Here is a 72,089-nt window from a genome sequence, read left to right on the forward strand (position 1 = left end):
AGGCGGAGCTTTACCTAGCATGGACTTGTAGATGACCTGGAGCCAGTGGGTTTGGCGACGAATATGTAGCGAGGGCCAGCCGACTAGAGCATACAAGTCGCAGTGGTGGGTGGTATAAGGTGCTTTAGTGACAAAACGGATGGCACTGTGATAGACTGCATCCAGTTTGCTGAGTAGAGTGTTGGAAGCCATTTTGTAGATGACATCGCCGAAGTCGAGGATCGGTAGGATAGTCAGTTTTACTAGGGTAAGCTTGGCGGCGTGAGTGAAGGGTATGTAATGAGTATAATGGGAGACAGAGTGCTGGTTTCAAGCGCAGGTTGCAACAGGTGTTTATTTAGTAAAGGACCACAGGAGAAGGCAGGTAGCAGGGTCCAGGGACAGGCAGAAGGTCATACACAGGGAATCCAAAAAGGTAACAGTACAGGCAGGGAAAAAGCTAATAACGTAGTCTGGGAGATCAGGCAAGGGGTTGATGACAGGAAATCAAAAGTACAGTGAGGGAATAGTCAGGGAATAGGTAAAAAAAAACATTGTTAGTGAGAACAGCCAAAAACTATGATACACAGGAGGTCTAATATGGAAATGAATAGCGGTCCGAATAGACTGTGTATCAAAACAAACAATACCTCACAACTAAATACTGTCTGTAAATGACATACAGGTGTGTGAGCGGGTGATCAGTATTCAGGTGATTGGGATCTAGAGAGTGAGCTGCGTTCAGGGGATCTATGTGTTTGAGAGTGTGAGCTGGAAAGTGGGCTGGAAAGTGAGCTGCGTTCAGGAGATCTATTTGATAAAAAATACTCTGATCTCTGGTTAGGGTTAGGATGGTATTCATGAATCATAAAAAAAAAATTTGAACAGCCTTTATGCACGAAATAAAGAAAACAGTGGTTTGGTTCATTCTGAAAATTGCCACTTTCAGTTCTTTAACCCATGGTAATGTTGGAAGATTAGTGTATATACATTTATAATAGGGAGAATAGTGTACAATAGTAGGCTATACCCATGTCTATTTCCCGTACTAACTATAGAACTGGGTTCAAATTGTTACAGATGACTAATTTACCTACTTCTTATCAATAACTCTTACCAAGTTGTAAATTACAGTGCATGGAGAATGGTGTGATGTGTATAGAAAAATAATAAGTACATGCTTTTTCCACTTGGAACCGGAAGGTTCGCTACACCTTATTCATGGTTTCCTAGCATGTAAAGGTGGTGGAATTATTAGGGAAATAAGTAATGGTCAGAATATGGCGTATCAGTAGACACACCTCCGCCACACCTTCATTTATTCCATCTCCACCTAAAACGAATAGTGGGTGAATAGCATGCTATTCTCATGCTTAAATTCAAGGTCAGAATACGCATAAAGAGAAAAGTTTACATTCCTTTTACACATGCTGAAGTCTAGTAGGAATGAGCCTAATAATCCAAATGAACCTATCCAGCATTAAGCAATCATCTCCAAGATCACCACTTCTTACAAATGTATAAACTCTCACAGCTGCCATGACCAGCTTTCAATAGGAAGCGGCCAAGCTTCCGTTGATCTTATTTGGTCCTCAGCAGCAGCTTGCTACACCTCCCTCCCTCCCTGTTGCTCATTGTGTCAGCATCTCCTGAAGAAGGCATTGTTTAATCCAGATGGTTGGAATCCAAAGACCTCACTCTTCCCTTTTCCATAAAGTCAGTTGCCTAATAATAACTCATATATCTCACTACCTCTTTCATCAACAAGAGTGACACATACCAAAAAGGAGAGACAATGGGGAAGTCCTCTGGATGAAAACAACAGGATGAGACAGTCTCTTACTGTATGTGTTTGAAGTGAGCCTGTTGACTGCTCTGTATCATGATAACTCCTGAGTGGAGGGAGTTGGGTTGCTTAGCTTGCTTTCTTGCTGGTATATCAAAGCAAGTTATAAATCCATGGTCTGTATTTTAACTATTGTAAAACGCATTTAATTGAATCAAACACCATTTACACATAACTGCCACATGATGGCATGATATAGCCACTTTTCTCTTTGGCTCTGTCTTTGTGTGTTTTTGTGTGTGTGTGTGTGTGTGTGTGTGTGTGTGTGTGTGTGTGTGTGCACGCATGTGTGCATGCATGCATGGGCATCTGTGACATTTTAGAGAAGAGGAAGCTCTTCTTTCGATTTAAACAGCTCTTTGAAAAAACAAATATATATAGGCTATAACCTAACCTTAGCCTACCTCTCACAACTTCCCACTACCTTTTTTACAATTGTATGATCACCTGCTACTGTAGAGCAGGTCTTCAAGTCATATCTTCTACTGAAGATGCATAAGAGATATCACTATGCTGATTTGGGTTGGGGTAAGTGTGAATTTGCTACATTATTATCATATCGATGGTTTTGACAATGGCCTCATTAAACGCAGGCCTAGAAGGTTGGAAGGTTATTTGCGTCAGAATGTAAAATGAAATATAATTTTCACGTGGGACATAATTGTGAAATAAAAATGTTACAGTTCAAAACAAACTCACTTGCTTCTCACTCTGATTTAAAAGTTGTCTTCTATGTGTTTTTGATTTGTTTGTTACAGCAGTGTATGTGATGGCCAGTTTAGCCCTATCCAATAGTCTACTAATAATCCAAGCAGAATGCAATGAAGATGTCTCTATGAAGTGTGAAGCTGTCCAGGATAAGAGCTATCGATCTGTTACATGGTATAAGGTAGGCTACAGTATTCCATGATAGGTACTGTATTATTAGCTTATCATCAGTGAATATCTCTATTTCAAAGACATTCATTTGGGTATTCGTTGATGATGTGAGCAGGTTATTAGTTAATCTTTTAAATAAAAACATGTATACAATTTTGTACTGTAATGGCAAATATTATTTTTGTATTCGTTTTGACATATTACATATTAAATACAGTATTGTTATTAGGTTAGAGCATTTATTTTCACTGAGAGAAGGCTTAAACAACTCCCTCCTATGAGACATTAAATCTACCCATTGGGCACAGACGTCAGTTCAACTTTTAGTTTTGATTTACACTTGGTTGAGCTGTCAACTAACGTGAATTCAACTTGAAATCAACAAAAAATGTGTTGAAATGACGTGGAAACAACGTTGATTGAACCAGTTTTTGCCCAGTGGGTAATTTGGATCCATTCCTCTGATACAATAACAGAATAGATCAATATAAATACATAATTTTTTTCTCTATATTTAGCTGAACAACCAGACTGGTATTATCAGAAGAAGTAACGGTGAGAAGCCATATCCCTTTAGATTTCCCCGACCTGCTAGGTTTGGACCAATGGACAGTCTAGTTCTTCCCAGAGTCAGGCCTGAGGATGCAGGGACATACCAGTGTCTCCTCAGGGCCAACATAGGACAGACTAACAGAGATTCAAAGGTCACCCTCAATGTATCTACAGGTAAACTGTTACTCGCTATTTTGGTTTGACATAGAGTAGGATATGGAAATTGATAGTACTATAACCTAGGTTACAATGAGGGTTGATTCATTGATTGTTTGGATACATTGCTTTAATCACCATAAAAGCCACTGGGCCAGGCAAAAATCCAGGTTGCATGGGACAGTACAGGCCAGAGAATAACTCATGAAAGTGAGCATACTGTATCTTTCCTGGTCTTCTTAACTCTTTTCATATATCCACAGATTGTGTGATCCATACTACAGTGGCAGTGACAGCATGGCAGAACGTGACTCACACTACCTCAATGTGTCCCATACAATTGGTTGAGGTCTCTGTCATATGGACTTCATGTGGATTCTTGATTCTGGGCCTTGTCAAAATCGCTCTGTGTCTCATTTCTATGGGGGTAAATCAATATTCTTCACATCCAAATATATTTTCTGTATAGCCTATTTGGTTTCATGGTAGTAGAATTTAAATATACCGTGGGGCAAAAAAGTATTTAGTCAGCCACCAATTGTGCAAGTTCTCCCACTTAAAAAGATGAGAGAGGCCTGTAATTTTCATCATAGGTACACTTCAACAATGACAGACAAAATTAGAAAAAAAAACCCAGAAAATCACATTGTAGGATTTTGAATGAATTTATTTGCAAATTATGGTGGAAAATAAGTATTTGGTCAATAACAAAAGTTTTTCTCAATACTTTGTTATATACCCTTTGTTGGCAATGACAGAGGTCAAATGTTTTCTGTAAAGAAGAAGTTACAGGTCTGTGAGAGCCAGAAATCTTGCTTGTGTGTAGGTGACCAAATACTTATTTTCCACCATAATTTGCAAATAAATTCATTAAATATCCTACAATGTGATTTTCTGGATTTTTTTTCTCATTTTTTCTGTCATAGTTGAAGTGTACCTATGATGAAAATTACAGGCCTCTCTCATCTTTTTAAGTGGGAGAACTTGCACAATTGGTGGCTGACTAAATACTTTTTTGCCCCACTGTAGCTGTTAGGCTACATTACTGGATATTCTCAAATATTACCTCCTCAAATGTACCATAGGTACATTAACATAAACTAGTGAGTGTGGAAGCATCTTACTTGTGGTTGTCATGACAGAGAACTATCAAAACTCCATAAAGGCAGGGGTTTTAAAGGCCCAGTGCAGTCAAAATTATGTTTTTTCTGTATTTTATATCATATTGTACAACAGCTGATGAAGCTAACACTGTAAAACTATGAAAACATTTAATCAGTGTTATTTCCTGATAGTTGTTGGTTTAAAATATAATTTACACAGGACCTTCTAATCAGCAGGTTTGCATGGATGGGAGTTTTGGCTTTCCATGGTGATATCACCATTCTGTAAATTGGTTAATAGACCAATAACAAAGAGAGTTCCAAACATCTTTGCCAATAACAGCTCGTTTTAAATGTTCCCCTCCCCACTCAGACCACTTCCAGACAGCCCTAGCAAAATTGTTGCTTGAGAAATATTTTTTAGCAAAAAAACAAACGTATTTTTTCCTATTTTAATGGAAAGTAGGTGCCTAATTGCTACCCATAAAAAATGTGATATTGATATAAAAACTTCTGCATTGGGTCTTTAATATTGTAGGTGAGATGATTCAATGGACAGGAGATCCACTCTGTGAGGTGACATTTACTCTCAAAGTGGGACCTCTCAGCAGCTGCCACCACATCCTCTTGTTTTTTCTCCAAAGTGCGAACATTGTATTCACATATTTTTTTTCTCAACAGGTTGTTCGAAACATCAAGAGGAGTCATAGCAGGAGAAAAAAACAACAACAGTGGTAAAGAAAATCTTGGTCACAAAGCCACGTCTGAGCACAGCGGTCTCAAGAACTGCTGGATGTTAGGTCTCTGGAAACATTTGTTAAGCTGCGTTAACACATGCAGACCAATTCTGATTTTTTTCCCCGATCACATCAGATCTTTTCACATCAGATATTTTTCAGCACTGATTGAATTGGTCAAAAATATCAGAATTGGGCTACCTGTGTAAACACAGCCCTAGAGAGTTCACTATGTCACCTGGATAAAAGTTTACATTTGTGACAGATGTAATCACTTAAAGTAAAACCAAACAATGTAATGAAAGGTGTAAATATCTGCTTCAAATATATTTCTGCTTTGTTTTGCTAAAATCTTGCAGTAATAACCTGAGCAGCTTTCCAGCAAATGCAGTTCTGTATACTTATTGTAGACCCTACTTATCACAGACTACCGTATCGATTTTATTCTGCCAATACCGGAGTTGATGAGTGAAGATGCATTGTTTTGATTTTCCTTCCAACCACTTTGTGAAAACTTTGATGCTGATGAGGTATGATTCATGTCCAGAATAGCCAGTAGCCCCTGCTGATTGTGCCTTATTGAGTAAACTCAACGCTGTTCAAACAGCAGGATGCTGTGAGGACAACTTAGGGCAGGGGTTCTCAATCTTTTTTGGCCCACAACCTAATTTTGATATCTGAAAATTCTTGCAACCCCAATCATGTGAACAATTATGTAAAATTATGTAATTAACAGCCAATGTTAACTTTTTTTACTTGGGGCTCTGGCAGTCAATTGAATAACATTCTAACAGTATTTCTGATTGTCTTCTCAACTCACCATCACATACTTTTAATGTGGGGCTAATGACAGTCAATTGCAAGTTAGTCTGACATAATGTATCCTATCTCACCACCACTAATGAGATGCATGTGTTTGATGCATGTCGAGTCGGAGCTTCTCAAAGTCAGGGGACGTGGTCAACAGCGCACACCGCATCTCTGCTGTCACATCCAACCTGGATCAATATTTGGTTTTAATGCAGACGAGAGCACTGAAACCAGCTTCACACACATATTGGCGAAGAGTAGCCTACCATGAGTTTTATGGTGCTTTCAAGACAACTGGGAACTCAGAAAAGTACGAGGTCAAATCATGACGTCAGTGATTGTTAGGTCGGAAAGTTGGAGCTCTAGAAAATTGGAATTCCCAGTTGGAGCACTTTTCTTTCCAAGTTCCTAGTTGTCTTCAACGCACTGAAGTCGGACATTTCCGAGATCCCAGTTCCTAGTTCCCAGTTGTTTTGAACTCGATCATTAATGCTCAGAGGGAGACGGCAGGGTATTCCCTTTGAGTCAGGAACCAAAACTCCTCTGTAGTGAACTTGAATGCATTGTCTTCAGCATTCGGTCACATGACAGTTCATCAGCGCTTCAATTTCACTTACCAGCATGTCAACTGAGCCAGGGTCACAGCCAAACGAATTGGGAAGTACAGTAGGTCCCAAAGTGCTCTTCGAAGCGTTGGAGGTAAGCAGTCATCACTCGTGTGGGACACTTACTGATGCTGTTTTCCGGTTATTTTCTTTTAATTACACAGAAAGTCAACCAAGTCTGTATTCTTTAGATCCGTTGTGAATGACAGTACCTCTCTTAATATGAAAAATCTTTCCAAAATTCCCCCTCAATAACCACCAAGCCTCGGTGTGAAATCGAACATTGTCATGCTCTGATCCAATATCTTCATGTAGTTTTGCGAACAGGTGTACAAGTACAAGGATCTGGTTTGATGTAGTTTCCAATCAAAGTTACCTGCTGCAGTAAATTCTGTGGGGCGGCAGGGTAGCCTAGTGGTTAGAGCATTGGACTAGTAACCGGAAAGTTGCAAGTTCAAACCCCCAAGCTGATAAGGTACAAATCTGGCGTTCTGCCCCTGAACAGGCAGTTAACCCACAGTTCCTAGGCCATCATTGAAAATAAGAATTTGTTCTTAACTGACTTGCCTAGTTAAATGAAGGTAAAATAATAAAAATAGCATAACTTCTTAATTTAACAGTGTTATCTTTGACAACGGTATTGATGTGTGTTTCTGTGCCTCTGCCTCCCCACACATTGTTTTCACCATATCAATTGCAGCCGGTAATATCAAAGTCTCTGCAATAGTGTGTGGTTTCACAGCATAGTGGGCCTAGCCATGCACCGTTGGAATGATTCAAGTGCGGCCTTTCCCATGGTCTAAGGGCACTCCCTGGCTCAATTTCATCGTTAGAATTGAATCATTTTCATTTAGGTTTTTAAGGTTAAGCACATTTCAATGATTTTGAGATACAAAGAAGATATTATAATATACACTATATACACAAAAGTATGTGGACACCCCTTCAAATGAGTGTATTTGGTTATTTCAGCCATCCCTTTGCTGACAGGTGTATAAAATCGAGCACACAGCCATGCAATTTCATAGACAAAAATTTGCCTTACTGAAGAGCTCAGTGACATTCAACGTGCCACCGTTATAGGATTTCACCTCTCCAACAAGTCAGTTCGTCTAATTTCTGCCCTGCTAGAGCTGCCCCAGCCAACTGTAAGTGCTGTTACTGTGAAATGGAAAGGTCTTGGAGCTACAAAAGCTCACCCATGAAGTGGTAGGCCACACAAGCTCACAGAACGGGACCGCCGAGTGCTGAAGCACATACTGCGTAAAAATCGTCTGTCCTCGGTTGTAATACTAACTACCGTGTTCCAAACTGCCTCTGGAAGCAATGTCAGCAAAATAACTGTTCTTAGGGAGCTTTAAGAACTGGGTTTCCATGGCCGAGCAACCACACACAAGCCTAAGATCACCATGCGCAATGCAAAGCGTTGGCTGGAGTGGTGTAAAGCTCTCATTGGACTCTGGAGCAGTGGAAATGCATTATCTGGAGTTATGAATCACGCTTCACCATCTGCCAGTCTTACAGACGAATCTGGGTTTGGCGGATGCCAGGAGAACGCTACCTGCCCGAATGCATAGTGCCAACTGTAAAGTTTTGTGGAGGAGGAATAATAGTCTGGGGCTGTTTTCATTGTTCTGGCTAGGCCCCTTAGTTCCAGTGAAGGGAAATTTTAATGCTACAGCATACAATGACATTCTAGATGATTCTGTGCTTCCAAATATATGGCAACAGTTTGGGGAATGCCCATTCCTGTTTCAGCATGACAATGCCCCTGTGCACAAAGAAGTAATTTCTATTTCTTGACGCAGATCGCAAGTCCTGCCTCTCCCATCTCCTCATTGGTTTATAGAAGCAGGTACCCACGTGCAATCTCTTCATTGGTTATACCCACGTGGGTGATTGAAAGATGAACTTTGTTGCCGGTCGTCGTGGTAATACTATGAAAGTTTAGGTGCCAATCACCATATAAGTTCAAAGAGGAAAAAGCCTGGAAGGAGGAGAGATAACTAGAAACAATTCGGTTGACCGTTTTGTGTGGATTAATTGTCGGTGTAGAGGACCTTGTGCATTTCAGGTAAAATAACACCTCAATGTTTATATTCCAGGACAAATTAGCTAGCAACAGCAAGCTAGCTAAATAGGACAAATTAGCTAGCAAGTGCAAGCTAGCTAGCTAAATTGCCATATGTGTTTAATGCTTTTCGACCTGTCCCCAAATTAATGTAATTGGCTCAGAGTTTGTTTTGATATTTTAACCTGCGTGTCGTGATCGCGTTTAGTGTGGGGGGACAAAATACATTTAAGCACGATGGCGCACGATGGCGCACGCGCGCAGCCGGTTTGGGTTCCGTGTTAGGGTCAGGCTGTGGGGATTTCTATTGTTATTGTACTTTCATGTTATTAACTATGTAGGCCAGTATATTAAAATGCTAGAAGGCTAAGGTGTGTTTTTTTCTGTATTCAATTGTATTGTGCCTTGGTTTGTTGTTTTTTTTTGTTCTTTTTTATTCAGGTAGTGAAGGGATTTTACCAGTTTGCACTTTTGTTCGCACAAGAAACACCTACAAATTTGTTCAATGTATTACCCTCCCCATTAACATCAAATCTACTCAATTGGTTACATGCACACGATACAGTGAAATGCTTGCTTGCTAACTCAACTCAACAATGCAGTACAATAACAATGTTAATCAAGAATCAAATGCCAAATACAAAAGTCCCAAAATAACAAGTAGTAATAAAAAGTGGAATAAAAAAATCTAGATCGTAACTGATTGAACAGTCTGTGGCTCGGGTGACCGGAGTCTGTGATGATCATCCAGGCCTTCCTCAGACACCGGCAGAGGTTGTTATGCTGGCACCACTCTGCCAGGGCTCCAACCTCCTCCCTGAAGGCTGTCTTGTCGCTGTCAGGGATCAGGCCTACCAGTGTCGTGTCGTCAGCAAACGTAATTATGGTGTTGGAGTTGTGCGTGACCACGCAGTCATGGTTGAACAGAGAATACAGGAGGGTACTGAGCACACACCCCAGGGGGACCCCCGCGTTGAGAGTCAGTGTGGCAGAGGTGTGGTCGCCTACCCTGTCAGGAAGTCCAGGATTCAGTTGCAGAGGGAGGTGTTCACACCCAGTGATTGAGATGACTCAGAAAAGCTACATTTTTGCATAAGAATCTCTCACATCCTCTGCTTGTAGGAGGGCACTATGTCATAACAAACTCACAGGTGTGAGATCTTAATTTGACCAGTATTGTCGCAGCAAAATAATCCTGCAGTAACAGAATTTGAACGTTTAGTCTAGGGTATTAGCTGGTCAAAATCAGGCTCTATGAAAAATGTAGCACTGTTAATATAACCTATGTTAGTGAATTTATGTAACACCTGCATGTAGCACTGTTAATATAACCTATGTTAGTGAATTTATGTAACACCTGCGTTGGAGGAAAATTCTTAGCAACAACAGAGTGATCAGCTTGCATTTAAACCTCTGTCGTATCTCTGTCTGTCTGTTTGTCTGTGCTATGTTTCCCTGTTTAAAAACACCCCATCAAGAATGTATGTGTAACCAACAACTAAGAAAATTATTATTTGTTTCGTCATTGATAATCCTCCTACTGCCCATAAAAGGCTGTTGCTGTTTCAGTTCCTGTCCCTGCTTTCTTACCTAAAGGCAAAATTAAAGAGCTATAAATCACCCTCTCCTTATTGTTCTCCAGCCTGTATTGGCCTTAACCTGTGTGTGTTGTGGGGGGCGGGGGAGGGGGGGGGGGGGGGGGTGAAGGAATCCAGCTGGTTTAGATGCTGTCCTGCTAGGTGCATTGGCTGACAACATCTACTGAGTACACAGAGGCTAACCCTGACTTGGCGTAAAGGGTTTACACTGTCTGGTAGAATCAGATTAACGGAACATACTCTATGGATCACATACGTATCATTGAAATGTACAGAGGTGTGTCTTCTCATTGAGGGTCGATTGAATTAGACTAGGCACATAGACTACACAAGTAAATAGACTGTGAAAAAATGAGTACTCCACCTGTTGGCGATTTTTTTTTTAACAACCAGAGCTGTGACGCAAACAATTTGGATATCACATTTATATTTTTAAAAAATTGTTATGTAAAAGTCATTTTTCTTAAATAAAAATACTGTCAATATATATATATATATATATATATATATGAATCTCATTGCATGTATTTAAGAAAAAGGGATTCATAAAAGCTCAACATGATTTTTCACATGATAAAAAATCATATAGGTTCATAGTACTATTCCTTGGTAGATGGCAAATCGTGCAGTGCACACACACGTTGAGCTTTTATGAATCCCTTTTTCTTAAATACATGCAATGAGATTCATTATCCCTGATTTGTTACAGACAGGCTACAGCAGACCAGATTATATACAGCTCAGTGCTAAAGTATTCAGACCCCTTGGATTTCTTCACATTTTATTGTATTACAAAATGGGATTAAAATGGATTTAATTGTAATTTTCTGTCAACAATCTACACTAAATATTCTGTAATGTCAAAGTGGAGATAAATAAAATAAATTAATTGCATAAGTATTCAGCCCCTTTGTTTAGGCCGGCCTAAATGAGTTCAGGAGTAAAATTTCACATCACATTATAAATGACATAGGACTCACTCTGTGTTAAAGAATAGGCGTTGACATGATTTTTGAATGACTAACCCTTCCTATGTCACCCATACAAACAACATCTGTAAGACCCCTTAGTCAGGTATTGAATTTCAAGCACAGACTCAACTACAAAGACCAAGGAGCTTTTCGAAAGCCTCTTAAAGAAGGGTAGTGATATGTAGATGAGTAACAATAACAAATCAGACATTGAAAATCTCTTTATGTATGGGCAAGTTAATAGTTATGCTGTGGATTATATATTAAACCACCCTGACACATCAAAGGTACAGTCCTCCTTATGAACTGAGCTGCAGAACAGCTCAGGGATGTAACCATGAGGCCATTGGTGATTTTAAAACAGCTACAGAGTTCAATGTCTGTGATGGCAGAAAACTGAGAATGGATCAACAACACTGTAGTGACTCCACAATAATGACCTAAATGACAGAGTGAAAAGAAGAATACAAATATTCCACAACTTGCATCTTGTATGCAATAAGATACTATACTTCAACAAAACACAGCAAAATAATACACTTTTTGGCCTAAATGCAAAGCCTTATGTTTAGGGAAAATCGAACACAACACATCGCTGAGTAACTGCCTCCTTATTTTCAAGCATGGAGGTAGCTGCATCATGGTATGGGTATGCTTGACATAGGCAATTACTAGGAAGTTTTTCACAATAAAAATAAACAGGATGGATCTAAGCACAGACAAAATCCTAGAGGAAAACCAGTTGCTTTACACGAGAGACCGGGAAAGGAATTCACCTTTCAGCTGGATAATAACCTACAACATGAGTCCAAATCTACTCTGGAGTTGCTTACCAAGAAGACAGTGAATGTTACTGAGTGGCCAAGTTACAGTTTTTACTCAAATCTGCTTGAAAATCTATAGTAATACTTGAAAATTGCTGTCTAGCCAACATTCCCAACATCTTGACAGTGCTTGAAGAATGTTTTAAAGAATAATGGGCAAATGTTGCACAATCCAGGTGTGCAAAGCTGTCAGAGACTTGCCCAGAAAGATTCACAGCTGTAATCAATGACTAAGGTGTTTCTAAGATGTATTGATTGACTCAGGGAGGTGAATACATATGCAATGAAAAAATTATAGTTATTTAATTTCTATGAATCTTTAAAAAAATGTCTTTGACTTTGACATTACAAGAGCCTTTTGTGTAGCTTGTAAAAAAATGTTAACAATGAAATAGATTTGAATCCCACTTTGTAACACAATAGCATGTGAAGAAATCCAAGGGGAATGAATACTTTTGCAAGGCACTGTAAATCACCCTATTGTTGGTTTATTGATGTTTTTTTATTAATCTATCTATATTCACATTCTGCTAATGTGTCTTCCTTGCAGTCAAGGTAAGAATATGAATATTTCTAATTCATAAAATTAGTCACTCATGGTCACTTTTAATCTTTCAATTTTTACTGTTTGCTTCTCACATTTTCACAAACACTACGTACACATGAAAACATCTTCCCAATAGCAAAGCCACTAAGCCAAACCTGGATGTCACAACAATGTCCATATACACAGTGTCCATAAAACAATGTCCATATACACAGTGTCCATATAACAATGTCCATATACACAGTATCCATATACACAGTGTCCATAAAACAATGTCCATATACACAGTGTCCATAAAACAATGTCCATATACACAGTATCCATATACACAGTGTCCATAAAACAATGTCCATATACACAGTATCCATATACACAGTGTCCATAAAACAATGTCCATATACACAGTGTCCATATAACAATGTCCATATACACAGTGTCCATATAACAATGTCCATATACACAGTGTCCATATAACAATGTCCATATACACAGTGTCCATATAACAATGTCCATATACACAGTATCCATATAACAATGTCCATATACACAGTATCCATATACACAGTGTCCATATAACAATGTCCATATACACAGTGTCCATATAACAATGTCCATATACACAGTGTCCATAAAACAATGTCCATATACACAGTGTCCATATAACAATGTCCATATACACAGTATCCATATACATATTGAACAACCACATTGAAAGCCTTTTCTGTGCCTTTTTGAAAATGACCAACAACTACAACACTTCAGTATTTACAGTGGAAAATTCTACAAGTGGCACTGAAACAACAGAGGATCTCCTTGAAGGTTTTGCGCATCTCGAGACTGCGGAAGGCATAGATAACGGGGTCTATGACAGAATTACACATGATGAGCACCAGGTAGGTGGTAAAGTGGGACATGTAGCAGACACAGAGCTGGTTCTTGGGACAAGTGATGAGGAGGATGAGGTGGAGGAAGAAAGGTGCCCAGCAGCATACGAACACCCCTAGGAGGATGGTGATGGTGATGGCTCCCTTCATGCAGGTCCTCTGGGGCACCACACCCTCCGCGGGCAGAACAGCGATGCGCTTGATGTGAAGCCTCGCCAGCAGGAACATGTGAACATACAGAGTGGCCATGAGCACCAGCATGGTGAAGAACATGATGATCAGACACACAACGACTGCCTTGCTCTCTGAGTAGACGATGAAGACTATCCCACAGAACACACATGTCAGCCAGATGCCACCGATGGCCAGGACAGCCCGCCGCATCGTCACGATGCTGTGGTAGCGTAGGGCGTAGAAGATGGTCACGTAACGGTCAATGGTGATAGCTAAAAGGTTACAGATTGAGGCCACCAGGGAGATACAGATGATGGAGTCAAAGAAGTTGTCCATGAGTTGAATAAAGTGGTCATCTGCCACAATCAACCGACTGTTCAGCGCAGCGATAACCACCGTCTCTAGTGAGTTGGAGACACTCACAAGCATGTCAGCAGCAGCAAGACTACACAGGAGTACGTACATGGGTGAGTGGAGGTTCTTGTTCTTCACCACTGCCAAGATCACCAAGATATTCTCCAGAAGGCTGACGATCCCCAGTGTCAGGAACACCTCAGCTTGGATGTGGACTGCCTCACACAGACCAGGCTCGTTGCCGGTCAGGTTCCCCTGTTCGTCCTCCCCAGCCAGAGACTCCCTGGTGGTTTCATTGAGCTGAAGGTCCAGCGGCAGCAGATGTCTATAAGTGTTGTTCATCAGGTGGGAATTTGGACAACAGTTCACTGGGGGAGATGCAGGAATGCAGGGATACAAGGTAGTGAGTGAGCCACCTGCCCCTTAAGTGCCTCTTCTGGAGCCCTGCTGCTGAACGTTTTTACTCCTCCTCTGAGATCAGAGCTAGAGAGAACTGTGGTTATCTGTTTTGCTCCTGAGCTCTGAGAGCACTGTAAGCCCCCCCGGTCCAATTCAATGAACACACAGACAGCCTGAACATGGGTGGTTGTGTATACACACACATACACATAAGGACACTTGTGCGCAAACACACATTCAGTAGTTTGACATAGACTAAGTTGTTTCACGTTACGCAATTTTCACTTGACCTGATAATACTTAATCGATGACAGTAGCCCTTTCCTGCAGTCAAATGACCTAGTGGCCTCAGGGGTGGAATGCTATTCATATTTTCTTATGTACATGTCATAACCAGTCATAAAATAATGCAATATATGTCACAACAGGTGTAAATATATGGGTCATGACAGTGTTACGAGATATTATGACAGGTTATGACAAGTTATGTCAGTTGTTATAAAGTGTTATGACATGGTTATGACTGTGTCATAAAGTGTTATGACAATGGCTGTCAAGTAAAGTGTTAGCAATAATTTTCTAAATGTCATAATTAATAAACATTATTTCAATTTTGTTATATTTCAGTCTTTTGTGATGTATGTAAAGTGTAATATTGGGATGCAAACTCAAAATTGAATACATTTCAACTCAATATCTGACATGTTCCAGGAGTCTTCTTTATTGTAAGTCCATTACCATGTGTGTGAGGTGTATACTTTTGTTTCAAAGTAGATTTGTTTAAAACTACCAAGAAACTAGCCCACTGCAGTAAAAGGTTCATTCTATTTGACTGCCTTCTTGAAAGTAAAAATAACCTAGCTAATTGAGAAACTTACAGTTAATTCAACTGACAAGACCGATGGTGCATGTAAAATCTAAATCGAGAAGAATCATTGTTTCAAAAGTAGCTCTTTTGCACAAAATTATTTAAAACAAAGAGATTTGGTTGTGCACACAAACAAATTGCATTTGAGCATTTAGTTCTTATAGTAGCTACTAGCTAGAACCTGAGACATATGTCCTTATTCTCTCTATGAGACTTGTCAGAACATATATGCATAAGAATAGGTCTAACCTTTTCTGTCTGTTTGCATTTCATCCAAGATAGCATTACACAACTGGCATGGAATAAGACTTTTTTGTTGTGATCTTTACAAATGAGGTGGGAAGACAGTTGATGTGCAGTCAAGCTGGAAATGCCAATATTCAGGGTCATAGCAGGTAAAAAGTAAACGGGGCCATTTTTTTCATCTAAGAGCATAGTTGCTTAGTTGTACTGTTTGCTAAGCGTAAACCACAATGTCATGTCCTAATCTGGTTCAATAGACAAAGTTAGTCTGGGGATGAGGTTATTGTTATGACTCATGGCTTTCATAACCAAGTCTTTATAACAATTCAATAATGATGAGATGGGAGACGGGAATCAGTTAAGCTATTGGCATCTCAACATATACAACTCCCATGAAGCTCTACGGCAAAACCCCAATACACAACAGTTATGGTTAGTCCATTGCCTGTAGCTATGGCTGACTGTCTGTCTTTAACCTTCTCCTCACCTAAACTGCATGCACCCTGTTATTCTGATTATGTTATTTAGCAGGAAGAATACCGAATAATATATTTATATGAGTAAAACGTCACTTGTGCAGATCACAAACTCGTTATTACCGTTGCTGAGGGGTCTTTCTTCATTTAAGAAACTTTAATATTAATAGGTTTACACACATACTGTATTTTTCACACATACCACAAACCCGTTTGTATGTATGACACAAGTTATGACACCAGAGGGCACCTTTACACACATACTGTATTTTTCACACATACCACAAACCCGTTTGTATGTATGACACAAGTTATGACACCAGAGGGCACCTTTACACACATACTGTATTTTTCACACATACCACAAACCCGTTTGTATGTATGACACAAGTTATGACACCAGAGGGCACCTTTACACACATACTGTATTTTTCACACATACCACAAACCCGTTTGTATGTATGACACAAGTTATGACACCAGAGGGCACCTTTACACACATACTGTATTTTTCACACATACCACAAACCCGTTTGTATGTATGACACAAGTTATGACACCAGAGGGCACCTTTACACACATACTGTATTTTTCACACATACCACAAACCCGTTTGTATGTATGACACAAGTTATGACACCAGAGGGCACCTTTACACACATACTGTATTTTTCACACATACCACAAACCCGTTTGTATGTATGACACAAGTTATGACACCAGAGGGCACCTTTACACACATACTGTATTTTTCACACATACCACAAACCAGTTTGTATGTATGACACAAGTTATGACACTAGAGGGCACATCTGCATCACAGATAATAGTTCAACTGTGGAAAGTACTGCTTATTCCTGTGACCAAGAGCAATGGAGGGTTGGCTCTGACCTCTAAGAGGCCACCAGAGTCGTGCCAGCAGTGAAGAGACTGTTTCTGGCCAGGGTAGTTATAAATGGCTTTAGAAAGCTGAATAGAGAGGCAGCTACTCCTGTGGGAGAGAAACAAACCTGCCATTACCTTCTATTGAGCATTGCCAGATCAGACAGTTGGCTACCAAGTTTTTATCCTGCTTTTAACACCAATGTCTTTTAAAGTAGCCTATGTCCTCACTTCACATTTGTAGATGGATAATTTACGATTAGGCCTATCGCTTACAGGAACATCTGCAATGGCGGGAGCCACCATTGAAGTCACCTTTTTATTAAACCAGCCACTAAAACAACAGAACGTCTCTATCAATTATCTACCAAAAACAACTAAAGGCTGCATTTACACAGGCTGCCCAATTCTTATATTTTTTGCACTTATTGGTCTTTTGACCAATCAAATCAGCTCGGAATAAGAGCTGATGTGAAAAGATCTGATATGATTGGTCAAAAGACCAATTAGTGAGAAAAATACCAGAATTGGGCTTCCAGGTGTAAATGCTGCCTATTTAAACTGTGTATAGTCACGTGTTACAGATTATCATTGTAATCTCCATGTATTTTGTCTTTTGTCCAAACATATGATTTCTGCTAAATTTGGACCTTTATGGCACATGTCTCTGGTTCAAGTCCCTATCCTCTTAAAATGAAGTTTACATGGTTGACCTATGTGGCCCCCTGTGTGATCAACCATGGATGATGAAGGAAGCAGTTTTTGATGACTGTTGACATGGCTTGCATCCATTTTGCAGGGAGGAACCAGAAAGACAAGACTACTGGAATTGTTAACATGTTGGTTATTAGCAGTAAAACACAAGAAATCACATACCAATTGTGCAACCACAGAGCAAGCTCAGCTTGCGCGCGCATCCCTAATAACTTGAACAATGCGTTATGAGTTAACCTGTAAACCAATAGTTAATCTTCTCCAAGAGTGCAAAAACAACGGAGTCAAAGTGATAAAACTGAGGCTTCAAAATTCTGCACTCCGGCATCACATACCAAGCGTTGGTGCACTTCAATAAAATAATATTCGTCATGGAAATGGAAACAATATCAACGTTCGCTAAGAAGCTTTGGTGCGTCAAGAAACAACTTATTCTAGTCCTCACTCCGCTTATTCTCCTCCCGTTAATTTTTGGTCTACCGGAAAAGGTAAGTGGTTATTGGAAGAAACACAAATCTTGCTACTCTAACCATTTATGTATCTAACTCACAAGAAAAACTAGTTTTATAACTGTATATAACTAAGCCAAATTGCTGAACCACATCAAATTGTCATGACCTACTACTGAAAGTCAGGCAATTGTTAAATACAGTATTGCCACATAGCCTAAAACTGATATGATTAATAATATCCACACCTGCCTTTAAATCTGAACACCCATTAAACCAATATCTGTTGGAATAAGACTTCACTGAAATTAGAATCAGGATCATACATAAAACATGCCATTAGAACAGGACATGGTCCCGCTTCATCATATAGCTAAAACATCAATCCTCACATGAATAACTTGACCCTAACTCCATTCATCCCTCTTAATCATAGCCATAACCCAATTGGAGACCTAACCAACCAATCTGAGACCTAACACAGGTGTTAATAACTTCATGGGCTTATTTATTTACAATTCCCCTCTAATTTTGCAATTTCAGCCACAGAAAAAAGTACATTCCTTATACATTTGTCTTTCCACAGCGTGATACAAACATTAATGAAATAGATCACCTTTGGCATTTACTCTTAATGTTCACCAACATGTTTCTGTTATGTTTTTCAGGAGGGGAAATGCCTGTACGTGGTGCTGCTGATGGCTGTGTTCTGGTGCACAGAGGCTCTTCCCTTAGCTGTCACTGCCATGCTACCTGTTTGCCTCTTTCCAACCATGGGAATTCTTCCATCCAAAAAAGTCTGCCCTCAGTACTTCCTCGATACAAATTTTCTCTTTCTCAGTGGTCTTGTGATGGCATCAGCTATCGAGGAATGGGGTCTGCATCGCAGAATAGCTCTGAAAGTTCTTAAGATTGTTGGAGTCAAACCAGCCTGGTGAGAAGTCTATATCGCCATATATACATTTATCATAATTTATATTTTGAGATTATTTTCCATTATCTAATATATATATATTATATATATATTATAATATATATATTTATATATATAATATATTATCTAATCCACTACATATGGCAAAACATACATAATCATGTTTAAAAAAAAATTAAATGTACATTTTGATTGAACCTTTATTTAACTAGGCAAGTCAGTTAAGAACAAATTCTTATTTACAATGACGGCCTACAAAAGGGCAAAAGGTGTCCTGCAGGGACGGGGGACTGGGATTAAAAATTTAAAATAAATACGATATAAATATAGGACTAAACACACATCACAACAAGAGAGACAACACAACACTACATAAAGAGAGACCTAAGACGACAACATAGCAAGGCAGCAACACATGACAACACAGCATGGTAGCAACACAACATAACAACAACATGGTAGCAACACAACATCGTAGCAGCACAAAACATGGTACAAACATTATTGGGCACAGACAAACGGCAAGAAGGTAGACAACAATATTTGACACAAAGCGCAGCCACAACTGTCAGTAAGAGTGTCCATGATTGAGTCTTTGAATGAAGATATTGAGATAAAAATGTCCAGTTTGAGTGTTTGTTGCAGCTCGTTCCACTGAAAAGAGAAGTGACCCAGGGATGTGTGTGCTTTGGGGACCTTTAACAGAATGTGACTGGCAGAACGGGTGTTGTATGTGGAGGATGAGTGCTGCAGTAGATATCTCAGATAGGGGGGAGTGAGGCCTAAGAGGGTTTTATAAATAAGCATTGCAAATGGTATACAGAGATGACCAGTTTACAGAGGAGCATAGAGTGCTGTGATGTGTCCTATAAGGAGCATTGTTGGCAAATCCGATGGCCGAATAGTAAAGAACATCTAGCCGCTCGAGAGCACCCTTACCTGCCAATCTATAAATTATGTCTCCGTAATCTAGCATGGATAGGATTGTCATCTGAATCAGGTTTAGTTTGGCAGCTGTGGTGAAAGAGGACTGATTACGATAGAGGAAACCAAGTCTAGATTTAACTTTAGCCTGCAGCTTTGATATGTGCTGAGAGAAGGACAGTGCACCGTCTAGCCATACTCCTAAGTACTTGCATGAGGTGACTACCTCAAGCTCTAAACCCTCATAGGTAGTAATCACACCTGTGGGAAGAGGAGCATTCTTCTTAGCAAACCACATGACCTTTGTTTTGGAGGTGTTCAGAACAAGGTTAATGGTAGAAATAGCTTGTTGGACACTAAGAAAGCTTTGTTGGAGAGCATTTAACACAACATTCAGGGAGGGGCCAGCTGAGTGTAAGACTGTATCATCTGGATTTAAATGGATGAGAGAGCTTCCTACTGCCTGAGCTATGTTGTTGATGTAAATTTACAAGAGCATGGGGCCTAGGATCGAGCCTTGGAGTACTCCCTTGGTGACAGGCAGTGGCTGCGACAGCAGATTTTCTGACTTTATACACTGTACTCTTTGAGAGAGGTAGTTAGCAAACCAGGCCAAAGACCCCTCAGAGACACCAATACTCCTTAGCCGGCCCTCAAGAATGGAATGGTCTACCGTATCAAAAGCTTTGGCCAAGTCAATAAAAATAGCAGTTCAATATTGCTTAGAATCAAAGGCAATGGTGACATCATTGAGGACCTTTAAGGTTGCAGTGACACATCCATAACCTGAGCGAAACCAGATTGCATTCCCGAGAGAATACTATAGACATCAAGAAAGCCAGTCAGTTGATTATTGACAAGTTTTTCCAAAACTTTTGAGAAACAGGGCAAAATATAAATAGGCCTATAACAGTTAGGATCAGCTTGATCTCCCCCTTTAAATAAAGGACAAACCATGGCTGTCTTCCAAGCAATTGGGAACCTCCACAGAAAGGAGAGACAGGCTTAAAAGGTTTGAGATAGGCTTGGCGATGATAGGGGCAGCAACCTTAAAGAAGAAAGGGTCTAAACCATCTGACCCAGATGTTTTTTTGTAGTCAGGTTTAAGGAGCTCCTTTAGCACCTCGGACTCAGTGACTGCCTGCAGGGAGAAACTTTGTAGCAGGGCAGGGGAAAAAGAGGGAGAAGCATCGGGGATAGTCGCATTAGAAGGGGTGGGAGATGAGGAAATGTTGGATGGGCAAGGAGGCATGGCTGAGTCAATTAGGAATCCTGACTTAATGAAGTGGTGATTAAACCACATCATCAACATTAAGGGACATGGGCAGCTGTGAGGAGGAGGGTTTATTCTCCAGGTCATTAACCGTTTTCCAGAGCTTCTTGGGGTTAGACCCACAGAGAGAGAACTGCTCCTTGCAGTAACTAAGTTTGGCCTTCCAGACAGCCTGAGTGCACTTATTTCTCATTTGCCTGAATGACAGCCAATCAGCATGAGTATGCGTGTGCCTAGCCTTTCACCAAATGCAATTCTTAAGGTGGAGTAACTCGACAAGATCACGGTCGAACCAGGGGCTAAATCTGTTTTTAATTCTCATTTTCTTTATGGGGGTGTGTTTGTTAACAATCCCAATTAAAATGTCAAATAAGAAGGTCCAAGCGTCTTCGAGCTGATTCTCTACCATTTTACATAGGCCAGTTGTTATCAAAAATGTTAATGATAATCATAGTATTGATTTGTCACTACACTTACACCTGACCCATGTGCCCATCTCTCTCCCCATACAGGTTGATTTTGGGAATGATGAACACATCTGCCTTCCTGTCCATGTGGCTCAGTAACACAGCAACAACGGCCATGATGCTTCCCATTGCTAACGCCATCCTGGAGAGCCTCTTTGGGGACCTGGCCACTCTGAAGGAGAACTGCAAGGTGAAAGAGGAGACAGAGGGTGAGTTGCTGTGTAGGGTTTCTCCAACTGTCCCACATACATCTAGCGAAAATATTAAGACCTATACAGTAGCTAAGCCAGGACAAATTTAGTCTATCAACACTGAAGGGTAGAATTAATAATAATTGTTTGTAGTGCTTACCCAAGGGTGTCAAACTCAATCCATGGAGGGACAAGTGTCTGCTAATTTTAGTTTTTTCCTTTCAATTTGTGTCCAGTTAAGACCTATACAAACAAGTGAGAGGAGTTCCTAACTGATCAGTGACCTTAATTAATAAAAAAAATAAGGAGGAGTGAAAACCCGCAGACACTCGGGCCTCTGTGGAATGAGTTTGACACGTGCCTTACACAGACGAACAGACTATACTTTAATTTTCCACATTAAAACTGTAATATGTAACTCAAGGTGTGAACTTCATACAACTACTGTACCTTTTCTATCATATTGCCTTCAGAGCACGACATGTCAAGTTATTCAATATTAAAATGGTAATTTATTGATTATAGTAGCCACCTTTCAAGTAATTTATTAAATATGACAGAGGTCTACAGACAACCTAGTTAGAAAACTGGAACTCACAGGCTTTGATTACATATGAATTGTTAATATCTCTGTTATAGCTTGTCTCATTCCTACTATAGCTATGTGTACCGTAGCATCAAACTAGTTGGTTTATGGGAAATGTATTGATTCTCCGTAGAGGCAGTTACACTTAGATAACCCCCTAAATCTCCTTCAAATTGGTATTCAATATGGGATTATTATGTCTAAGCCTGTCCTTAAAAATATTTTGTAATTTGTCACTGCACAGTGAACAATGGAGAGAATAACTCTTAACAACCTGTTAACTTCAACATCCATCAGGTCAATCACAAGTAAAGCTGCATTCACTGCCCTCTGAAAAACAGATCTTGTCTATAGATGGGTAAGAAAGGAAGCATAAACAAACTGAATAATTTTAGCTCTCGTGTTGGATTCATGGTTATCATGTAGTTATTTACTAGCATTGTTACAATCTGGTTACATTTCTCTATATTATATCTTAAGAACTGATGGGATGGTGCGGTCAAATGGGAGGACTGCACAGGAGATCAGGACAGAGTCAGAGTACCAGATGAAGGTGTGGAAAGGCTTCCTGATCTGTATCCCATACGCTGCCAGTATCGGAGGGACTGCCACCCTGACAGGCACGGCGCCAAACCTCATCCTGATTGGACAACTTAAGAGGTACCCAAGTTCAGGACTTGACTGATCTCTCTTTCTGCTACTGCATCTGTACATACCCTCTCATAGACCTCACAGGCCCATCAGATAGAGCAATAAAGGTATGTATAAGGAGAAAAGGTATCCATGAGAAGGTCTATGAAAGGGTTTTAACCATTATGAAAAAAGATGAGTACTGTTCTGTTTCAGACTTCAGAAGTCCCTCTGAAAGCCCCAGTGCAGTCAAAAACTTGATTTTCCTGTGCTTTATATATACACTGAGTATACCAAACATTAGGAACACCTTCCTAATATTGAGTTGCAGTCCCCCCCCCCCCCTCAAGTTGGCTGGATGTCGTTTGGGTGGTGGACCATTCTTGATACATGCGGGAAACTGTTGAGTGTGAAAAACTCAGCAGTGTTGCCGTTTTAGTATAAGAGCTGTTTGAAAAGGCCGCTGGAAATTTCAGCCGGTTTTGGTGGGATGGAGTTTTGGCCTGCCTGGTGACAGTCAATAGACCAATAAGAAAGAGAGTTCTAAACCTCTCTGCCAACCTCTCTGCCAACAGCTAGTTTTCAGTTTTCCTCTCCCCACTCAGACAGTCCTAGCTAAATTCTTTCTTGAGAAATTGCTCTTGCTAAGAGGCTATTTATTATTATTTATTTAACATTTTAATTGAAAACAAATTACAGTAAGATACTTAATTGCTACCCAGAAATGATATGATATTGAGGACCTTTAAAGGCATACGACACCAACCTGACAACCTGAGTTAGGATTTTACTGGCAAATAGCTGTTTGAAGAACAATGTTACATTTTAGACCATAAAATAAAAAGAAATTCATGTTTGCTGTACAGTTTTTGACAGTTGCTTATTTGTGTCCTAGTTACTTCCCAGAGTGCGACTTGATAAATTTTGGCTCTTGGTTTGCATTCGCCTTTCCTCTCATGGTGCTCTTCCTCATCTTGGCATGGCTGTGGATTTCTTTCCTCTACGGGGGCTTGAATACGCGGTATGGTGGTCAAATCAAATCTAAGTTCCTCAAACGTGTGTAATATAAAAACATGACCATAGATGATCACATAAGCAGTCTGTGCTAGAGTTCTAGGACTTCTGCCTGTACACTTTTTAAAATCATATGAAATAATACATTCTCCTACCTGTCAGATACATTCACACCATTTTAATACTATTTGTTGTGTTCAGGTTATGTGTGAAGAAACAGGACGAAAGAGCACAAGCAGAGAAAAAAGCAGAGGCTGTTATTGATGAAGACTACAGAAAACTAGGCCCCATAAAGTAAGGGACTCTAGCCTTATCTCTAGACTAAATCACAGGCAACATGCTCTAATCTTAAATCTTGCCCTATACCAGGGTTGGCCAATTCTGGTTCAGGAGGGCCACATTGTTTGCATGCTTTAGATTGTTTATTTTAATCAGTTGGATGGAACAAAATCCTGCTAGAACCCTCCAGGACTAAGGATAAACCCCTGTTCTAGACCCTCTGTACTTAGTCAGGAGTTATGTAGAATTCCTCAATGACAACAATTTCCATCTTCCATTTTAGTTTTGCAGAAGGATCCATCGCATTCTTTTTCATTTTGTTTGCCGTTCTCCTGTTCACAAGAGATCCCAAATTTGTAACTGGATGGTCCACATTTTTCAACAAAGGGTAAGACAGATAAGCTTGCTACAAGCTAACAAGGCACTGCCCGTTATCTCGGAAATGTCTGTATAATTCACTGGAGGCATGAGGAAACCAGCTGCATCATGACTTCCCCTTCTCTGATTCTCTTCCTACTGTAGGTATGTGTCAGATGCGACCACTGGAGTGATCATTGTGTCAATCCTATTTTTCTTCCCTTCCCAGAAGCCCTCTCTTAGCTGGTGGTTTGATTCTAGAGGTCAGTACTTGAAAGGACATGTCCCAAATAAGAAGAAATATGTTTTCGGAATATGTAGATGGAAAATACCACTGCCTCTAGTCATATCACCTTTCTGTACTGATACAGAGGACACATGGGATGTTTTCGGATCAAAAGATTAGATGGAGTGAAGCAGCTGTATGCATATACTGTAGACCAAGGGTTTTAAACTCACATTATTTAAGCAATAAGGCCCGAAGATTGTGGTATATGGCCAATTTTCCACAGCTAAGGGCTGTTCTTATGCACAACGCAACACAGAGTGCCTGGATACAGGCCTTAGCCGTGGTATATTGGCCATATACCACAAACCCGAGGTGCCTTATTGCTATTATAAACTGGTTACCAACATAATTAGAGCAGAAAAAATCAAAATCATATCCATGGTATATGGTCTGATTTACCACGGTTGTCAGCCAATCAGCATTCAGGGCTTGCACCACCCAGTTTATAATATTAATTATACCATGGCATTGTTGAATACTTGTTCCTGATTGGCTTGAAGGGCATTCTAGAGTGTGCATTATTTCCCTATAACGCATGGTATATTTGCACGGTAGAATTCAATGGCTATAGTTCATTCAATGGCTTTAGTTCATTCTTCCATGTTCTATATTTGCTTTTGAAAACAAAAGTCAAATTGAAAACATTATTGGCATTGTTGAATTCGATTTTCATAATGTCAAGTTAGAACTCATGGTTTGGTTAGCCAAACTAGCGAGCCTGTTTGGTTACCACGGCAATTACTAATGCACTTGCTAGCTACTTCAGTGGATGTTGAACACAATTCTACCAGCAAATGAACACATTTCTTTAAATTATAGCCATGATATAAAAGGGATAATCAACTTAGGGCTCTATGCATTCTCTGGAAAATAATGAAACTCCTTGGAAGGTCAGTTCCACTCTGCCAGCATGTTGTTGAACACAACTTCTGCATCATTCATTAATTTCCATAGAATGCAGAGGCCTTTGTTGATTATCCCTTACATCATGCCTCACCAGAAATAAATTACAGTACAGATGTCGTATCTTAATTTGATCACGCTGTTGTTGCAGGAATTTTCCTGCCCAGCAGGAAATTCTAACTTGTAGTGTATTCAAGGTTTAAAAAGGCTTTTAAAGTTTGTAATTTATACTTTAACATTTCAGACTTGATTTGCCATAATGAAAAATGTATCAACCTCTACAAAAAATGACAATGAATTATAATCCATATATTAACTCACATTTCCTGTTGCTGCAGGATTATTCTACTGCTGTAGCAAACTGACTCCAATTAAGATCCTATATCTGTATCATTGACTACTATCAAAGTAGAATATTCTTTCTTTCTTTCATTAGTCCATTTCTGAAGTGCAAAACCTGTATTGGCTCTGTTGTTAGGTACTGTAAATCACCTGAGGAATGTTAATGACGTAGATTAGTCTGAGCAGCATTCTGTTGTGAAGTAAGACTGTAGCCCCTTTGTTTGTGTGATTATTATTAATCTCTTTAAAGTGTGTCGCCACACTTTGGTTTGCTCTGTTTACTCTGCTCTACAGTTGAAGTCGGAAGTTTACATACACCTTAGCTAAAGACATCTCAGTTTTTCACAATTCCTGACAATTAATCCTAGTAAAAATTCCCTGTCTTAGGTCAGTTAGGATCACCACTTTATTTTAAGAATGTGAAATGTCAGAATAATAGCAGAGAGAATTATTTATTTCAGCTTTTATTTATTTCATCACATTCCCAGTGGGTCAGATGTTTACATACACTCAATTAGTATTTGGTAGCATTGCCTTTAAATTGTTTAACTTAGGTCAAATGTTTTGGGTAGCCTTCCACAAGCTTCCCACAATAAGTTGGCCCATTCCTCCTGACAAAGCTGGTGTAACTGAGTCAGGTTTGTAGGCCTCCTTGCTCACACACGCTTTTTCAGTTCTCACTACAAATTTTCTATGGGATTGAAATATTTCTGGCCCAGCAGTACCCGAGAGAAAAACAAAACACCAGCCATGGCCATATTTTGACCCTTAACCCTTATTTTAACCCCTAACCCCTACCTTCAGCCTTTTCTTTATTACTCCTTTTCAAGGCCCCTTGCAGGTTAGATATTCTGATATTTCGGTGGTTGACCTGGATTTGGCTGGTGGGCCGAGGTTGATTGTATACCTTGTCATGTTTTCCACAGCATCAAATACTCCATATGTTCCTCTCCTATCATGGAAGAAAGCACAGGAATGTGTCCCGTGGAATATCATTCTGTTGCTGGGTGGTGGCTTTGCCATGGCCAAGGGATGTGAGGTAAAACCATAGAATTTACATATAGAATCAATTTGCCCTATGGGTAAAACCTGTTGATGTTTAATGATGCACAAAGATATGAAATCCCTTTAACTCACATTCAAATATCTATTGTGTGGTGATTTATATACTTTTTACCTATTTCTGCTACTACTGAGATGGGGGCTGTCTGTTGATGCTCCGTCCCTGTTGTATAATATAGGAGTCAGGACTGGCGGCGTGGATAGGAGCCTACCTCCAGCCTATTGCCCAGGTCCCCCCTGCTGTGGCCGTCATGTTCATCACAGCTTTCCTGGCCTGTTTCACAGAGTTTGCCAGCAACACTGCCACCATTATCATATTCCTGCCCGTCATCGCTGAACTGGTGAGCTGTCATCTATGACATGACCACAACATTCAACGTTTCGTTCAATGTTTCCATTATTGAGATTGACGTGCCCTGTGGGTATGAAAAGGACATGCCTACTGTAGTAGGCAATCATTTTGAAGGAAGACATGTATTTTGTGTCTAGTATTTGAATATCCCTTGTTATCTACCAAAAAGCCTTGAACTACATTGGATTACTAATTCATGGATTAGTGTTCCCCATGGGAAAAGATTATGGGGAGGTGCTCTCTTCTCTAATCTCCCACAGCAATTGACCTTTTTAGTGTTTTCCATGGGGTTAACAGATCTGTCAGTGTAGCACCATGGCTGTTGGGTCTATTTGTATGTCTGTTGGACATTAACTACAGTTATCAGTAACCAGTTGTCTTTGGCTGGGAGTGACAATGTCCTGCAGTATCGTTCAATCTAAGCAATAGTATCACCCACCCAGTATCATCCAGTATCACCACGACAAGTGCGCAATACTTACTTATCTTCAGTAAAATTCCCAAGCCAAATAAATTACTACTAACAATTTGGAATATTGTTGCCAGTTATTGAATGAGAGATGGATTCACTCACTCCTTACTAACGTGTGTGCTCCTTGTGTTTGTCTGAAGAAAAGTGTTTAAAAGTGTTATTATTTTTGCATTAATACAATTTTGTCAAAAGAATAGCAACAAATGTGTTTGTCTCCTCTTGACAGGCTATGTTTGTCAAGGTGAACCCTCTTTACTTTATGATACCTGCGACAACAGGATGTTCATTTGCCTTCATGTTGCCAGTCTCCACCCCTCCCAACTCCATTGCCTTTGCATCTGGCCATCTTTTGGTGAAGGACATGGTAAGATCCTTACGCCGATATACTGTATGACCATATGTCAGACTGTTCCTAAACTTAAAGGTACTGTACTCTATCCAAGACATCTGTTTGGTTTCTCTATTTACAGGTGAAAACAGGCTTTGTGATGAACATTTTGGGCATTTTATCGGTTTCTCTGGCCATGAACACTTGGGGTCGTGCTATGTTCAGTTTGGAGACTTATCCAGACTGGGCTCGTCCAGTCAACATGTCCAGTACTGTCACAGATATACAGTTCCCCTCCGACTCACCTTTCAACCTTACTAGTTTACCGTAGATCTGAAGCTTATCCAGAATAATTATTATACTGCATTATATAGTAAATACTGGATCATAATTTCTGAATATGTACAAAGTCAATAACTATAGACTTGGGGAGAATTAGCTGTTACTTTAAGTAATTTAGCCTATGGTGTGATGGCTATACCATGTTGCTAAGGTACTGTCCTTTTTCAATCAGTCTACTGTATATGAGTTTTGATTTTTTAACTGTTTATATTTTGTTCAGGCTCTCATTGTGATCTACGTACTCTGTCATGTAGATTATACCAAGTTCTATCAGCTCATTTTCTTGTTTGTCACGAACCCCTGCTCTCCCCAGATGTGTCCTGTGTTTTGCCTTGATTTGTTTTAGATCACTATGACATGTTTCCATTGGAAGATAATTTGTTTAGGCAGGGCGGGGGGCGACAGAATAGACAGTGGTTGGTCTGTCTGTTGTTGCGTTCTCTTCCACAGTTATACAACAAGTCATGTCGGACATAGTTTTTGTCCAGACACCGGTGATGTCTTGTCTCATCTCTCACTATGCTTGCTGAAATGGATTGCATCTTAGTGACGTCTGCTGGTCATTGTGCCACATTGCACTGTTCACTATGAGCTTCTCATACTGTACCTCATTGTAATATTCCCTGGATAGTGTTTGTGATGGTAATCCTTATTAATTAGGGTGTTAGCAGTCTGCTTGATGATTATAAACCCAATCCATTTCATGACAATCCTCCAAGTCCTCCACCAACTGGTAAATGACACTTGAACTCAATCCTCCATTGATCTTTAGCTGTGTAAACTGTGACTGTCTTGACACATAACAGGAGTTTGTGAATTATTCCTAAAACATACTTACCTAGGCCATGGGGGTCACTGGCTGCATGTGTTTAAACATATTTTTGTTACACACAGAAGGTCAGTTTTACTTTTCATCGTGTCTTTTAAATCATAATTTTCTGATCTTATTTCATTTCAAATAATCATTAGAAATGTGGTGTGTGGAAATCGAAAGAACTATTTTCTACCATAGCTTTTATTTAGTGTAATACGTTTAGCGTTATCAATGCACATTTTGTAGATTTGTTATTTTCTTAATACTTCTCGTTACCAAATAAAACTGAATGGCAAATGAGTTAGTGTCTTTTTTCGTCAATCCATGGAATTTATATATTTAGCTGATGTCAGTGAGCAGGCACCAACAGACATGCAACACAGTAATATATATAACAGAACAACTTAAAACCATGGGTTAATATTCAGAAGGGGGTCAAGCCTCTATAGTAATTTTTAATCATTGACCCAAGTGACACAGCATAATATGTAGTAAGGAGAATAGACAGTGCAATCAGGTCTTATTTAACAGCCGTGTGTCTGACAGCACCAAACAAGATACTCAACAAGCCAAATGAGGCTAACCACATTTGAAAGAAGGTTGCATTGAAATGTGGTTTGAACACAATTTTTACATATGCGTCTTAAACCAAGCAGACATACAGTATTTTGCCCCCTATTTCTCTCGAATGGTGCAAGGCTGTAAATTCCTTATAATGTCTGTTTGGTGTTGTAAAGTGTCTGCAATCTCAAGGTTTGGCACATGGTTAACTCTGCAGAACCCAAAGGTAGTTAGTTACTCAGTGTGAGAGAGGAGTCATTGGGGGAGGCCCCAGTAAACAAGACAAACTACAACAGAACACAAGAAACGCAACAGCACAGGACACACATTAAATAGAAGAACTTAATACGAAATGTTGGAAAAGGAAGTTTGACAAGTACTACCATACATGAAATTGCTAGACCTTGATGCTCAACCAATCAAATATACAGTAAATGATTTCAACTAGCTGAACATTTAGTTTTGGAAGACTCTGACACATACAATTGATTAGGGGTTGATTGGATCCTTTCCTTTTTCAACTTGTCGAAGGTTCTCTACATGCTCACTGATTCCCAGATAATAAAAAGACTTCCTCCTATTAGTCAGTAGAAGTATATATGACTTCCCACAGGGTTATGTTTAGATCTATAAATAGGACACAGATGTAGGATCTTCATTAAAGCCAGTTTGCTATAGCAGGAAAATAATCTTGCCGCAACAGGAAATGTGAATTATTATGTGGATTATAATTAATGAAATTATTTAGTAGGGGTTGATATTTTTTTTGTTAGGACAAATCAAGTCTGACATTTCAAAGTGGAAATTACAAACTTTAGAAGCCTTTTAAATACTCAAATACACTACAAGTTTGCATTTCCTGCCTAGCAGGAAAATTCTCAGCAACAAAGGAGTGATCCAATTAGGATCTTACATCTGTACCACACTGCTCATATCCCGTAGTACCTTTCAAATCTCCAATACTTCCCTAAATTATTAGTCACCAAGTATTGCATTTTAACAACTTTCATCATTTTCAGCTCACACTTTTCTCCAATAACTCATGGGTTGATTTGTCACTCCTGTCCATGTGAGTGAATGTTAATGCTCATGCTCACAACTTTCATCATATTCAGCTCACACTTTTCCCCAATAACTTGATTCATCCCCTTTGAGAACAATCTTACACATATCTATGTGACATTGACTGTGAATAAGCTCCTTTTTCAAAAGTTACCCATGCACTGGGAAAGGGAAAGTGCAACTGAAGGTTTTGCACGCTCTTTTTTAAACTCATCTGAGCTTTTTCAAGAAGCAAAGCAAGATCTCGTTAGATAAGCTATCAAAGTAAAACAGGAAGAACTGAATATTGTTACCAGACAGAGAAAATGTGATCAATTTACTTACATTGACTTGTCAGAGATCAAAAAGAGGTGTATTACAGTACGCAAGCAGATTGAGAGTGACTATTTAAATGCCAAGAAACTGCTAGAGGAGTATACACTTCTGTCAAACAGAATTCTGGCAGCTAACTTTGCAATATATCTGATAGCTGAATCAGCCTAATACCTGAAGTCACATGTCATTTCAGTTAAGTTTGACAATGGTTACATCACAAGACAGTTGTTGCAAAAGTCATCTGATGATGGAATCCAAATAAAACCAACTAACCTGAAAAACATGGTTAGTTCCACAAGTTGTAAAATAACAAAACAGGAATTTACCAGATGTCTTGCTCCAATAGTACGCTCTTAGAAAAAAAGGGTTCTAAAAAGGTTATTTGGCTGGCCCCATTGGAGAACCCTTTTAGGTTCCAGGTAGAACACTTTTGGATTCCTTGTAGAACCCTCTGTGCACAGGGTTCTACATGGAACCCAAAAGGATTCTACCTGGAACCAAAAAGGGTTCTACCTGGAAACCAAAACATTTTTGTTCAAATGGTTCTCCGATGGGGACAGCCAAAGACCCCTTTTAGGTTCAACACACTATCCGTACTATCTGCATTGAACCTTTTTGGACTTACTCTTTTGACTCATCACGTATGCTACTGTTTATTATCTATCCTGTTACCTCCGTCACTTTACCCCTACCTATATGTACATATATACCTCAATTACCTCCTACCCCTGCACATCGACTCTTTACTGGTAACCCGTGTATTTAGCCAAGTTATTGTTACTCATTGTGTACTAATTCCTTGTGTCATTATATTGTTTCTATTATTTTTCTCTCTACATTGTTGGCAAGGGCCCGTAAGTAAGCATTTCACTGTTAGTCTACACCGATTACTTGTGAAGCATGTGTGTTAAATGTGATTGATTTGATTTGAAGCTTGACTTGCTGTTATTATTTGTAGTTTAGGGAGACCTCTGCTGTAGAACTAAAGAACTGCTATTAATGCTTTTCCCTGCTCCTGTTTTAATTTCTTGTCATTATAATAGTTGTGAATTATTTTAGAATCTAAAAAAAACTTCTGAGTTTCTACAACTGTCAGCTGAGAGAATTTGTCGATGACATTTTTCAATATTTCCAAATTCAACTGATTCTGTAATATACAAAATAGATTGGAAAAAACATAAACTCCAAAATGACACAAGCAGGCTTATCCCTGTGTTAAAATACAATCAATGAATCCAGTGCCAACATCCTGCCCTCCTTGATTCAAAGGGCCTGTTGTCAAGCCCTGGCCATAGAGAGGCTTTTTATTCTTTATTTTGGTTAGGCCAGGGTGTGACTAGGGTGGGCATTCTATGTTCTTTTTTCTATGTTTTTGTATTTCTTTGTTTTTGGCAGGGTATGGTTCTCAATCAGGGACAGCTGTCTGTCGTTGTCTCTGATTGAGAACCATACTTAGGTAGCTCTTGCCCATATGGGTTTTGTGGGTAGTTGCTTTCTGTTTTTCTGTCTGCACCAGACAGAACTGTTTCAGTTGTTCTCTTTGTTGCTTTGTCATTCAGTGTTCTGTTCTATTAAATAATGATGAGCACCCTGCACCTTGGTCCTTACCTTCTTCCACCAACAGCCGTTACACCTGTTATTGAGTCAGAGTAATATGACCTTTCTCCTGGTTGTGGAGCACCACTTTATGCCCAGGCTGCCTCCTCTCAACAATACATTCATGTGACCATGTTTCTAGACTAAATATATACCATATAACATACAATCCCAAGTGTTTTCACTCAATCTTTTATATTGTAAAAGGTTGACGCTTTAAAAGATGTTGATAAAACACATTTTATTTCCGCTTGAGGAACAGGACCATTTATGACTTTATTTCTTACTGCAAGGAATAACTCCACAATCCACAGACGACAGTTGGTTTGATGTCTACATAGCCTCACTAGGTGTCACTAAGTGCATTTGAGATGCTTTTATGGCACAAGTAGGCTATGAAAAACACTCATTATACTCTTTACATGATAATAAAACTCAATGAAAATCAAGTCAATAAACCATTTTTACATTTACATTTATTAGACTCAGATTCATGTTCAGAGGGGAAATATTTTGGCACAGCCTTACAGTATGACATTTCATGTGCACAAATTAATTAATAAAATAATGCTTTAAAATCCACATTTAACAAGCATGATTATTGTTTTAGTGTTTTGGTATTACTGTTTATTTCTGGTCAATAATGGTTTAGATTGTGTAAAACTTATTTTCATATGACACATAAAACTAATTTAAAGTCTCTCTGAGAGCAAAAACTGTTTCTGTAACTGTTGAACTTATGTTGGAATACAAAACCTGTTTTAATTTGTCATATATAAAAAAGGCTTCTGCATTTTTATCAGCACATTACTTTCAACTCCCAGAAGGCATCAGAAGGCTTATTTTAGCCAGTGTATTAATATAATGCCTGTTCATCTATTTTTAATCCAGCCATTTTGTCCCTTTTCATTTTTTGTCATGTTTACCCCATCAAGACTTTGTCAAGATAATATGCTTTGTTGCTGTGAGGCCTGGAAAAAATGTATAATTCCTATAATTTATCTTGTCATAAATCTTTGGTTCTGTACCAAAATAAAAAATAAAGTGAATCAATTGTATAATATCTTGCCTGTAACTTTATCTATTGATTCTAATCCAAGCTAGCATACAAGAAAAATGTCACTAATTGAGCATCAGGGAAATGTAAAACGAGCTTTGTCAAATGGGGTGATTATGAGAGATCCATGGTCAAAAGTGATCTGCCTGAGCAGTGTATTTGTACATTACATTAGCCAGCATTACACTGGCTAAAATAGCCTTCTGATGCCTTCTGGGAGTTGAAAGTAATGTGCTGATAAAAATATATAATATATGACAAATTAAAACAGTTTTTGCATTTCAACATAAGTTCAAGAGTTACAGAAACAGTTTTTGCTCTCAGAGAGACTTTAAATTAGTTTTATGTGTCATATGAAAATAAGTTTTACACAATCTAAACCATTATTGACCAGAAATAATAAACAGTAATCATGCTTGTTATATGTGGATTTAATTTAACAAGGGACGCAACAATTGTTTTTTGTGTGTGTGAATTTTACCCCTTTTTCTCCCCAATTTCGTGGTATCCAATTGTTTTTAGTAGCTACTATCTTGTCTCATCGCTACAACTCCCGTACGGGCTCGGGAGAGACAAAGGTTGAAAGTCATGCGTCCTCGGATACACAACCCAACCAAGCCGCACTGCTTCTTAACACAGCGCGCATCCAACCCGGAAGCCAGCCAGCCGCACCAATGTGTCGGAGGAAACACAGAGGAAACACCGTGCACCTGGCTTGGTTAGCGCGCACTGCGGTGTTTCCTCTGTAGCGCACTGCGCTAACCAAGGCCCGCCACAGGAGTCGCTGGTGCGCGATGAGACAAGTATATCCCTACCGGCCAACCCCTCCCTACCGGCCAACCCCTCCCTAGACGACGACGCTAGGCCAATTGTGCGTCGCCCCACGGACCTCCCAGTCGCGGCCGGTTACGACAGAGCCTGGGCGCGAACCCAGAGTCTCTGGTGGCACAGCTGGCGCTGCAGTACAGCGCCCTTAACCACTGCACCCCCCGGGAGGCCCTGATGCAACAATCTTTGACTTAAGGAAAGCAACCAATCAGAATTAGCTCTGTCCACCCACTGACAGAGTAGGGCTGGAGTAGCTGGAGTAGCCTACTCTCTACCAGACGAGGTCTGCTAGATGGTGAGGTTGGCTGAGTGCCGAGGGGCTTCAATTAGTAAGATATGTTGTGTTTCAAATGGTATTAATTTGTGGATGTCCATCATCCATTTAATTTGTTATGAATTATCATGGCCTCTAAACCTTCAAGCTGCATACTGGACCCTATTCCAACTAAACTACTGAAAGAGCTGCTTCCTGTGCTTGGCCCTCCTATGTTGAACATAATAAACGTCTCTCTATCCACCGGATGTGTACCAAACTCACTAAAAGTGGCAGTAATAAAGCCTCTCTTGAAAAAGCCAAACCTTGACCCAGAAAATATAAAAAACTATCGGCCTATATCGAATCTTCCATTCCTCTCAACATTTTTAGAAAAGGCTGTTGTGCCTTCCTGAAGACAAACAATGTATACGAAATGCTTCCGTCTGGTTTTAGACCCCATCATAGCACTGAGACTGCACTTGTGAAAGTGGTAAATTACCTTTTAATGGCATCAGACCGAGGCTCTGCATCTGTCCTCGTGCTCCTAGACCTTAGTGCTGCTTTTGATACCATCGATCACCACATTCTTTTGGAGCGATTGGAAACCCAAATTGGTCTACACGGACAAGTTCTGGCCTGGTTTAGATCTTATCTGTCAGAAAGATATCAGTTTGTCTCTGTGAATGGTTTGTCCTCTGACAAATCAACTGTAAATTGAGGTGTTCCTCAAGGTTCTGTTTTAGGACCAGTTTTGTTTTCACTATATATTTTGCCTCTTGGGGATGTCATTCGAAAACATAATGTTAACTTTCACTGCTATGCGGATGACACACAGCTGTACATTTCAATGAAACATGGTGAAGCCCCAAAATTGCCCTCGCTAGAAGCCTGTGTTCCAGACATAAGGAAGTGGATGGCTGCAAACGTTCTACTTTTAAACTCGGACAAAACAGAGATGCTTGTTCTAGGTCCCAAGAAACAAAGAGATCTTCTGTTGAATCTGACAATTAATCTTAATGGTTGTACAGTCGTCTCAAATAAAACTGTGAAGGACCTCGGCGTTACTCTGGACCCTGATCTCTCTTTTGACGAACATATCAAGACTGTTTCAAGGACAGCCTTTTTCCATCTACGTAACATTGCAAAAATCTGAAACTTTCTGTCCAAAAATGATGCAGAAAAATTCATCCATGCTTTTGTTACTTCTAGGTTAGACTACTGCAATGCTCTACTTTCCAGCTACCCGGATAAAGCACTAAATAAACTTCAGTTAGTGCTAAATACGGCTGCTAGAATCCTGACTAGAACCAAAGAATGTGATCTTATTACTCCAGTGCTAGCCTCCCTACACTGGCTTCCTGTCAAGGCAAGGGCTGATTTCAAGGTTTTACTGCTAACCTACAAAGCATTACATGGGCTTGCTCCTACCTATCTCTCTGATTTGGTCCTGCTGTACATACCTACATGTACGCTACTGTCACAAGACGCAGGCCTCCTAATTGTCCCTAGGATTTCTAAGCAAACAGCTGGAGGCAGGGCTTTCTCCTATAGAGCTCAATTTTTATGGAATGGTCTGACTACACATGTGAGAGACGCAAACTCGGTCTCAACCTTTAAGTTTTTACTGAAGACTCATCTCTTCAGTTGGTCATATGATTGAGTGTAGTCTGGCCCAGGAGTGTGAAGGTGAACGGAAAGGCTCTGGAGCAACGAATCGCCCTTGCTATCTCTGCCTGGCCGGTTCCCCTCTTTCCGCTGGGATTCTCTGCCTCTAACCCTATTACAGGGGCTGAGTCACTGGCTTACTGGTGCTCTTTCATGCCGTCCCTAGGAGGGGTGCGTCACTTGAGTGGGTTGAGTCACTGATGTGATCTTCCTGTCTGGGTTGGGGCCCCCCCTTGGGTTGTGCCGTGGCAGAGATCTTTGTGGGCTATACTCAGCCTTGTCTCAGGATGGTAAGTTGGTGGTTGAAGATATCCCTCTAGTGGTGTGGGGGCTGTGCTTTGGCAAAGTGGGTGGGGTTATATCCTTCCTGTTTGGCCCTGTCCGGGGGTATCATCGGATGGGGCCACAGTGTCTCCTGACCCCTCCTGTCTCAGCCTCCAGTATTTATGCTGCAGTAGTTTATGTGTCGGGGGGTAGGGTCAGTTTGTTATATCTGGAGTACTTCTCCTGTCTTATCCGGTGTCCTGTGTGAATTTAAGTCAAATCAAATCAAATCAAATGTATTTATATAGCCCTTCGTACATCAGCTGATATCTCAAAGTGCTGTACAGAAACCCAGCCTAAACCCCCAAACAGCAAGCAATGCAGGTGTAGAGTATGTATGCTCTCTCTAATTCTCTCTTTCTCTCTTTCTTTCTCTCTCTCTCTCGGAGGACCTGAGCCCTAGGACCATGCCTCAGGACTACCTGGCATGATGACTCCTTGCTGTCCCCAGTCCACCTGGCCGTACTGCTGCTGCTCCAGTTTCAACTGTTCTGCCTGTGGCTATGGAATCCTGACCTGTTCACCGGACGTGCTACCTGTCCCAGACCTATTATTTGACCATGCTGGTCATTTATGAATATTTGAACATCTTGGCCATGTTCTGTTATAATCTCCACCCGGTACAGCCAGAAGAGGACTGGCCACCCCTCATAGCCTGGTTCCTCTCTAGGTTTCTTCCTAGGTTTTGGCCTTTCTAGGGAGTTTTTCCTAGCCAACGTACTTCAACACCTGCATTGCTTATTGTTTGGGGTTTTAGGCTGGGTTTCTGTACAGCACTTTGAGATATCAGCTGATGTATGTAGGGCTATATAAATAAATTTGATTTGATTTGAATTACAATTCGTATGTGTTAGGAATTTGCTAAATGTATGATACGTTACAAATGACTAACTTTAGCTGAGCTAGGGGTACGTACGGGTTAGGGGTTAAGGTTAGGGTTAAGGTTAGGGTTAGGAGTTAAGTTAAAGGGGGGGGGGGAGTGCATCATCAATATTAGCTGGTCTCAATTGCCCAAAAGAAGACATAAAAAGAACCCAGCTTATCTTCATGATAAAAACAAGGGACATATTTCCAGCATTTACGCAACCATTGTGTACACACTTCATGGTTGGGTAATTCATATTATATTGTCATTGCTAGTGATAGACAGGGCTGAGTTGTAGTCTATAATTTTACTGTGGTTAACTGCTGGGTTATCATCACCTCACATAGTCACAGTCATAGACGTTGATAACGTCCCATAGGAACAAACCTAATCAGATGGCCCAAAGCAGCAGTAAGGACACTGCACCATTTGATGTGTGGCTGAATAATGGAGCTGGAAAGAGAGATAGAGTGATAGAGAGAGAGACAAAGAGAGAGAGAGAGCGGGAGAGAGAGAGGGAGAGAGAGCATGTTCAGAGATGAGGGAGTAGTACAGCATCACTGAGAGACCAAGTAGTCCTTTCACTACTGTCTCTGTGGATATCAGCTGGACTTGGTGAGTTATGAAGCTTAGACCATTCCTAACCATGGTCGCTAAACTGCCTATTTTCAATTATTGTAATTGTTATATAGCTCTTTCATTCATTTCAAATTTCTTTGTCATCTCACATGATGATTGACTGATATGTGTATCTTATTGTGAAACAAAATAATTGGTTCACTATAACTTTTTATATATTCTGGGCAATCTTGGAATCATTTGAATCTTAATTCTGTTCCACCTCAAGGCAAATTAAAGCAGAAGAAATGTGTCAACTCAAGTAAAACACCATGGAGAATACTAATGACACCTCTCAAGATGTCATCAATTTCACACAGAATGAAGTTCTGATTAATATGCCACAGAACTCCATGGAAGTACAAGTTATAACAATTGTTCTCGCACTTCTAATATGCGGAGTTGGGATAGCGGGGAATATAATGGTGGTGTTGGTTGTGCTGCGCACCAAACACATGATGACCCCTACTAACTGTTATCTTGTCAGTCTGGCTATTGCGGACCTTGTCGTCCTTTTAGCGGCAGGTTTACCTAATATTTCTGAAGTAGTCGACTCTTGGATATACGGCTACGCTGGGTGCCTTTGCATCACATACCTGCAATACCTGGGTATCAATGTATCATCCTGCTCCATCACAGCCTTCACCATTGAGCGCTACATTGCTATCTGCCACTCCATCAAGGCGCAATTTATTTGCACTGTGTCTCGGGCGAAGAGGATCATTTCTTTTGTGTGGATTTTCACCTCGCTTTACTGCATGATGTGGTTGTTTTTAGTGGACACGAACGAAACTGTCTACGCCGATGGGGTGTTGGTCAGCTGTGGCTACCGTGTCTCAAGAAACCTCTACATGCCAATTTACTTTCTAGACTTATCTTTGTTTTATGTCCTCCCTCTGATTGTGGCTGTTGTGCTGTACGGTCTCATCGCAAGGATTTTATTCATGAGCCCCTTGCCAACCAATCTCAACGGCAATAGTGAAGGTTCTATACACCAGGGACGTTCCAGCAGCACAGTCAAGGTGTTGGGCAAATCAAACAAGGGTGCAGTGACGTCAAGAAAACAGGTAAGCTCATCAGATCAGGAGGATAGTAATAAATGCTTCATAAAGGCTTCTAAATTGACAACAGTGTACAAAATGTGTTCACAGTATAATTTAGGCTACAGCATTTGACAGTTTATCAATGTAGTATGGGATTACAATAATCCTAACTGGACACATCATGTTGGCGTACTACTTGGATTGTAATTCAAGAGAGGGAGGATAGATCACAGCAGGCTCATAGTAATGGTTTCAAAGTCCATGGAATTCTGTTATTATCACCTCTGTTTACCATCATTAGTCTGTTCTACACTACACCAGAAAAACACTGTTTTGTTTTTGCAATTTGATTTGCGGGCATAAAGTGCCTTTCATCAGTCAATTGTTTAAATAATATTAATAATAATTTTAAAAATGACCAGCAACATTTGAGTCAATTATCGCACCGTGCATTTTTCATTTTGTTTGCCCTGTGCCCCATAATTTAGGTTACTAAGATGCTTGCAGTGGTGGTGATTATTTTCTCCCTGCTCTGGATGCCATACCGGACGCTGGTGGTGGTAAACTCTTTCATGGACCCACCCTACCTAAACACATGGTTCCTGCTCTTCTGCCGCTTATGCATCTACACCAACAGTGCCATCAACCCTATCATTTACAACCTGATGTCTCAGAAGTTCCGGGCCGCCTTCAAAAAGCTTTGCAAGGGCAAAGGACAAGACCCAGAGAAGGTTACCAAGTACAGTGTGCCAGTGTATTACAGTGTCATGAAGGACTCTTCCCGTGAGAGCCCTGAGCACACAGAGCAGGAGGATGTCAGCAGCTATGGGGACACTGGTGGAAAGAGGATCAACTTCACAGATAAGTGTGGGAACACCGGCACTATGTTCAGCATTGCCTGATAGACGGACAAAATAGAAATAAGTTATTTGTGTAAAGTGAGGTTTTATAAAGTGAATGTGATGTAATTATTTTGCCATGTGTCAGAAGTCAGTAGGCTACTACCGCTTTTTCTTTTTACATATACTTTTTTGTAGTTTACTTGTATTTACTGTTGGAATATATTGTGCAATCTTATAGCACAGCCCAAACCTCAGAATCTCTCATTAAAAACCCATTACCTGCTTGTTAAAAGACATTAAGTCACTCAAACAATCTAAAAGATTGGCTGTAGAACTCCTTGATTGTTCCTTAGAGACTATCCTGGGTTTAATCTTTGCATTTATCAGAAACACTTCAATACTACATTGTTTCAACTCATTCTTACTCAGTAACTGCTTCATTTTTGTTTTGTTTACTCAACTTTTACTATTTAAAAATGTGTTGGCCCAAACTTAGCTCCAACTTGAGAAAACGTAGGCAAAAATTCTGTCAACTAGAAATTATTGTTAGGTCATCTTACCAAAAAAAAAATGCTGTGGAACTAGTTGTGACAAACAAACAGAGCTTTTAACTTACAATGTTTTCAACTTACATATTTTACATTGTGAATGTTCATTTATGCTGTAATTTATATTCAACATGGGATTTGAACTCATAACATCTTGCTTCACAGCATTCTTATCTTCCCGCTATGTAGTCACAACCATGTCTGTGTCAATGGCTGATTTCACCTCTATTGCTACACTTTGCAATTCAAAGTAAATCTCAATTCTGTGTACTTTTAAGTACACTCAAGGAAAACTATTGTATGTATCATAGTGATTAAGGAGTAGCATTAAAACAGAGTAATATCCCTCACCAGCATAAGACAACTATACAGAAAAAACTAAAATTGCTGAAATAAGTCAATCAAACCAACAATGAGAGACTAGTCAGATAAACTGATCATTTGCACAGACTTGGTGCTATAAGAGGAAGATCGGAATGCCATGAACCAAGAGTTTGCTTGTGAGTTCAAATCCCAGGTGAGGACATGTTGAATAAGAATTACTGTATTTTTTTATTTTTAAATCTACCTTTATTTAACTAAGCAAGTCAGTTAAGAACAAATTCTTATTTTCAATGACGGCCTAGGAACAGTGGGTTAACTGCCTGTTCAGGGGCAGAACGATGACCATTATTTTTCATTACCACATGTCAGAGGCATGAAAAATGAGCGAATGGACTTGAAAACTGGTGGTATAGCATCCTGCACTCGAAAATGTGATGTGAATAATGAGCGAATGGACTTGAAAACTGGTGGTATAGCATCCTGCACTCGAAAATGTGATGTGAATAATGAGCGAATGGACTTGAAAACTGGTGGTATAGCATCCTGCACTCGAAAATGTGATGTGAATAATAAGTGAATGGACTTGATAACTGGTGGTTTAGAAGAAGCATGCACTCCAAATTGCGTTGAGTAGAGTGGCCAAAACTGAGACCTGCGCAGACAGCAGTGGCACATCAATTCTGGCCTAATGACAATCGCCAATTGTCATCACATGTCGTCTCTTTCTATTCACCACTGTTTGGAGGCTGGAAATATGTTGCGAGTGGATGAACGTGCACTGGTAGCCTAGTAAAGGAGCCGTTTGCAGTGACTGTTTGAGAATCAGAAGAAAACATTATGACTGGTTGTATTAATGCCTTTAATAAAAGGTCATACATTTTAAAAATTAAATGATACATCTTTATTTCTAGGCCCACACAGAGCCTATTGAATTAATAGGGATTCTATAGTGTCATCAGAAAGTACAAATACTCCCTGATTTATTCCACATGTTGTTGTGTTACATACAGACTGAATTGAAAATGTATTAAATTGTTGATTTTGTTTCTCTCACTCATATACACAAATACCCCATAATTACAATGTGAAAACATGTTTTTAGAGATTGTTGCACATTCCTTGAAAATGAAATACAGAAATATCTCATTTCCATAAGCATTCACACCCCTGAGTCAATACATGATAGAATCACCTTATGCAGTGAGTACAGATGTGAGTTTTTCTGGGTAAGTCTAAGAGCTTTGCACACCTGGATTGGACAATATTTTTTAAACATTATTCTTAAAATAATTCTTCAAGCTCTGTCAAGGTGGTTGTTGATCATTGCTAGACAGCCATTTACAAGTCTTCCAATAGATTTTCAATCCGATTTAAGTCAAAACTGTAACTAGGCCACTCAGGAACATTTAATGTCATCTTGGTAAGCAACTCCATTTTATATTTGGCCTTGTGTTTTAGGTTATTGTCCTGCTGAAAGGTGAATTTGTCTACTAGTGTCTGTTGGAAAGCAGACTGAACCAGGTTTTCCTCTAGGATTTTACCTGTGCTTATTGTAGCTCTACTCCATTTATTTGTATCCTAATAAACTCCCTAGTCCTTGTCGATGACAAGCATGCCCATAACATAACAGCCACGCCGAAAATGCTTGAAAATATGATGAGTAGTACTCAGGCATGTGCTGTGTTGGATTTTCCCAAAACATAATGCTCTGTATTCAGGACAAAAAGTTAATTTCTTTGCCACATTTTTTGCAGTATTACTTTTGTGCCTTATTGCAAACAGGATGCATGTTTGGGACTATTTGTTTCTGTACAGTCTTCCTTCTTTTCACTCTGTCATTTAGGTTAGTATTGTGGAGTAACTACAATGTTGTTGATCCATCCTCAGTTTTCTCCAATCACAGCCATTAAACTCTGTAACTGTTTTAAAGTCACCATTGGCCTCATGGTGAAATCCCTGAGCGTTTTGCTTCATCTCTGGCAACTGAGTTAGGAAGGACGCCTGTATCTTTGTAGTGACAGTGTGTTTTGATACACCATCCAAAGTGTAATTAATAACTTCACCATGCTCATTACCCATCTACCAAGGTAGGTGCCCATCTTTGCGAAGCATTGGAAAACCTCCCTAATCTTTGTGATTGAATTTGTACTTGAAATTCACTGCTTGACTGAGGGACCTTACAGATAATTGTATGTGTGGGATACAGAGATGAGGTAGTCATAAAACAAGCATGTTAAACACTATTATTTTACACAGAGTTAGTCCATGCAATTTATTATGTGACATGTTAAGCAAATGTTTTACTCCTGAACTTATTTAGGCTTGCCATAACAAAGGGGTTGAATACTATTTCTAAAAACATAATTCCACTTTGACATTATTGGGTATTGTGTTTAGACCAGTGAATATTTCTGAAGGCACTGTATATGTAATTCTATGATTAGGCCCATCCATTTATTTGATGCGTGCACACATAGGAGGTCCCGTACCAGGAAGAAATTAAATCTACTTACACCCCTGCATATGAGACAAGTTGAGCAAACAAATCAGTATTAGAATGACAGAATTGTTGCCTACGTTCTCTCAAGTTGGAGCTACGTTTGGGCCAACTACTTTTTCTTGTTCAGGTAACACTTGGAATAGTTGAGTAAGTTGAGAAACCCCCCCAAAATGAAACCAGTTACTTAATAACAATTGGTTGAAGCAACTAGATTTTTTTTACAGTGTAAGAACAGCAGGTGGATGGACTGGTTAGTCAAACAATAACAATAATTGATCAATTAAGAACTAGGGAGAAACACTAGAGACTGCGGTCTCTGTGTTATGGACTGCTATTATAGAGTCATTTCTGAAAAGAATAGACTTGAATGTCAGGTTGAATGTCACATGACTTATATTGTCACAAAACAATGTAAATTGTGGGTCCGTTTGATATTGGCTTGTTGGCCACTTGACACCACTGAAACTATTGTGCTCATCACACTGTACAGTATCTGTTTAGGTCTGTATATGTTGAAGCATGTAAATCTATGTGTAAAATGTGAAAGTGTTTATGATGCAATGTATTGTTAATATACTCCATATAACCTTTTAGCATTTTCAAATACAGCATTTTCTCATACTGTGTGTAACAATGTTTAGAAATGTCATAACAATCATAGCTCTTTGGGGACTTGATTTTTGTGATGAATTATAGTAATTAACTGAATTAAAGGTGACCAACCAACATGATTTTGTCCAATATTTATTGTAGAAAAACAACAACAAGTTAGTGATGGCTGGGTATGGTGTTAGAAAATAATACATTAATCAGAGAAACATTCCCTTTTAGTTTGCATCGTGATGCCCCACCTTCCCTTCACCAGAGTCTGTTAGTTTGACAGTAATGCTGTGCTTGGTAAATAGTGGAGCTGTCAGATCGCATATTCCTCACATTTAATACTTGTAAAAATTCCATGTCTTCGGTCAGTTAGGATCACCAATTTATTTTAAAAATGTGAAATGTCAGAATAATAGTAGAGAGAATGATTTATTTCAGCTTTTATTTCTTTCATCACATTCCCATTTTACATACACTCAATTAGTATTTGGTAGCATTGCCCTCAAATTGTTTAACTTGGGTCAAACATTTCAGGTAGCCTTCCACAAGCTTCCCACAATAAGTTGGGTGAATTTTGGCCCATTCCTCCTGACAGAGCTGGTGTAACTGAGTCAGGTTTGTAGGCCTCTTTGCTCGCACACTATTTTTCAGTTCTGCCCACAAATTTTCTATACGATTGAGGTCAGGGCTTTGTGATGGCCACTCCAATACCTTGACTTTGTTCTCCTTAAGCCATTTTGCCACGACTTTGGAAGTATGCATGGGGTCATTGTCCATTTGGAAGACCCATTTGCGACCAAGCTTTAACTTCCTGACTGATGTCTTGAGATGTTGCTTCAATATATCCACATACTTTTCCTACCTCATGATGCTATCTATTTTGTGAAGTGCACCAGTCTCTCCTGCAGCAAAGCACCCCCACAACATGATGCTGCCACCCCCATGCTTCACAGTTGGGATGGTGTTCTTCGGCTTGCAAGCATCCCCCTTTTTCCTTCAAACATAACTATGATCATTAGGGCCAAACAGTTACATGTTTGTTTCATCAGACCAGACATTTCTCCAAAAAGTACGATCTTTGTCCCCATGTGCAGTTGCAAAACGTAGTCTGGCTTTTTCATGGTGGATTTGGAACAGTGGCTTCTTCCTTGCTGAGCGGCCTTTCAGGTTATGTAAATATCGGACTCGTTTTACTGTGGATATAGATACTTTTGTACCTGTTTCCTCCAGCATCTTCACAAGGTCCTTTGCTGTTGTTCTGGAATTGATTTGCACTTTTTGCACCAAAATACGTTCATCTCAAGGAGACAGAACGCGTCTCCTTCCTGAGCGGTTTGACAGCTGTGTGATCCCATGGTGTTTATACTTGCAAATTATTATTTGTACAGATGAATGTGGTACCTTCAGGCCTTTGGAAATTGCTCCCAAGGATGAACCAAACTTGTGGAGGTCTACAATATCTTTCTGAGGTCGTGGCTGATTTCTTTTGATTTTCCAATGATGTCAAACAAAGAAGCACTGATGTTGAAGGTAGGCCTTGAAATACATCCACATGTACACCTCCAATTGACTCAAATGATGTCAATTAGCCTCTCAGAAGCTTCTAAAGCCATGACATAATTTTCTGCAATTTTCCAAGCTGTTTAAAGGCACAGTCAACTCAGCGTATTCTTCTCAACTTCTGACCCACTGGAATTGTGATACAGTGAATTATAAGTGAAATAATCTGTCTGTAAACAATTGTTGGAAAAATTACTTGTGTCATGCAAAGTAGATGTCCTAAGCACTTATTGATGAAGCCAATGACAGATGTGGTGTACTCCTCAATGCCATTGAGGAGAAACAAACATTGATTACTTGCCTAAGTCAATAGATATTGACCAAGTTGGCCAAATCAAACCGTTCCATATCGAATAATAGAATGGGTTTTCAGACAAGGCTGGCTCAGAGACCAGGACAGGTAACCTATTCAAGCCCAGAGCAGTTGATGCAGAATGACAAATCATTGGATCATGAATAGGATACTTTAAAAAAATATCTATATATTTTTTTTTTACCCCTTTTTCGTGGTATCCAATTGTTAAGTAGCTACTGTCTTGTCTCATCGCTACAACTCCCGTACGGGCTCGGGAGAGACGAAGGTTGAAAGTCATGCGTCCTCCGATACACAACCCAACCAAGCCACACTGCTTCTTAACACAGCGCACATCCAACCCGGAAGCCAGCCACACCAATGTGTCGGCAGAAACACTGTGCACCTGGCAACCTTGGTTAGCGCGCATTGCGCCCGGCCCGCCACAGGAGTTGCTGGTGCGCGATGAGTCAAGGATATCCCTACGGGCCAAGCCCTCCCTAACCCGGATACATTTAACAATACATTCCATATGCATATTGCCATGCGACAGCAACTGGAGTTATTTGAAAGCATCAACAAGCACAATCAAGTTGAAAAGGTAGACACACAGTATAGTATGCTTTGGTATGATATCATGGCCAATGGTGTGAGTGTAACAAGCTGTAGCATTTATAATTAAGCTCTTTAGAAACAGTGTTTTACTTCTCTAGTGTCTCAAGGTTGATATATTTCTATTACCAGGACATTTATTTTCTAGGGTTTATTAGCATTACAGTGCTTATTTGATGTGGGAGTAAAACGAGTGGTTGTTATGAGACAGCCTGAGATTGACAGTGCTGGGCCTCTGCTTTTATCCCGTTACCTAGTAAAGTAACGGTGCATATGGCTTGGGTGATCTGCCTACCGTTCCACCCTTTCTCCCTAAGCATATGGATCAGAGGTTGCCTCTTTCTATCAATCGACAGAGAAAATCTTATACCACTTCTGGACGAAAATGGTTGTCATCCAACTTATTAATATTTCAATCCTGTGCAACCCAGATTTATTGAACACCAGTCACATTTTGTCACTGCCAGTGTCGGGATGGAAGTTTGATCATATTAATCTAGACCACAAGCTTCAAGCTGTGCTCAGCCTCTTGGGAGTTGAAAATATTTCAGAAGCATAACACGCTCCAAGCTGGAATGCCTTTTCCAGATCCAGATACTTCCTCTTGATCTCAGAAAGTGACAAGCCTTTTTCTAGGAAAGAAGGCCTACTCAATCAACAATGGATCAAGACATCATCTAAAACATCTTTCCTAGCAGCACATCAAACAGGAACAATTAATAAAATGTTGGGGTTAGTGTAAAGTTTGTTGCGTGATATAAGTATGTTTTCCCTTTGTTATTACAATGTATAATATAGCTATTACAAGTAAACATACAATGGTGCCTGCGGACTGCAAACTTAAATGTGTTCACAGATTCAACTTCAAGTGTCTTGTAAAAGACCACCAGCACCAGGAATATTGCAGTGAAGTGCTGTTGAACTATACCATCTGGGATTGAAGCCTCAAAGAAAGTCTCCTGCAGAAAAACAATTTCCTGTGGACTTCTATTTGTATATGACTGCCTTGTAAGCTACAGTACACATACTAGTACACATACTAGCCTTTTGCTGCACAGTTCTTGTTTTAAGCAGATGTCTTAGCCAATATTTTATGAAGTGTCAATGGTATGTCCTGTCTGCTCAGTCTAGTAGATGCTTTGTTACCTTTAATTGTGACTGGGGGGGGGGGGGGGGGGGGGGGATACTATACTCTGTCAGAGGAAGCAAAAACAATAAACAATTATCATTTTGGAGTTAACACAATTATTGATTTGTTAATCAATCAGTGGCTATGGTTGTTTTTAGAGGTGGATGACTATGTTTTCCTTTGTCAGCATTCACATTACGTAAACCCCAGTTAAGACAATTATAGACACCGTCAGTCACAATGTGGAGATGGAATAAAAACATGAGTCATCCTTTAATACGTCCATTTGCACAAGAGCAAATGCCATAACAGCTGTCTGATGCTTCTACTCAAAGTCATAAACCTATAGCAAATATTGACAATCGATTTGTGGCCATCACACGGTACCCTGACCTTTCCATAGGGTTACATGTTTGGTTTTTGTTGTTAGTCATGTTCCTTCGAACGGTAGATGCTCTGTCTATTTCTATGATTCATCTCCTATAATGATCATTATCTCCTATAATGATCTATCCTTCTGTCTATTTCACAAAATAATCCATCAGTTCCATCAGTTCTGTGGATTTCAATGGATTTCAAGCAATTTCCAGACTAATATTTCTAACTTTCTACCTCTGGAAATCAGACACTCCTCTGAGGCTCTGAAGTCTTGTCAGCCAAGGCTTACAAAAATAGCTTAGAAGTTGTACTGTATGCCTGGAATCTGCACTTATATTTTGAAATCCTCAGGGACAAAATGAAGATAGATGTCTTCAGACTGAGGTGACTACTTTAATGGATTGCACATTGTCCCATTGCCTTGTATCGATACATATTGTTAGTGATCAACCACAGTGATATGCATAGGTGATATAAAAGTTATACACTGCTATATAAATCTGTTATGACAAAATGTCCAAAATACAATGTTACACTATTCTTTATTCTAGCACTAACACTTGTTACAGCCAAAGAGCCTGGAGGCAAAGGAATGTGTAAGTGGGTACAACAAAGTCATTTGCAATACAGCTAAATCAGTCATGCCCACATTTCTGTCCAAAGTGGTCATGTATTTTCTTTCCCTTCCTGATTAGTAACCTGACCACACATCGGTGCTACACAATAAATAGATGTATTTACCTGGGAGAAGAGTCTGACTGGTGATTTCCATTTTGTGATTCTTTCCACATTAAAGTCTTATCAAAACATCACTGGCTACAAATGAATGTTTTGGATGTATAGGTAAACTGTGAAATGTGATCTCATAAATACAGACGTATTCATCTACCCTTTTCTTGGATACTTAACAGAGAGTTTGAATGGCTTATGACTACAAAATATTCAAGACATTAGAAGCAAAATAATGGAACCAATACAATTCATAGCAACACTGTCCAGATGGCAAAATTAATATATTGTGCCTTCATACAGTTTTCACACCTGTCACGTCTGCTCCCGCTCCCCCTCTCTGGCGCTCGAGGGCGACTCATCATTACTCACACCTGTCACCATCGTTACGCGCATCAGCGCTTCATGGGACTCACCTGGACTCTATTACCTTATTGATTGCCTCCCCTATATCTGTCACTTCCTCAGTTTCATCCCTGTGTCTGCATTAATGTAATTTTGTTCCCCTTGTCCAGATGCTGTTCTTGTTTTGTCATGCCCATTTACCCATTAAATCTTCACTCCCTGTACTTGGTTCTCATCTCCCAGCATCTGTCTTCACAGATCTGTCTGCCCGACAAATGAGCTTTTCCCACATTTTTTTGTGTTACTGCCTGAATTTAAAACGGTGGAATTATGTTTTTAGAAAAGCTGAAATGTCTTGAGTCAATAAATTCGACCCCTTTGTTATGGCAAGCCTAAATAACTTTAGGAGTAAAAGTTTGCTGAACAAGTCAGATAAGTTTCATGGACTAACTCTGTGTGCAATAATGGTGTTAAATATAATAAATGACTACCCCATCTCTGTACCCCACACATCCAATTATCTGTAATGTTTCTCACTCTAGCAGTGAATTCCATACACAGAGTAAATGACAAAGACCAGGGAGGTTTTCCAATACCACGCAAAGAAGGGCACCTATTGGTAGATGGGGAAAAACAACAAAAAACAGATATTGAATATACCTTTGAGCATACAGAAGTCATTAATTAGACTTTGGATGGTGTATCAATACACCCAGTCACTGCAAAGATACAGGCGTCCTTCCTAGCTTAGGTGACGGAGAGGAAGAAAACCACTCTGGGATTTCACCATGAGGCCAATGGTGATTTTAAACTAGTTACAGAGTTAAATTGCTGTGATAGGAGAAATCTAAGGATGGATCAACAACATTTTAGTTACTCCACAATACTAACCTAAATGACAGAATGAAAAGAAGGAAGCTTGTACAGAATAATATATACAAATATATTAATATAAACATGCATCCTTTTTGCAATAAGGCACTAAAGTAATACTGCAAAAAAAATGTGGCAAAGAAATGTACTTTTTATACTGAATACAAAGCATTATGTTTGGGGCAAATCCAACATAACATCACTGAGTATCAATCTTCATATTTTCAAGCATGGTGATGGATGTATCATGTGGGTATGCTTGTCATTGGCAGGTACTAGGGTTTCTTTGGATAAAAAGAAAAGGAATAGTGCTAAGTACAGGCAAAATCCTAGAGGGAAACCTGCTCCAGTCTGCTTTCCAACAGAAATTGGGAGACAAATCCACCATTCAGCAGGACAATAACCTACAATGCAAGGCCAAATATACTTACCAAGACAATGTTTAATGTTCCTGAGTGGCCTAATTACAGTTTTGACTTAAATCGTCTTGAAAATCAATGGCAAGACTTGAAAATGTCTATCTAGCAATGATCAACAACCAACTTGATGGAGCATGAAGAATTTAAAAAAGATGAATGGTCAAATATTGTACATCCAGGTTTTCCAAGCTCTTAGAGACTTACCCAGAACGACTCACAGCTGTAACTGGTGCCAAAGGTGATTCTATCATGTATTGACTTAGTGGGCTGAATAGATACTGTATCTAATCAAAATATATTATATTTTTATTTTCCATTATTTAAAGCATTTTTAAAAACTACAGAGTATTTTGTGTAGATCGTTGATCATTTAAAAAAATTAAATCCATTTGAATCCCACTTCGTAACAGCAAAATGTGGATGAAGTCGAGGGGTGTGAATACTTTCTGAAGGCACTGTAAATGTAATTCACTACAAGAATCAACAAGGTTTCCCACCAAAGTATAATTACAAGTGCAGACTTTGTAGACTTCGTGAAAATGCAATCCATCCAATACATTTTAGATGTGAATAGACTAAATATTTGGCAGATGGAGGAATGAAAGACTTTCAAAAGAAAACAGAGGATGTCCTGAAATGGACACTACATCTGAGACTGCAAAGGCTGGACACATAAGAAATACATCAGTACACTTCCATTTTACTAGTAATTTCTGTGGCCATTTTTTGTCAATAGAAGTGGAGCTTACAGAGAACCCAAGGTTATTGTTGGGTTGCTGCTGCATAACAAACTATATACAGTACATCTCAAACTTCATTAAACCGTTCAGCGATATGATAACTTTTATGGTCCACAGGCATCTAATGGCTGTAGTATGGTGTAGGCCTAGTAGATGTTATGGAAATCAATTTGATATACAGTGTCACAAGACTGACTGGAGTGTTTACGGACATTCAATCTCTCCCTATCCCAGTCTGCTGTCCCCACTTGCTTCAAGATGTCCACCATTGTTCCTGTACCCAAGAAAGCAAAGGTAACTGAACTAAATGACTGTCGCCCCGTAGCACTCACTTCTGTCAGCATGAAGTGCTTTGAGAGGCTAGTTAAGGATCATATCACCTCTACCTTACCTGACACCCTCGACCCCCTTCAATTTGCTTACTGCCAAATCAAATCAAATCAAATTTATTTATATAGCCCTTCGTACATCAGCTGATATCTCAAAGTGCTGTACAGAAACCCAGCCTAAAACCCCAAACAGCAAGCAATGCAGGTGGAGAAGCACGGTGGCTAGGAAAAACTCCCTAGAAAGGCCAATACCTAGGAAGAAACCTAGAGAGGAACCAGGCTATGTGGGGTGGCCAGTCCTCTTCTGGCTGTGCCGGGTGGAGATTATAACAGAACATGGTCAAGATGTTCAATGTTCATAAATGACCAGCATGGTCGAATAATAATAAGGCAGAACAGTTGAAACTAGAGCAGCAGCACAGTCAGGTGGAAGTTGAAACTGGAGCAGCAGCATGGCCAGGTAGACTGGGGACAGCAAGGAGTCATCATGTCAGGTAGTCCTGGGGCATGGTCCTAGGGCTCAGGTCAGTTGAAACTGGAACAGCAGCATGGCCAGGTGGACTGGGGACAGCAAGGAGTCATCATGTCAGGTAGTCCTGGGGCATGGTCCTAGGGCTCAGGTCCTCCGAGAGAGAGAAAGAAAGAGAGAAGGAGAGAATTAGAGAACACACACTTAGATTCACACAGGACACCGAATAGGACAGGAGAAGTACTCCAGATATAACAAACTGACCCCAGCCCCCCGACACATAAACTACTGCAGCATAAATACTGGAGGCTGAGACAGGAGGGGTCAGGAGACACTGTGGCCCCATCCGAGGACACCCCCGGACAGGGCCAAACAGGAAGGATATAACCCCACCCACTTTGCCAAAGCACAGCCCCCACACCACTAGAGGGATATCTTCAACCACCAACTTACCATCCTGAGACAAGGCTGAGTATAGCCCACAAAGATCTCCGCCACGGCACAACCCAAGGGGGGGGGGGGGCGCCAACCCAGACAGGATGACCACAACAGTGAATCAACCCACTCAGGTGACGCACCCCCTCCAGGGACGGCATGAGAGAGCCCCAGCAAGCCAGTGACTCAGCCCCTGTAATAGGGTTAGAGGCAGAGAATCCCAGTGGAAAGAGGGGAACCGGCCAGGCAGAGACAGCAAGGGCGGTTCGTTGCTCCAGAGCCTTTCCATTCACCTTCCCACTCCTGGGCCAGACTACACTCAATCATATGACCCACTGAAGAGATGAGTCTTCAGTAAAGACTTAAAGGTTGAGACCGAGTTTGCGTCTCTGACATGGGTAGGCAGACCGTTCCATAAAAATGGAGCTCTATAGGAGAAAGCCCTGCCTCCAGCTGTTTGCTTAGAAATTCTAGGGACAATTAGGAGGCCTGCGTCTTGTGACCGTAGCGTACGTATAGGTATGTACGGCAGGACCAAATCAGAGAGATAGGTAGGAGCAAGCCCATGTAATGCTTTGTAGGTTAGCAGTAAAACCTTGAAATCAGCCCTTGCTTTGACAGGAAGCCAGTGTAGAGAGGCTAGCACTGGAGTAATATGATCAAATTTTTTGGTTCTAGTCAGGATTCTAGCAGCCGTATTTAGCACTAACTGAAGTTTATTTAGTGCTTTATCCGGGTAGCCGGAAAATAGAGCATTGCAGTAGTCTAACCTAGAAGTGACAAAAGCATGGATGAATTTTTCTGCATCATTTTTGGACAGAAAGTTTCTGATTTTTGCAATGTTACGTAGATGGAAAAAAGCTGTCCTCGAAATGGTCTTGATATGTTCTTCAAAAGAGAGATCAGGGTCCAGAGTAACGCCGAGGTCCTTCACAGTTTTATTTGAGACGACTGTACAACCATTAAGATTAATTGTCAGATTCAACAGAAGATCTCTTTGTTTCTTGGGACCTAGAACAAGCATCTCTGTTTTGTCCGAGTTTAATAGTAGAAAGTTTGCAGCCATCCACTTCCTTATGTCTGAAACACATGCTTCTAGCGAGGGCAATTTTGGGGCTTCACCATGTTTCATTGAAATGTACAGCTGTGTGTCATCCGCATAGCAGTGAAAGTTTACATTATGTTTTCGAATAACATCCCCAAGAGGTAAAATATATAGTGAAAACAATAGTGGTCCTAAAACGGAACCTTGAGGAACACCGAAATTTACAGTTGATTTGTCAGAGGACAAACCATTCACAGAGACAAACTGATATCTTTCCGACAGATAAGATCTAAACCAGGCCAGAACATGTCCGTGTAGACCAATTTGGGTTTCCAATCTCTCCAAAAGAATGTGGTGATCGATGGTATCAAAAGCAGCACTAAGGTCTAGGAGCACGAGGACAGATGCAGAGCCTCGGTCCGATGCCATTAAAATGTCATTTACCACCTTCACAAGTGCCGTCTCAGTGCTATGATGGGGTCTAAAACCAGACTGAAGCATTTCGTATACATTGTTTGTCTTCAGGAAGGCAGTGAGTTGCTGCGCAACAGCCTTCTCAAAAATTTTTGAGAGGAATGGAAGATTCGATATAGGCCGATAGTTTTTTATATTTTCTGGGTCAAGGTTTGGCTTTTTCAAGAGAGGCTTTATTACTGCCACTTTTAGTGAGTTTGGTACACATCCAGTGGATAGAGAGCCGTTTATTATGTTCAACATAGGAGGGCCAAGCACAGGAAGCAGCTCTTTCAGTAGTTTAGTTGGAATAGGGTCCAGTATGCAGCTTGAAGGTTTAGAGGCCATGATTATTTTCATCATTGTGTCAAGAGATATAGTACTAAAACACTTGAGCGTCTCTCTTGATCCTAGGTCCTGGCAGAGTTGTGCAGACTCAGGACAACTGAGGTTTGGAGGAATACGCAGGTTTAAAGAGGAGTCCGTAATTTGCTTTCTAATAATCATAATCTTTTCCTCAAAGAAGTTCATGAATTTATCACTGCTAAAGTGAAAGTCATCCTCTCTTGGGGAATGCTGCTTTTTAGTTAGCTTTGCGACAGTATTGAAAAGGAATTTCGGATTGTTCTTATTTTCCTCAATTAAGTTAGAAAAATAGGATGATCGAGCAGCAGTAAGGGCTCTACGGTACTGCACGGTAGATCCACAGACGATGCAATCGCCATCGCACTGCACACTGCCCTATCCCATCTGGACTAGAGGAATACCTACGTAAAAATGCTTTTCATTGACTATAGCTCAGCATTCAACACCATAGTACCCTCCAAGCTCACTCTCTGTTCACCCATGACTGCGTGGCAACGCACGCCTTCAACTCAATCATCAAGTTTGCAGACGACACAACAATAGTAGGCCTGATTACCAACAATGTCGAGACAGCCTACAGGGAGAAGGTGAGAGCCCTGGCAGAGTGGTGTCAGGAAAACAACCTCTCCCTCAACGTCAACAGAACAAAAGAGCTGGTCGTGGACTTCAGGAAACAGCAGAGGGAGCATACCCATATCCACATCGACAGGACCGCATTGGAGAAGGTAGAAACCTTCAAGTTCCTCGGCATACACATCACGGACACTCAAATGGTCCACCCACACAGTCAGTGTGCTGAAGAAGGCACAACAGCACCTCTTCAACCTCAGGAGGCTGAAGACATTTTAAGACTTAAGACCCTCACAAACATTTATAGATGCACAATTGAGAGCATCCTGTCAGGCTGTATCACCGTCTGGTACGGCAACTGCACTGCCCACAACCGCAGGGCTCTCCAGATATCGGTGTGGTGCGGTCTGCCCAACGCATCACTGGGGGCACACTGCCTGCCCTCCAGGAAACCTACAGCACACGGGGTCACAGGAAGTCCAAAAAGATCATCAAGGACATCAACCACCCGAGACATGGCCTGTTCACCCAGATATCATCCAGAAGGCATGGTCACTACATGTGCATCACAGCTTCTATCTCAAGGCTATCAGACTGTTAAATAGCCATCACTAGCCGGCTATCACCTGCTTACTCAACCCTGCACCTTAGAGGCTGCTGCCTTATATACATAAACATGGAATCACTGGTCACTTTAATAATGGGACACTAGTCACTTTAATATTGTTTACATTCTGCTTTACTCATCTCATATGTATATACTGTATTCTATTCCACTGTATTTTAGTCAATAGCACTCTGACATTGCTTGGCCTAATATTTATATGTTTCTTAATTCCATTCTTTTACTTTTAGATTTGTGTATTGTTGTGAATTGTTAGATACTACTGTTGGATTTAGGTACACAAGCATTTCGTTACACCCACAATAAAATCTGCTAAATATATGTATGTGACCAACAAGATTTGATTTGATTTATTTTCTAGATCAGGCCTATGGACTGAACATTCTATCGTCTTCAATTCATTCTCATGAAAAAAACAATGCCTTGATTGAAAAGCACCTATTGTTTCTTTGCCATTATTGAAACTGCGAGTGATGCAACAAGTGGAACTCAATGGATTTTCTCATGGATTTCCCAAGGGTAGAGTATAGTCAACAAGTTACGATACTCTCTTTGACATACAGTATATTCACAAGAAAACTGTAGAATCTGTATTATATGAAAACTGTTCGGCCCATAAAAAATGTCACCTCAAATCTTCTGCGTACTGTACTTCTAGGGATTTCACTCTGCAGTTTCTGTCTGTATACAACTAAATCTATTTCTATATCGGTTTCCCAAACTTTGGCTAGATGAGTCATCTGAAACATCAGACTGAATTTATTCTCTGTTGACTTTGCCCATGCTACAGCCATTTTAAATTCATAGAGTCGATGCCACCGTTCCTCGGCTGGACGGTGTACCACTAGACCATTGAAGTGAAAAATGCCTTCCATTTATGGAGGTGAAATGGTCATTCAATCAATACACTCTCTTCTTTCCAATCAGCAGTGCCATAAATAATCCCACGTAGAAAGGTCTTGAGAATTAAACTTGCAGTTTGATATGTCAGTGAGCAACAGTGCCCGTAGGTATAAAATATATTCTGCATATTTTTCTCTGTTGAGGAAAATCTTTTGCTACACGTGGTGTGGTCATATTTGACATGGCTAGGTGGCAGAAAAAGTCAATTGGGACAACTAATAAAATCCATAGTCCAACAGTGTTACAAAGAATACCAAATGTCTATTTAAATGTACTTTTCAATATTTTGGACATCTGCTTATGTATAGCTGCTTGAAGAGGCCAAGAGGGTGATGGTATCACAACAGGAGACAGCAGAAGCAGAATATAAGCTCTGTCTATGTCATCTCAACATGCAAAAAAATATATTTTTTACACCTTGTTAAATAGGCATGATCTCCTATCTGAGTAATTCCACACAAGCAGAAACTGTGCACCCAGTTATAATACTGAGCAATAAAAGAGAGTGCATAATGTATCCAAATCTATCTTTATCATAAATCCAATCCTGCAATTTGACACCTGTTCATAACTCTCTACTGAGGTTATGATACCTCTTCCCTGTGCAATATGGATTAAGGCAGTTTTTTTTTTTTTAAATGAACATCTTCAGCTGTGGTGAGTCTGGTGACTCTTCATTGAACTGCATTCAGTTAGAAACCTCTTGGAGATTTGAGCATCGGGTTCTTGGTCACCTCTATGACCAAGGCCCTTCTCCCCTGATTGCTCAGTTTAGCCGGGCGGCCAGCTCTAGGAAGAGTCTTGATGGTTTCAAACTTCTTCCATTTAAGAATGATGGAGGCCACTGTGTTCTTAGGGACCTTCAATGCTGCTTAAGTACCCTTACCCAGATCTGTGCCTCGACACAATCCTTGTTTTTTTCTCTGACATACACTGTGAACTGTGGGACCTTATATAGACAGGTGTGTGCCTTTCCAAATCATGTCCAATCAATTGAATATACCACAGGTGGACTCCAATCAAGTTGTAGAAACATGTCAAGGATGATCAATGGAAACAGGATGCACCTGAGCTCAATTTCGAGTCTCATAACAAAGGGTCTGAATACTTATGTAAATAAGTATTGCAAACATGTCTAAGAACTTGTTTTCGCTTTGTCATTATGGGGTATTGTGTGTAGATTGCTGAGGATTTTGTATTTATTTAATCCAATGAAGAAGAAGGCTGTAACGTAATAAAATGTGGTGTCAGCCTTAGTTTTCTGTATACTCCACAACCCTCATATACCTCCATGATGGGGTCTCACTATATGTGATTTGTAATGAGTAGTAAAACATACCGGCAGGGTAGCCTAGTGGTTAGAGTGTTGGACTAGTAACCGAAAGGTTGCAAGTTCAATCCCCGAGCTGACATGGCACAAATCTGTCATTCTGCCCCTGAACAGGCAGTTAACGCACGTCATTGAAAATAAGAATTTGTTCTTAACTGACTTGCCTAGTTAAATAAAAGGTAAAATAAATAAATACCCACTATATATCAAGGGGTGCAAAAAGGACAGTCAGAGATTCCCCCTTTGAGAGCAGGTTTGAGTTATCCAGTCAAATTAATCTCTACAGTGTCAACCCTCTGTTGTCTTTTAAACCCAATATTCTTATCCTGGCATTACTTTTGAGGGATATATATATATATATATGAGTCTTATAAATGTCATGGTGGCCTTAAACAGTTAAAGAGTTTATTTCCAAAACGCTATATCTACCAACTTCATATTTGCTTTTTTTCCATCAGAAATGATTGCTTATGGTGTGTAAAATATGATTGTTCTAAAAAAATAGATTAATATATTTTGCTAAATTCTATATATCCATTGTTTAGCTGGAATGGATGGTTCGTATACTGTATATCTGACTGTGATATGTGGTTGTCTCACCTAGCTATCTTAATATGAATGCCCTTACTATAAGTCGCTCTGGATAAGAGCATCTGCTAAATTACTAAAATGTCAAATATAAATGTTTTACATACAGATTTCCTATTACTGTATTGAATTATTATTATTTATTTCAATATTGATGTCACAAATTAATCATTTGTACATTTCTTTATAATTTATTTTTGTTATTTGTTACATTTGACTGTGTAAAACCTAGCAGTACTAATTATTTATCTGAGAGTGAGGCAGATATACACCGAGTTGAACAAAACATTTGGAACACGTTCCTAATATTGAGTTGCACCCCCCCCTTTCCCCTCAGAACAGCCTCAATTCGTCAGGGCATGGACTCTACAAGGTGTAGAAAGCGTTCTACAGGGATGCTGGCCCATGTTAACTGCAATGCTTCCCCAAATTGTGTCAAGTTGGCTGGATGTCCTTTGGGTGGTGGACCATTCTTGATGGTCCACACGGGAACCTGTTGAGCGTGAAAAACCCAGCAGCGTTGCAGTTCCTGACACTCAAACCGGTGCGCCTGGCACTTACTACCATACCCCATTCAAAGGCACTTCAATATTTTGTCTTGCCCATTAAAAAAACAACAACCCAACAGTTAATTACAAAACGCTATTTATAGCGTTTTGGAATTAAATTCTTCAGTTCTCTTCAAGGAGCATCAAGATTCCATCTCTTTAAGAAGTGTCTAGAATCATAACTTTATCTAACCTCAAATCGGAGGGGTTGCCACTGGTACGGTCACATCCAAATTATTGACACCCTTGATAAAGATGAGCAAAAAATATTGTATAAAATAAATAATACAAATACCGAGCTATATTGTATGCTACATTTAAAATATATATATATTATTTTATACTCATTCAGTTGCTCAGAGAGAAATATTTAATTTAATAGTTTATTATTACTCAAAAAGATAGGGGTGCCAATCATTTTGACACCTAACGATTATTTTAATCTGTATTATCATTCCCCCAGCTATAAATTGTATTATCATTCAACTTTTTTTTGTTTATCTCAGTTTAACAAACGGCATTGTAGCCTTTAATGGCTTCCTGTGTCAGTATAAAAATTAGGTAACACACATGTAAAATCCATTTGTCATTCATCACCATGGGGAAAGGCAAATTGTTCACAAATGAAAAGAGACAAATCAGTGTTGACTTTCATAAATCAGGCAATGGGTACACTAGAACAGTGGTAAACTTGCCTGGTAGAGGGCCCAAGTGTGTCTTGTCCCCATGCACAGTGAGGAAAGTGGTTCAGGGGGCAAAGAAAATTCCAAGGGCCACAGATGGAGAATTACAAAACTTTGTCGCATCTTGGGGTCACCAAGTCTCCAAATCTACAATTAGATACCACCAAACCAATGGACTATTTGGAAGAGTTGCCATAAAAAAGCTTTATTGAGAGCAACCACCAAAAGTAAACGCCTGGAGTTTGCTAAACGGCATTGGCTCTTGGATTGGAACAAGATGCTATGGTTAGATGAGACAAAAATAGAGCTCTTTGGCCACGGACACGGGTGATGGGTTTGGCCTTGAAAGAAGGATGCATATGCAGAAAAGAACATGATACTTACTGCAAAATATGGAGGCGGATCTTCGATGTTATGAAGCTGTTTTGTTTCCACTGGTCCTGGGGCCCTTGTTAAGGTCAACAGCATCATGAACTCTACCAAGTATCATGCAGGACAATTTAGCCTAAAACCTGGTTGCCTCTGCCAGGAGGTTGAAACTTGGTTGAAAGTGGATCTTCCAGCAAGACAATGACCCCAAGAAAACATCAAAATCCACAAAGAAATGGTTAATTAACCACAAAATCAACATTCAGTCTCCGGACTTGAACCCCATTTAAAACCTGTGGTTTGAATTGAAGAGGGCAGTCCATCAGCACAGACTGAAGGATATCAAGGATCTGAAAAGATTCTGTATGGAGGAATGGTCTGAGATCCTTCCTAATGTGTTCTTCAAACTCATTAAACATTATAGAAAAAAGGCTAAGTGCCATTATCCTCGAAATGGGAGGGTGCACTAAGTACTAAAAAAAGGGGTGCCAATATATATACATTTTTAAACAAAATATTTTTCTCTGAGCATGTTCATTCCTATAAAATATTATAATTATTTGAGCATACAACCTAGCTCCGTATTTGTATTATTTATTCTATACAGTCTTTTATGCTAATCTTTTTCAAGGTTGACAATAATTTCGGATGTGACTGTATATGCATATTCCGTAAAAAAATCTTGAACCTACAGAATAAATCCCAAGGCTCCTTTATCCGATTTTTGACATTTTTTTAATATTTAATATTCACTGAGATATGAGACTACATGAGTTTATTTAATGTGTATTTAATGGATGAGCTGTTGACTCATCACATCCAGAATCTCACCTCTTTTCTGGACCACTCACTTTTCCTAGAACGTAAACTTCCATATTCCATCCCTGACATGTTAACTTACATCATGCCTGACTCATGACGAAACATGTCTGGCAATGGGTTCAACCAATCTTACATTTTCCTCTGTTGCAAATCTGTATGACTAGAGAGACATCATGTGGACAACAACAGTATTCCCTCACCTCTGATCTGCACAAGCTTGCGACAGATGGTCGCTTCTTGCACTGATGCTGTCAGCCGTCCAGTGTCCACAGATGAGAGGAACGCACGCATGAGTTGGATGTCCTCAACACAGCAAAGACAGAGGGAACAGATATAACTCCTTCACCTAGAATACCATACAAAGTGACAAATCAGTAGCAGTCTTATTTCTTCTCATCACAGATTGTAATTCTGACAAGGATAAGCCTCATGTCCGGTAAGACTACTTATTTTCAGACTCTTAAAACAATTCATGCAAACAGTATTTGTAAACTCATGATCACAAATACTCTCTGGTAGGCATATGTCTGTTATGTCTGATCAAAATACGTGATCCCACCTAATTATCAAAGTGGAAGTTGCTATACAACTCATGTAATGCCTGTTGTATATGACTATTTAGTAATAAACTGACAATGAGGTCATGCGTCTGACTATATAAATATATAGGGAGTCTCTTTTTGGAAAATGGCTGTGTCAAGTTTTAATTCGTTATCAAAAATGCCAAGTTTATCATCCTGACATCTTAATTATATTCTAATAGTGGAAATCACTTGATTGGTGCCATAGAAAGTGATAGTGTTTTCTGCTTGACTTACAAGCACATGTCAGGACAGAAGGACATGAGCCTCACTAGACTCCACTAATAGGCCTCTAATTCAATTATCTGGGGATCTGCCTAAAAGCTTATAACATAGAGTATACTCTGTTGATTAACGCAACCCAATTTATCCTTGTGTGCAGAGGTAAGTATGCGATCAACAAGGTACATGTGCACATTGAAAGTAATGGTTTGAATGCTGAAGGTATTGCCAGATTTTTGGTTTTGTTTAATTGTGTTACATAGTTTTCAATATTTTTTCCAGCTTTTGAGCCCACCTGCAAGCGACATTGTGTATTCAAAAATATACAATGCCTTTTTGGAACGGTATGTCCTACTGTTGTGGGGTGTTTGTTTTCTTAGCATTGTTCTGTGACTGGAGATCTTTACCATATGTTCAAAACAAAGAGGCCCAATGACTCAGTCGGCATCAAGCCACCCCTCGTTTCCTCATCTGCATCCTCTATTTAACAAAGGGTCAAGAAAAAAAAGTGTGACCCAGATAAAATCTCAGTTTCCTTTTCTGGTTCCTGGGGATAGGGTTGTGGAGTACAGAGGGATTTTTCTTGAAATACATCGTATTCATGCAATCTATTATCTACCTTAGATGTAAATGTGAAGTCTAGATATGAAGAGTCCAGTTTGATCATTTATAGTCTGCCTATTACAGATGTCATATAATTTTATCTGGCTGTATTTGATTCTCCTCTCCTCTTGTTACAGGTGCAGGGCAGGAAATGGTCTGATTCAAACACATCTCACAGGAGCTTCCTGTTTCCTCAGCACTTACATTCTAACAACATGAAGCATTCGTCACATTCTTTCATTGAATTAATGAAGCAAAGTCCTGTCCCAATGGAATACTGACAATATACTGGCTTGGTGTTGACTGTTGACGTATGCTCCCAAATGAGATTAAACCAGGAAAACAACACGGTTACACGGATGGCCTTAATTGCTAAATAAAAGCACAGTAATTATCCAGACCTGTTGAACGGCTGCTCCAAGATGGCAGACCCCAGCTCACTCTTGGTCACTGATGGGGCAGTGCTGAGCCAGGCTGAAGTTGATCAATATATCCTCTCTGGCTTGGCTGAAGTGGATGCATGTGAGTTGGGGTTCACAAGGAAGTATGACCTCATCCCATCCATCGTCTGCTCAGTATGCCTTTTGTTAGGCCTAATCTACTGCTTTTTTGGTAAGTTCCTGACCTGTAATAGAGGACAGTTGGAACTTCCACATGTGTACTCTCAAGACTTACACATTAAAGACATGATAGGCATATCTGCAATTCAATTACAGTATTTCCACAAAACACTAATGCTCCACTAGATACATCAACATTTAATTCCCAGCTGACATTTAACCTCATCATACTAACTGAAGTGATTTCCTCAGCTCACTCTAAGCCTTATAGTAAAAACAGGAGGGCCAGGTATTTGACCTAGACTAGCCAGGGTTATAATGGATAAGCTCCAGGCTAGGAGAGCGGTAGATGGGTCACCTGGTTCTTTCTGACTTCCTCTGAGAGAGAGTCAGAAAACAGCCACTTGGGATGATGCAGGCAGCTTTCTGGCCTGGTCCAAATCCATTAAATGTTGATGTCTGATATAAGAAAAGCTTAGTTTTTCTTAAGCAGACTACGCATCATGTGATGTAAACTTTCTCTCTAATATTCTGTAAACTGTACAGTATACCAAACTCTGACATCTATTTTTTATAAAAAAGAATCCCTACTCAGTCAAACCTAGTTCACTTTACCTTGTCTCATCGCGCACCAGCGACTCCTGTGGCAGGCCGGGCGCAGTGCGCACTAACCAAGGTTGCCAGGTGCACTGTGTTTCCTCCGACACATTGGTGCGGCTGGCTTCCGGGTTGGATGCGCACTGTGTTAAGAAGCAGTGTGGCTTGGTTGGTTTGTGTATCGGAGGACGCATGACTTTCAACCTTCATCTCTCCCGAGCCCGTACGGGACTTGTAGAGATGAGACAAGATAGTAGCTACTAAAACAATTGGATACCACGAAATTGGGGAGAAAAAGGGGTCAAATAAAAATAATTAATAAACCTACATTTTGTTTCCTTCTCCATCTTGTTACTTAACATCCCTCCACTTGTCTCTCTTTCTTTAGGATACCGTTGCTTTAAGATGGTCATGTTCCTGTCAGGCTTCATGTTTGGATCTGCGCTAGTCTGCCTGTTGTACCTTAAGGAGCCTGTGCTGGATACCCAGTTGACTATGGAGACCAAAGCAGGTATCCTCCTGGGAGTGTCTGTACTCTGTGCCCTGGTAACTATGCTGGTACAGACTGTGGGGCTCATCATTACTGGCCTAGAGCTGGGGTTTCTGCTCACCTTTGCCAACCTACTGGTTGTCAGACAGTTTTACAGCCTTACCCCACTATGGGCGCCTCTCGGTGCACTCCTAGCCACGAGCACCTTTTGTGCCACTCTCACACTGCAGTGGCAGAAACTATTCACTGTGCTCGCCACGGCTGCAGTCGGAGCCGCTGTGGTGATGGCATGCGTGGACTACTTTGTAGAGACGTCTCTGTTGGCTGGCCATGCGTACGACATCCTGTCTCAGGTTCCCCCTCGGCCCCTCTGCTGGTACAGCTGGGTTATAACAGGCGTGTTTCCTCTATTTAGTCTGATGGGTGTAATGGTGCAATGGATGCTCACTGCCAAAGGACTGTCACACACAGAAGGTGAGTGGCACAGTTTCATAAAAAATATGAAACGCTTACTTCCTCGATGTCATTACTACTTAATTCGATACTTAGGTTAAACTGACTGGTTACAACATAATTCTGTTTTTCTGTCCAATGCTATTTTACTCTGAATGCCCTCCAGTACCTGTCAGTGGACGACAAAGACAAGTCCAACTGATGCGAATCAGACAGAGAGATGCCCAGAGACGACCCCAGCTGGGCACTTACCGCCATCGCAAGCCTCCAATTCTAAAGCGTTATGCTGGAGACGTCCTGGCCCCAGTGAGTTACTTCACTCCTAATGGGCATGTCCTAACGGGCATGTCCTAATGGGCATGTCCTAACGGGCATGAATGAGCTTGATTCAGACACTTTTTTGAAAAACGTTATGCACATAGCTAATAGACAATTAGTTGCATGTCATGTTTTAAAATATTGCATTTTTTTCTATCATCCTAGACAGAGGATCAATGCAACAATAATGTTTTTTCTTTACCACTTTACCTTCCAGAGTTACATCCAGAGCCTTCGTGACCGCCAGATGGGTACAGGCTCCTCTAGCAGCAGCATCATCAGCAACAGCAACAGCACAGTCAACCACACCATGATAGACTTCGACTTTGAGACAGGCTTCATGGTTCCCCTGAATGCCTCCTCCCTCCCTAATCTACAGGGTGTGAGGGACGAACACCAAATAGTAGGCATCACCTCCCAGTTCCACTAAGATGCCCAACACCTCTCTCCAGCAGACAATTCATACACTGTTGCAAAAAGAAAAAGACTGATTCTTGAGACAAGAGATTCAGCCAACTAATTCACCTTGTTGTTTTGTTTAGTATTATGTCTTTCTAAAGGTATCTGACAGTCAATCGAAATATAACCATTGATCATTCTTCAAATAAACAAAATTGCTTTATTTTGGTAAGTTTTTTAAATATACATTTTTGTGAAGATATCCATTGTTACAGTTGTTAGGTTCCAATTTTGTGTAAATAACTCACGGACACTAGAGAAGCTTAACCAAGTTTAATTCTTCCCAAAGGGTCATTACAGCTGTAATTCAGGCAAAAAAACTTTTCACACAAGTACTAATATTTAACCCTGTCTCCTAGGCTGAGTCTCCTCCACAACTGAACAGCCAACGCATCTCTGTTGCTAGACAGAACCTTAGTGCTATCTGTTCTTCCTCACTTCATCTAACCTCACCTCTACCCAGTGCTCACCCCTCCCCAACTCAAGGCTGTCATGGTTATTGATACCAGACTGTGTCTCTTCTCCTCCCAGAGGATCCCTGATGCCTAACAATAACATATCCTGACACAATGTAAACGCTATAAACTCAGCAAAAAAAAAGAAACGTCCCTTTATCAGGACCCTGTCTTTCAAAGATACAGTGCCTTGCGAAAGTATTCGGCCCCCTTGAACTTTGCGACCTTTTGCCACATTTCAGGCTTCAAACATAAAGATATAAAACTGTATTTTTTTGTGAAGAATCAACAACAAGTGGGACACAATCATGAAGTGGAACGACATTTATTGGATATTTCAAACTTTTTTAACAAATCAAAAACTGAAAAATTGGGCGTGCAAAATTAAGATGCTCAGGGTCCCTGCTCATCTGCGTGAACATGCCTTAGGCATGCTGCAAGGAGGCATGAGGACGGCAAATGTGGCCAGGGCAATAAATTGCAATGTCCGTACTGTGAGACGCCTAAGACAGCGCTACAGGGAGACAGGACGGACAGCTGATCGTCCTCGCAGTGGCAGAACACGTGTAACAACACCTGCACAGGATCGGTACATCCGAACATCATCTGCGGGACAGGTACAGGAGAGCAAGAACAACTGCCCGAGTTACACCAGGAACGCACAATCCCTCCATCAGTCCTCAGACTGTCCGTAATAGGCTGAGAGAGGCTGGACTGAGGGCTTGTAGGCCTGTTGTAAGGCAGGTCCTCACCAGACATCACCAGCAACAACATTGCTTATGGGCACAAACCCACAGTCACAGGACCAGACAGGACTGGCAAAAAGTGCTTGTCACTGACGAGTCGCGGTTTTGTCTCATCAGGGGTGATGGTCGGATTCGCGTTTATCATCGAAGGAATGAGCATTACACCGAGGCCTGTACTCTGGAGCGGGATCGATTTGGAGGTGGAGGGTCCGTCATGATCTGGGGAAGTGTGTCACAGCATCATCGGACTGAACTTGCAGGCAATCTCAGTGCTGTGCGTTAAAGGGGAGACATCCTCCTCCCTCATGTGGTACCCTTCCTGCAGGCTCATCCTGACATGACACTCCAGCATGACAATGCCAACAGCCATACTGCTCGTTCTGTGCGTGATTTCCTGCAAGACAGGAATGTCAGTGTTTCACCATGGCCAGCGAAGAGCCCGGATCTCAATCCCATTGAGCACGTCTGGGACCTGTTGGATAGGAGTGTGAGGGCTAGGGCCATTCCCCCCAGAAATGTCTGGGAACTTGCAGGTGCCTTGGTGGAAGAGTGGGTTAACATTTCACAGCAATAACTGGCTAATCTGGTGCAGTCCATGAGGAGGAGGTGCACCGCTGTACATAATGCAGCTGGTGGCCACACCAGATACTGACTGTTACTTTTTACTTTGACCCACCCTTTGTTCAGGGACACATTACTCCATTTCTATTTGTCACATGTCTGAGGAACTTGTTCAGTTTATGTCTCAGTTGTTGAATCTTATGTTCATACAAATATTTACACATGTTAAGCGCAGTTGACAGTGAGTGTTTCTTTTTTTGCCTTCAGTGACATTGTTAATTGTTAGGTTCTTTTTTTACATTTTATTTTATTTCACCTTTATTTAACCAGGTAGGCTAGTTGAGAACAAGTTCTCATTTGCAACTGCGACCTGGCCAAGATAAAGCATAGCAGTGTGAACAGACAACACAGAGTTACACATGGAGTAAACAATTACTTAATTAACAATTAAGTCAATAACACAGTAGAAAAAAAAGGGGGAGTCTATATACAATGTGTGCAAAAGGCATGAGGAGGTAGGCGAATGATTACAATTTTGCAGATTAACACTGGAGTGATAAATGATCAGATGGTCATGTACAGGTAGAGATATTGGTGTGCAAAAGAGCAGAAAAGTAAATAAATAAAAACAGTATGGGGATGAGGTAGGTGAAAATGGGTGGGCTATTTACCAATAGACTATGTATAGCTGCAGCGATCGGTTAGCTGCTCAGATAGCTGATGTTTGAAGTTGGTGAGGGAGATAAAAGTCTCCAACTTCAGCGATTTTTGCAATTCGTTCCAGTCACAGGCAGCAGAGTACTGGAACGAAAGGCGGCCAAATGAGGTGTTGGCTTTAGGGATGATCAGTGAGATACACCTGCTGGAGCGCGTGCTACGGATGGGTGTTGCCATCGTGACCAGTGAACTGAGATAAGGCGGAGCTTTACCTAGCATGGACTTTACCTAGATGACCTGGAGCCAGTGGGTCTGGCGACGAATATGTAGCAAGGGCCAGCCGACTAGAGCATACAAGTTGCAGTGGTGGGTGGTATAAGGTGCTTTAGTGACAAAACGGATGGCACTGTGATAGACTGCATCCAGTTTGCCGAGTAGAGTGTTGGAAGCCATTTTGTAGATGACATCGCCGAAGTCGAGGATCGGTAGGATAGTCAGTTTGGCGGCGTGAGTGAAGGAGGCTTTGTTGCGGAATAGAAAGCAGACTCTTGATTTGATTTTCGATTGGAGATGTTTGATATGAGTCTGGAAGGAGAGTTTGCAGTCTAGCCAGACACCTAGGTACTTATAGATGTCCACATATTCAAGGTCGGAACCATCCAGGGTGGTGATGCTGGTCGGGCATGTGGGTGCAGGCAGCGATCGGTTGAAAAGCATGCATTTGGTTTTACTAGCGTTTAAGAGCAGTTGGAGGCCACGGAAGGAGTGTTGTATGGCATTGAAGCTCGTTTGGAGGTTAGATAGCAGTGTCCAATGACGGGCCGAAAGTATATAGAATGGTGTCGTCTGCGTAGAGGTGGATCAGGGAATCGCCCGCAGCAAGAGCAACATCATTGATATATACAGAGAAAAGAGTCGGCCCGAGAATTGAACCCTGTGGCACCCCCATTAGAGACTGCCAGAGGACCGGACAGCATGCCCTCCGATTTGACACACTGAACTCTGTCTGCAAAGTAATTGGTGAACCAGGCAAGGCAGTCATCCGAAAAACCGAGGCTACTGAGTCTGCCGATAAGAATATGGTGATTGACAGAGTCGAAAGCCTTGGCAAGGTCGATGAAGACGGCTGCACAGTACTGTCTTTTATCGATGGCGGTTATGATATCGTTTAGTACCTTGAGTGTGGCTGAGGTGCACCCGTGACCGGCTCGGAAACCAGATTGCACAGCGGAGAAGGTACGGTGGGATTCGAGATGGTCAGTGACCTGTTTGTTGACTTGGCTTTCGAAGACCTTAGATAGGCAGGGCAGGATGGATATAGGTCTGTAACAGTTCTACGGTCTCCACCTGTCTCCCCTAAACATCCCCAAAGCCATCTAACTCCTACAGATAACCATTAACTTTGATGTAAAAACTATTCTCTACCATCCCTCGGATACCATACTTCTGATCTATCATGTATCTGGTATAGCAACGTTCAAAGTTTACCCAGAATCCAACAGTTTTATTTATGCACAGTGTACAAGAGGGTGAAATACAATGTGGGGGATACATTACGTACATTGTACATTCCTTGCTCAAGAGATAGTGTATAAAAAAAATTTGTCACTCTTCTGTTGTCAAAATAAATACACATCCTTAAATGTTACTATATTTCACCTCATAGGGTTAGGTGATATACTGGCTAGGCTATAGTGTCTGGTTCTGGAGGTTGAGGTCTTACTGTACAAATAAAACACTGTCTCTCTGAGAGAGTAGCCCTTATCCATAACTTGGTTATTGTTGATGCGCCAGTACTAGTTACCTTCGACAACTTATAGATGGCTGTTTGTCCATGTGAAGGCAGCATTCGGGTTGTAGGATGCACCAGAGAAGAGATGGGTTTTGGATGCGTGCTGGAGTCCATTGCCCCAGCTTCAGCAACTGCCAATACTGAGAACACTAAGGCATAGAATGAAAGGTAACTATTATCTGGTCGCTACATCCCACTCATTCCGAAATGGTTTAGACTAGAGGGTATATTACATGTTCACATATTATCCCCAAAACATTGTTTGTTTATTTGCACCTTACCTTGAATAATATCACTTTGTTATTCCAGTTAAAGTACAAGGCTGAATTGACTGACGACTCCTATGTATAGGTAGAACAATGTTGGTAATGACAACGAAGTTGGCAAGACAGCACAAACTGATTTGGGACCAGGCTAGGAATAGTGTGAGTCAGGGCAAAAAGGTAAACTTTTTAGGAAGTAGGACTTATTGGTCCTCTAAGAGTAAACAGCTGCATTGAGGCTCCCTGGTAGATCCTTCCACAGCACAGAGATCATGATGGGTGTGTTGTAGCCAGTAGTGTCAGACACTGTCCACACATACTAACCAGCTGAAGATGTGTGTCTTGCAAAAAGGACCTGGGTGTTGGATAAATATCAGACAAACAACCACTTGTAAATACTGTATATCCAAAGGAAAGCACTGTGCTATTTTGCAGTTTCACATATAGTTTACATTCTGTTTTGTATGACAGACATGGGGATAAAATCTTTACGGTACCTACCTAACATAATTGCATCCATGGTACCCTTGTAAGAATGTGGTGGACCTGCCTCTAGGATTGGATGATTTGGCTTTCTGTATACTGTGGGACGATTGGCTGGTCTTCCCTAAAGGAGAACAGAAGAGGCAAAGGTTTCAAACACATAACGTCTTGAACGGGTCTTTATCATCTACACTAACACTTGTTTTTAAACCACTCCACAAATTTCTTGTTAACAAACTATAGTTGGCTAGTCGTTTAGGATATCTACTTTGTGCATGACACAAGTCATTTTTCCAAATATTGTTTACAGACAGATTATCTCACTGTATCATAATTTCAGTGGGACAGAAGATTACATACACTAAGTTGACTGGGCTTTTAAACAGCTTGGAAAATTCCATAAAATTATGTAGCTTTAGAAGCTTCTGATAGGCTAATTGACACCATTTGAGTCAATTGGAGGTGTACCTGCGGATGTATTTCAAGGACGACCTTCAAACTCAGTGCCTCTTTTCTTGACATCATGGGAAAATCAAAAGAAATCAGCCAAGACCTCAGAAGAAAATTGTAGACCTCCACAAGTCTAGTTCATCCTTGGGAGCAATTTCCAAATGTCTGAAGGCACCACAATAGTGCAAACAATAGAAACAATCTAGCTGGTCTGTCATAATATAATAGAGACAGTAGATCTAGCTGGTCTGTCATAATATAATAGAGGCAGTAGATCTAGCTGGTCTGTCATAATATAATAGAGGCAGTAGATCTAGCTGGTCTGTCATAATATAATAGAGACAGTAGATCTAGCTGGTCTGTCATAATATAATAGAGACAGTAGATCTAGCTGGTCTGTCATAATATAATAGAGGCAGTAGATCTAGCTGGTCTGTCATAATATAATAGAGACAGTAGATCTAGCTGGTCTGTCATAATATAATAGAGGCAGTAGATCTAGCTGGTCTGTCATAATATAATAGAGACAGTAGATCTAGCTGGTCTGTCATAATATAATAGAGGCAGTAGATCTAGCTGGTCTGTCATAATATAATAGAGACAGTAGATCTAGCTGGTCTGTCATAATATAATAGAGGCAGTAGATCTAGCTGATCCGTCATAATATAATAGAGACAGTAGATCTAGCTGGTCTGTCATAATATAATAGAGGCAGTAGATCTAGCTGGTCTGTCATAATATAATAGAGACAGTAGATCTAGCTGATCTGTCATAATATAATAGAGACAGTAGATCTAGCTGGTCTGTCATAATATAATAGAGGCAGTAGATCTAGCTGGTCTGTCATAATATAATAGAGACAGTAGATCTAGCTGATCAGTCATAATATAATAGAGACAGTAGATCTAGCTGGTCTGTCATAATATAATAGAGACAGTAGATCTAGCTGATCTGTCATGTTATAATAGAGACAGTAGATCTAGCTGGTCTGTCATAATACAATAGAGACACAAGTATAAACAAGTATAAACAAATATAAACACCATGAGACCACAATAGTACAAACAATAGTAGACAAGTATAAACACCATGGGACCACACAG

The 72,089-nt window shown here is 40.4% G+C and overlaps 4 protein-coding genes across 4 annotated transcripts; 3 read left to right on the plus strand and 1 right to left on the minus strand.

Moving 5' to 3' along the window:
- Positions 1–13,436: 13,436 nt before the first annotated feature.
- On the minus strand, positions 13,437–14,432 carry mc3r (melanocortin 3 receptor). The gene has a single exon (XM_020504837.1). It carries the CDS (start codon positions 14,430–14,432, stop codon positions 13,437–13,439), a length of 996 nt encoding a protein of 331 aa, XP_020360426.1.
- Positions 14,433–17,918: 3,486 nt separating this feature from the next.
- LOC109908194 (solute carrier family 13 member 3-like) lies at positions 17,919–29,980 on the plus strand. The gene is made up of 13 exons (XM_020506741.2): positions 17,919–18,160; positions 18,790–19,055; positions 21,765–21,928; positions 22,794–22,854; positions 22,977–23,156; positions 24,022–24,147; positions 24,342–24,434; positions 24,703–24,807; positions 24,942–25,039; positions 27,237–27,349; positions 27,552–27,713; positions 28,423–28,560; positions 28,667–29,980. The coding sequence occupies exons 1-13, from the start codon at positions 18,044–18,046 to the stop codon at positions 28,853–28,855; spliced, it is 1,812 nt and encodes a 603-aa protein (XP_020362330.1). The 5' UTR covers positions 17,919–18,043; the 3' UTR covers positions 28,856–29,980.
- Positions 29,981–38,978: 8,998 nt separating this feature from the next.
- On the plus strand, positions 38,979–43,181 carry LOC109908652 (thyrotropin-releasing hormone receptor-like). Its single transcript, XM_031794473.1, has 2 exons — positions 38,979–39,894; positions 40,359–43,181. The coding sequence occupies exons 1-2, from the start codon at positions 39,100–39,102 to the stop codon at positions 40,770–40,772; spliced, it is 1,209 nt and encodes a 402-aa protein (XP_031650333.1). The 5' UTR covers positions 38,979–39,099; the 3' UTR covers positions 40,773–43,181.
- An 18,324-nt stretch (positions 43,182–61,505) lies between these two features.
- Positions 61,506–65,742, plus strand: LOC109908572 (transmembrane protein 198). Its single transcript, XM_020507237.2, has 5 exons — positions 61,506–61,732; positions 62,840–63,314; positions 64,248–64,823; positions 64,969–65,108; positions 65,338–65,742. Exons 2-5 carry the CDS (start codon positions 63,125–63,127, stop codon positions 65,548–65,550), a joined length of 1,119 nt encoding a protein of 372 aa, XP_020362826.1. The 5' UTR covers positions 61,506–61,732; positions 62,840–63,124; the 3' UTR covers positions 65,551–65,742.
- The last annotated feature ends 6,347 nt before the right edge of the window (positions 65,743–72,089 follow it).

The sequence above is a fragment of the Oncorhynchus kisutch genome, linkage group LG17, assembly GCF_002021735.2.
Source record: "Oncorhynchus kisutch isolate 150728-3 linkage group LG17, Okis_V2, whole genome shotgun sequence".
Taxonomy (NCBI): Eukaryota; Metazoa; Chordata; class Actinopteri; order Salmoniformes; family Salmonidae; genus Oncorhynchus; species Oncorhynchus kisutch.

Excerpts from the sequence above, each read along its gene's own strand:
- mc3r (XM_020504837.1), bottom strand. The coding sequence starts at position 14,432 with ATGAACAACACTTATAGACATCTGCTGCCGCTGGACCTTCAGCTCAAT.
- LOC109908194 (XM_020506741.2), top strand. The coding sequence starts at position 18,044 with ATGGAAATGGAAACAATATCAACGTTCGCTAAGAAGCTTTGGTGCGTC. Across the intron at positions 23,157-24,021 it reads CTGATTGGACAACTTAAGAG|TTACTTCCCAGAGTGCGACT; the intron begins GTACCCAAGTTC and ends TTTGTGTCCTAG. Across the intron at positions 24,148-24,341 it reads TACGGGGGCTTGAATACGCG|GTTATGTGTGAAGAAACAGG; the intron begins GTATGGTGGTCA and ends TGTTGTGTTCAG.
- LOC109908652 (XM_031794473.1), top strand. The coding sequence starts at position 39,100 with ATGGAGAATACTAATGACACCTCTCAAGATGTCATCAATTTCACACAG. Across the intron at positions 39,895-40,358 it reads CAGTGACGTCAAGAAAACAG|GTTACTAAGATGCTTGCAGT; the intron begins GTAAGCTCATCA and ends CCCATAATTTAG.
- LOC109908572 (XM_020507237.2), top strand. The coding sequence starts at position 63,125 with ATGGCAGACCCCAGCTCACTCTTGGTCACTGATGGGGCAGTGCTGAGC. Across the intron at positions 63,315-64,247 it reads CCTAATCTACTGCTTTTTTG|GATACCGTTGCTTTAAGATG; the intron begins GTAAGTTCCTGA and ends CTCTTTCTTTAG. Across the intron at positions 65,109-65,337 it reads CTGGAGACGTCCTGGCCCCA|AGTTACATCCAGAGCCTTCG; the intron begins GTGAGTTACTTC and ends TTTACCTTCCAG.